The 68,109-nt window shown below is 43.0% G+C and overlaps 2 protein-coding genes across 2 annotated transcripts; one reads left to right on the forward strand and one right to left on the reverse strand.

Annotated features, from left to right (window-relative positions):
* The first annotated feature begins 984 nt into the window (after positions 1 to 984).
* On the forward strand, positions 985 to 21,921 carry TSPAN13 (tetraspanin 13). The gene is made up of 6 exons (XM_072154404.1): positions 985 to 1,175; positions 15,283 to 15,450; positions 17,366 to 17,446; positions 18,465 to 18,578; positions 18,858 to 18,968; positions 19,466 to 21,921. Exons 1-6 carry the CDS (start codon positions 1,113 to 1,115, stop codon positions 19,538 to 19,540), a joined length of 612 nt encoding a protein of 203 aa, XP_072010505.1. The 5' UTR covers positions 985 to 1,112; the 3' UTR covers positions 19,541 to 21,921.
* A 6,049-nt stretch (positions 21,922 to 27,970) lies between these two features.
* LOC140134298 (anterior gradient protein 2-A-like) lies at positions 27,971 to 41,879 on the reverse strand. Its single transcript, XM_072154887.1, has 8 exons — positions 41,763 to 41,879; positions 39,447 to 39,572; positions 38,848 to 38,911; positions 38,508 to 38,560; positions 34,908 to 34,981; positions 30,777 to 30,840; positions 28,815 to 28,898; positions 27,971 to 28,153 (listed from the first exon to the last, which is right to left on the reverse strand). The coding sequence occupies exons 2-8, from the start codon at positions 39,562 to 39,564 to the stop codon at positions 28,104 to 28,106; spliced, it is 507 nt and encodes a 168-aa protein (XP_072010988.1). The 5' UTR covers positions 39,565 to 39,572; positions 41,763 to 41,879; the 3' UTR covers positions 27,971 to 28,103.
* Positions 41,880 to 68,109: the final 26,230 nt, after the last annotated feature.

Raw genomic sequence — 68,109 nt, forward strand, 5'->3', positions numbered from 1 at the left:
GGAGTTCACCTTCTTCTTCCTGGTGCATGTAAGTGCATTGGACGCAATTTGAAAGTTAAATCCCGCGCTCAGTCCGAATCAGTTAGATTGTCCAATGGCCCTTACCCCGATTTGTGTCGCATAGAAGCAGCACAGCTGCACCAAAATCCGATCCCAATCCCAGCACAGACACATGTTAAATACCTGTCCTTGAAATCCTTGAAAAAGGTGCAAAGTTCGACAAAAGTGCAGCGCGCGACCCTGAGTAAATGAGCCCCAATGTATTATCCTGGCGGTTTTATAAGTTCCATTGTGGTTATTGGATTCATTGCATTTTGTTGATCCTATTGTTTCATCTGATTATGTTATCGCTCTGCAATATCCTGTTTTCTTTGTATATGTGCCCCGTGACCTGTACTGCGCTGCAGACTATGATGGCGATATATAAATAAAGCATTAATATTATTATTAATATTTATTAGTATTTAGATGGTAACAGTATATGGGGGTGGGGTAATTATAAGAGGGGGTTACACTAATTAATCTTTAGAATAAAGATACATTAGGAGCATTATATGTAGTATAGGGGGCTGCAAATGGGTGCATTTCACAGTGGGAGGGGGTATTGTAATATATGGGGTCCATTAGGAGGTCGTACCAAGATACAACGTGTAGAAGGGGTTGTCGATGTTTTTGAGGTAAGGGAGACATGTTTTTAATATTCAGAATAACCCCTTTAATTGAGACTTCTTATACAGTTTCTTTTACTTTTAATGTTGCATTGATCCAAAATATATATATAAATAAGTTCAGCCCTTGAGTGATTCATTATCTACTGCAAGAAGGTAAAAAAAGGAACTACTTGCCTATTTTTACAAGGTAAGTGACAGCAGGTGACACCTCTGTCCAGGAAAGGGTTAACCCACGCAGTTACTTTGTAACAATCCATTCATAAGCAGCAGAGGCCGCATGTCCGGGGCTGGGCTCCAGGGGGCGCTCCACAGTCAGCTATTACAATAGGTCTATATGTAAGAGAAAGAACCACCCTCCTCCTTTCTTCTCCACCTTACACAAGAGGTGGGGAGACATTGGTCACAGCTGTCGCATCCCACAGCTCCTGCCAAGCAGCCAACATGGTGTGTGGAGGCTTCACCTGCTCCAAGAACTCCTTATGTGTCCTCAACCTGCTCTATATTGTAAGTATTGGGGTCCCCCTTAACCCCTGCTGGTCAGGTCTGCTCAGTGTATAGAGGTAATGGTGGGGGGTGATCCCTCCATACTGTGCACCTGCTTCATCCAGTCCCCATTCATCAGCTGCTGGGGATAGTCCCAGCCCCCTGCCTGCTCCCTACCTCCCTGCCTGCTCCCTAACTCCCTGCCTGCTCCCTACCTCCCTGCCTGCCTGCCTGGATTGGGTTGCATCAGAAGCAGGGAGGCAGATCAATATCCTGCTTGATGAACAGGATATTCTTACCAGGCTGGTATTTTTAGATCTGCATAGTGCTGCAGGAGATGAGGCTTCTCTCAGGTTCTAGAAGCTGCTGCTATACAGTATACAGAGTGTATACAGTATAGACACATACTGCCAGTGCCCATATAGGAAATGTATATAGAGTGTGCACAGTATAGACACATACTGCCAGTGCCCATATAGGAAATGTATACAGAGTGTGCACAGTATAGATACATACTGCCAGTGCCTGGATAGGACATGTATACAGAGGGTGCACAGTATAGACACATTCTGCCAGTGCCCATATAGGAAATGTATATAGAGTGTGCACAGTATAGACACATACTGCCAGTGCCCATATAGGAAATGTATACAGAGTGTGCACAGTATAGATACATACTGCCAGTGCCTGGATAGGACATGTATACAGAGGGTGCACAGTATAGACACATTCTGCCAGTGCCTATATAGGAAATGTATACAGAGTGTGCATAGTATAGACACATACTGCCAGTGCCCATATAGGAAATGTATATAGAGTGTGCACAGTATAGATACATACTGCCTGAGCCCAGATAGGAAATGTATATAGAGGGTGCACAGTATAGACACATACTGCCAGAGCCCAGATAGGAAATGTATATAGAGTGTGCACAGTATAGACACATACTGCCAGTGCCCGTATAGGAAATGTATATAGAGGGTGCACAGTATAGACACATACTGCCAGTGCCCGTATAGGAAATGTACATAGTGTGCACAGTATAGACACATACTGCCAGTGCCCGTATAGGAAATGTATATAGAGTGTGCACAGTATAGACACATACTGCCAGTGCCTGTATAGGAAATGTATATAGAGTGTGCACAGTATAGACACATACTGCCAGTGCCTATATAGGAAATGTATACAGAGTGTGCACAGTATAGACACATACTGCCAGTGCCCGTATAGGAAATGTATACAGAGTGTGCACAGTATAGACACATACTGCCAGTGCCTGGATAGGACATGTATACAGAGTGTGCATAGTATAGACACATACTGCCAGTGCCTGGATAGGACATGTATACAGAGTGTGCACAGTATAGACACATACTGCCAGTGCCTGGATAGGACATGTATACAGAGTGTGCACAGTATAGACACATACTGCCAGTGCCTAGATAGGAAATATGTATAGAGTGTGCACAGTATAGACACATACTGCCAGTGCCTGTATAGGAAATGTATACAGAGTGTGCACAGTATAGATACATACTGCCAGTGCCTAGATAGGATATGTATTTCACTAGATTTCTGGATGATCACAATGTAACAGGGGGCTCTGTCTGCTGCTATTTGTTTTGTTTGTATTATTGGATACATTGTATCTTTGTGTTGTGTGTATCTGATACTCTGTATCTCTCTACGGGGATTACTTGATCTAATGCATCTGTCAAGTGAAATGATTGGATCCCCTGTGATCTGATACATTTGTATCTTTCTGTTCTTTATTGGGATACATTGTATCATACTTGTATATAAGTTCTATTGTGAGTATTGGATACTTTGCATTTTTATGATCTGATTTGTCTTCAAGTGTGATTATATAATATCTTATAATGGTTTATGGTGCATTTGAGATGATTTTTTTCCCCCAAGATTTACTTCTTAATATGAAATATAATCTCATAAGGCTTCTGTATATTTGAGCCCATACTAAATATTCATATACGTCCATGGAATATTCTATTGCACACTGTATAATGCTCTCAGGAAGTGTAGAATATACTGTATAGGGGACAGGTGGGTTGGTGATACAGACCCCCACGTGCTGAGCATCAATCAGGCTTTGTGAACATGAAATTCGTGAGATTAGATTAAGAAGCTGCACTGGGCACAGAATAGGGTGTTGATGTTTCTGGAAAGACCTAAGTTTTGTTATTTTTGTCATTGTGGATATGAAATACTCAAAGACTTTGTAGTTATATATATATATGGGTCCTATATGTCAGTGATTTAGAATTAGTGGTGATTTGACGATGTATATGTACTACAGGTCTATATAGATCCATACAGCAAATGATATGGTGGGGGGAGAGGGGGCCGGACCACATTTCTACATGATATTCATCACATTTGTGCCCACCCTATATAATATAATATAATAGGGTCATGTCATACTGACTGCATCCCTGTAGGTTTACTATAGGTCACTATGATCTCCCCCTCCCTGTGATGTAGCAGAGGGGGTGGGTTGTATTTCACCTGAATTATTGAGTATAGTAGGTTGTTTCCTGTCTCATGTCTCCTTCGCTTCTTGCTCTAGTTTAGCTCTGGAAATGTCAATCTGTATATTGTATGTGTGCGTGTATGTATATATATATCTATCTATCTCTTCATCCCCTGCAGTCTATCTCTATCATATATATATGTATATATACACACACACATACATATATATATATATCTCAAACCTGACCGCAGGGGATAAAGGTGCCAAGAATTTTTTTATATTTAATATCTGGAAACCATTGACAAGCCGGTGGATGGATCTAATAATGGAATTACTCACATTTTGGCTTGTGTTTGTATAAGACGGCTCACAGTAGGACGACATTGTACACTTTCAGGGATCCCCCGAGTGTTGTGTTGCATACCGCGTTGGTCCTTCGGCAGAACTTGTTGGTCCAGATTTATTTAAGTTTTTGCGTCAGTTTTCTGTCGGACTTTGCACTGAAAAGAACGTCTTTGGATCTTGCAATGTATTTATGAAGTGTCTGCGCCAGTTTTCTGTCCTGGCTGCTCTGTGTCTGCGTCAAAAAATGTTGCGCATAAAGGGGCGTCCGGTGCAGAGTCGGACCGCGCACCACAATTATTTACTTCACAGAATTGTATCACATGCTTTATGTTCCAGGTGCACCAAAAAAAAAACAATGGTGCCCACTTCCTGAGCAGCGCAGGGGGCGCCAGATTCATGGAGATCAGTATTATTTGTCACTGTATGACATATGATCAATTCTATCCATCTATTAGATGGGCGCATGTTGTACTATTTGTGCACTGTATATAGACATGTACATTTGCTCATGCACCGCTGCTGCTTGTACACCGTAAAGTAAGTTGTAAACTTTATTGTAGCGTAAAAAGACAAACGTGTGATTCTATTATTGAGGTTATTGTCATTTGAGCGCAGCCATGGTGCTATTTATTATGGTAGAGTAAATGGACCAATAAATGGTGTTATTTGATCAACCTATGGCGCTAGTAGGCTTGTGTTTACATTGCGTTTTGACATGACACTTATTTATAGTTGGGTTAATAGACAAATTCACCCGTAGGCTACATTCACACACACGTATGGGGGACGTATATACGGCCGATATACGTCCCCCATACACTTCTATGGGCTCACGGCCCTGTACGGGAGCAGTACAGTGCAGCACATGTGCGGCACCGTACCGCTCCGTAGCCCGGGGAAAGATAGGACATGTCGTATCTTTTCCCGTGATGCGGCGCCGTGCGCTGTATCTTCCTATGGAGAGGGGCGGGGGTGAGCAGCGCTCATCCCCTGCTCCTCTCCACAGCGCCGTAGTACGCTGTACGGCGGGCATACATCGTGTGAATGTAGCCTTAAAGGGCTTCTTCAGTGACATATAAGTTAGTTCCTAACTTACTGATCAGCGGGGGTCACATTTATACCCTCCCCCCCCCCCCCCATACCCCAAGATGAAGAGAGAAACTGGTCGCGCATGCGTTGGCTGCTCTATTCATCTCTATGGTGCCGGCTTAGATAGCCGAGCTTTCTTCATCTTTGGGTACAATGGATCCTCATTCCCATGATCTGTGGGGGTCTCATCACTGAAACCCCACCCACCAGCCAGTTAGCCCCTATCCTGTGGATAACTTGTATGTCACTGGAAAACCCCTTTAAGTGGGCAACTTAATTGGACTCTTTCTGGTTATTTGCAGCTGAGCCGGTTATACAGGTCTGTTAGCAGAAGGTGCAGGTCGTCATCCGGTGTAGGGTCAGCTCTGCCGTGTGCTGCACATTATAGATGTAGATATAATGACAGAATAGTGAACCCATCAATCGCAGCTTGTTGATGGTTTCCGGACAACAACATTCGACATAAAGACAGAAAGTAACGAAAAAAGCAAAGCAAATAGTGATAAAGCAATGTCACAGACGCGTCATGCGGCATACACTGCACGGTACAGGAAAACATCTGCGGTTTTGATCTGTATATATGGAGATCAACGAGGTCACCGAGGTCACCTGTGGGAACTTTTACCCATTCACCAACCAGAGGTCGGACGCTGATGTCAGATGAGACGGACCAGGTTATAAATTCTGTGGTCGTTCATTCGTCCCTCTAAGGTCGGTGGCACATGTGTGGTGCTTAAGTTTTTAGTCATGCGTTTTTAGTTATTCCCCAATTATCTTAATTAAAAATGGACAAAAACGGATGCGTTTTCAAAATGGGTTCAAAATGCCACGTGTGACCCCACCCTAAAGGTGATGCCGTGGTGTTTCTGGTCCGTTTTTAAGCATTCATTTTCAGTCTATTAAAAAAAGCATCCGTTTTCCCAATTATCTTAATAGATGATCAGGTTATAAGCAGCCAAACGCACGGTAAACTGTACAAAACGCATGCGTTTTTAAATGGACTGTGGCATCGCCCTCGCCTGTCTTTATAGACTACATCCCAAAAAACTCTCTGCACCCCATGGGCGGAATCGGATTTATAGGGTTTATTTGTTCCAGCTGATACAAGTTTATAAATGAATAAGCAGTAATAGAATCGTGAATGGATCCGAAACGCGTTGTTATCGTCACATACACGGGGTGACAGTCGGGGCAGATGGGTCCTGACACGTCATGGGGCAGTGATGCAGATATGATGAGTAAGGAGTCGCAGGGTGACATGTGGCAGGGCTGTGACCGGGAAGCGCGTGGGGGGGGGGGGATATTTACTTTGTAACTTTTACTTTTCCTGCTCTGGATTGTTACAGACTTCGTTGCTTCCTGCCAGGCGGAGGACCCGGTCTGTCCTGTTGGGTGACATTGCTGCCATAGCTGCAGGACCGGTGTCCAGGACCTGCTGTAATATAGGAACACGTGTGAATGAACACTGAGCTTTCTCTTTTATTACAGACTCCTTCTATATAGTCACAAGGTCACCCAGGAAAGGCTAGAAAACCGGCGACAATCTGACTCCCTGTAGCCTTATATTAGGGGAGACATAAGAATTGGAATGCATAGAGCAGCACAGAGTATTTCAGCAGCTGCTGATCATATTTGTGTGTGTGAGGTCTAACTATGATGCTGAGCAGTGTCAATGGGGATAAATAGGAGGTCACAGCAGCACAGAGTATTTCAGAAGAGGATCATGCGGATGTTGGACTATCCATCTATGAGTATTATGTTAGTAAGTACAGGAGGTACTTATACTGATACCATATACTTGAAGGTCACAGCAGTGCAGAGTATTACAGCAGGCGAGTTTGCTGATCTTTTTGGAGGTTGTACTTTCCATAAGAATGAATTGGGGTCACAGCAGCACAGAGTATTACAGCAGGTGAGTTTGCTGATCTTATTGGAGGTCACAGGTTGATCCATAGTGAAGGGGCAGGTTCCTGGCGTTGGCGCAGGACCAGGACGCTCACATGGCCGCTGACTATTATGTGAAAGTGTCAGAAGTAAAACCGGTTCATAGGGTGCAGCAGAGGTCACCCGGCAGCAGCTGTCATGTGACTGCTGATCTGTGCTCCGGTTCTGTGTGTAGCGTCACTGTGACACCTCGCTGTATGAAGCATGAGAGATAAATAACATGTGATGTATCATGTAGAGTGTGTATGTATTGTGCTGTGTAGGGTTGGGGTACGGTGTGTGAGCAGTGCCGTGTAGGGTTGGGGTACGGTGTGTGACGGCCGCCGTGTAGGGTTGGGGTACGGTGTGTGAGCGCTGCTGTGTAGGGTTGGGGTACGGTGTGTGAGCAGTGCCGTGTAGGGTTGGGGTACGGTGTGTGAGCAGTGCTGTGTAGGGTTGGGGTACGGGGTGTGAGCAGTGCTGTGTAGGGTTGGGGTACGGTGTGTGAGCAGTGCCATGTAGGGTTGGGGTACGGTGTGTGACGGCCGCCGTGTAGGGTTGGGGTACGGTGTGTGAGCGCTGCTGTGTAGGGTTGGGGTACGGTGTGTGAGCAGTGCCGTGTAGGGTTGGGGTACGGTGTGTGAGCAGTGCCGTGTAGGGTTGGGGTACGGTGTGTGAGCAGTGCTGTGTAGGGTTGGGGTACGGGGTGTGAGCAGTGCTGTGTAGGGTTGGGGTACGGTGTGTGAGCAGTGCCGTGTAGGGTTGGGGTACGGTGTGTGAGCAGTGCCGTGTAGGGTTGGGGTACGGTGTGTGAGCAGTGCCGTGTAGGGTTGGGGTACGGTGTGTGAGCAGTGCCGTGTAGGGTTGGGGTGCGGTGTGTGAGCAGTGCCGTGTAGGGTTGGGGTGCGGTGTGTGAGCAGTGCCGTGTAGGGTTGGGGTGCGGTGTGTGAGCAGTGCCGTGTAGGGTTGGGGTACGGGGTGTGAGCAGTTCTGTGTAGGGTTGGGGTACGGGGTGTGAGCAGTTCTGTGTAGGGTTGGGGTACGGGGTGTGAGCAGTGCCGTGTAGGGTTGGGGTACGGTGTGTGAGCAGTGCCGTGTAGGGTTGGGGTACGGTGTGTGAGCAGTGCCGTGTAGGGTTGGGGTACGGTGTGTGAGCAGTGCCGTGTAGGGTTGGGGTACGGGGTGTGAGCAGTGCCGTGTAGGGTTGGGGTACGGTGTGTGAGCAGTGCCGTGTAGGGTTGGGGTACGGTGTGTGAGCAGTGCCGTGTAGGGTTTGGGTACGGTGTGTGAGCAGTGCCGTGTAGGGTTTGGGTACGGTGTGTGAGCAGTGCCGTGTAGGGTTTGGGTACGGTGTGTGAGCAGTGCCGTGTAGGGTTTGGGTACGGTGTGTGAGCAGTGCCGTGTAGGGTTGGGGTACGGTGTATGTAATGTCATCATCCTGTGACACATGGAAAGTTCGCGCCTCTGATACCTGATAATCCGCACAGTGACACCTCAGGATCGCGCTGCGCAGTGTCATCGCAGTTACGTCTTCTCTCTTGGGGGCGAGGATCACTCCTGACCTGATTTATTCTCGAAGGTTCTGATAATGAGGAGTAAAAAGGGGGGGGGGGGTGATGCTACCACCGGTCTGGTTGCTAGGGGTGATGTTGGCGTCTCAGAGCTGATGATTTCTATGGATGACACTGTTATTAGTGTTGACATTCTGGTTGCTATGGGAGACCCCAGCTCCTTGCATCTTTCAGTGTACAGTCATGGCCATAAGTTTTGAGAATGATACAAATGGTAATTGTTACAAAGTCCCCGGCATCAGGTGTTATAATGGTAATTTGCATATTCTCCAGAATGTTATAAAGAGTGCAATGAATTGCTGTTAAGCTGATCAAAGTCAATATTTGCCTAGAAAATGAACTTTTTCCCCCAAAACACATTTCCCCTTCCTTGCAGGCGCCTTAGGCGGAGCAGCGGCCATGGTGTCAGTGATGTCTCCAGTAACACAGGTGCGGGGGCTGATGAGGACAGGGCTGGGGGACAATATGTCAGGATTAAGTAACAATCACACCCCTGGACACTTTACAAGGAGGCTGGGGCTTGGCATCATTGTTTCTCTTCTGTTACCCATGGTTATCTCTAAAGAAACACGTGCAGTCATCATTGCACTGCACAAAACTGGCCGAACAGGGAAGAGTATCGCAGCCAGAAAGATGTCACCTCAGTCACCAATCTATCGCATCATCCAGTAATCCAAGGAGAGAGGCGCCATTGTTACCAAAAAGGCTCCAGGGGCCCAAGAAGGAGCAGCAAGCGCCAGGAGCGTCTCTTACAAGTGTCTCAGCCTGGGGATGGGGCTCCCAGCATCGTAGAGCTCAGGAATGGCAGCAGCAGGTGTGAGGCATCTGCACGCACTGTGACACTGCGGAGACTCCTGGAGCAAGGCCTGGTGTCCAGGAGGGCAGCACAGAAGCCGCTTCTCTCCAGGACCCATCAGGGACAGACGGATATTCTGCAGGAGGTGCAGGGAGTGGACGCTGAGGACTGGGGGACAGACGGATATTCTGCAGGAGGTGCAGGGAGTGGACGCTGAGGACTGGGGTACAGACGGATATTCTGCAGGAGGTGCAGGGAGTGGACGCTGAGGACTGGGGGACAGACGGATATTCTGCAGGAGGTGCAGGGAGTGGACGCTGAGGACTGGGGGAAAGTCATTGTCTCTGATGAATCCCCTTTCCGATTGTTTGGAGAAGACAAGGTGAGCGATGCCCCAGTCCTGTCTCCTGCACCTGTAAAGCTCCTGCAGCCATTCATGTGGGGGGGGGGGGGGAGGGGGCGGCTTCTCAGCCAAGGGAATCGCCTAATAACACCTCCATGAATAAAGAATGGAGCAGAATGTCCTCCAGGAGCCGCTTCTCCCGACCCTCCAGGAGCAGATGGTGATGAGCAGAGCCTCCTCCAGCATGATGGAGCACCGGCCATAAAGGGGAGAACTAAATGGTGCAGGGAACAGAACACAGAGATTCTGGGTCCATGGCCCCGGGAACAGAACACAGAGATTCTGGGTCCATGGCCCGGGAACAGAACACAGAGATTCTGGGTCCATGGCCCGGGAACAGAACACAGAGATTCTGGGTCCATGGCTCCGGGAACAGAACACAGAGATTCTGGCTCCATGGCTCCGGGAACAGAACACAGAGATTCTGGGTCCATGGCCCGGGAACAGAACACAGAGATTCTGGGTCCATGGCTCCGGGAACAGAACACAGAGATTCTGGGTCCATGGCTCCGGGAACAGAACACACAGATTCTGGGTCCATGGCCCGGGAACAGAACACAGAGATTCTGGGTCCATGGCTCAGGGGACAGAACACAGAGATTCTGGGTCCATGGCTCAGGGGACAGAACACAGAGATTCTGGGTCCATGGCTCCGGGAACAGAACACACAGATTCTGGGTCCATGGCTCAGGGGACAGAACACAGAGATTCTGGGTCCATGGCTCAGGGGACAGAACACAGAGATTCTGGGTCCATGGCCCGGGAACAGAACACAGAGATTCTGGGTCCATGGCCCGGGAACAGAACACAGAGATTCTGGGTCCATGGCCCGGGAACAGAACACAGAGATTCTGGGTCCATGGCTCAGGGGACAGAACACAGAGATTCTGGGTCCATGGCCCGGGAACAGAACACAGAGATTCTGGGTCCATGGCCCGGGAACAGAACACAGAGATTCTGGCTCCATGGCTCCAGGAACAGGGGGTGGGTGGGGGGTGTGATATCCGCAGCCTCATCCCACCACCCCCCTTCCCCAGACTGCGGCCTGGTGTCGCTGCGCACGCAGTGGTTACCATGGAGACGGCCACCACCATTCAGCCATTGTCGGAGCCTCTGAAGGGTTCAGTCACTCGATCACAAATGGCTCAAACTAGGGGTTAAGTCCCCGGGTCACAGGTCGCAGGGTGCAAGCCCCCGGGAACACGGTGGAGGCCCAGTCTCTCATGTGTCGTCATGGCATCCAGAACCCATGTCCTGGCTTATCCCGGCTCCTGAGCGGCACACGGGCGTAATGTTACACCTTTACCTGTAACAGATGAGAAGAATTTCCAATTACATAGTTAACATTTCATGTTTACAAAACGTAATGTTAACAGAATGTAATAAGGAAAATCTCCTCCTCTGTTGTATTGTGTTTAAGAACGCCACGTGTGAACACAGCCTTACTCCTCATAGCCCCCCCCCGACTGATGCAGAGCCCGGGCGGGAGCCCCCCCGACTGATGCAGAGCCCGGGCCGGAGCCCCCAGGATTGTGGGATTGTACCCAGCTTTCCCTGAACCCTAAATAACAAGTTTACCTGGTAATGTAATGATACATGTTCTAATCACCCATGGATTCTTTGCCATTCAGAATTCTCGGAAAGCTGAATTATAATTACACGTTCTCCAGCTTTCTCAGACTCCTGAGTGGCACATCAGCCCGGCACACCCCTTGCTTCTCTTTTTTCCTTTATTACTAGTCATTTAAGTTGTCTAGAAAAGTAGGGTGACCAGTGCAGCCATCACCCAGCTTTCTGCGTGTCCTGCATAGCAAAGTGACTTAGATGTGTAATGGTACATCCCTTGGTTTGCCATTCAGATCTTTTGGAAAGCTGAATGAAGAAAGCGAGAGACAGATAAACAAGTGAATAAAATCATTAACCCTTTGATCGATAAGATTTTTATCGGGATTTTTTTCCTCTTTTATCCCACTTTTTGGTATTTGTGAGGAATGCGGCTCTGCAGCAGCTGCGGCCTCCGATGACCTTTGTGATTGAGCCTCTTTGTTGTGCGCTGAGGCCGTGACTCAGGGTTCAGACACATCATCTATTGTCCCTGTAGAAATAGGCGCCTATTGCTTTAAGAAATTTTGGAGACTGTAGCACAAAATCTCACAATCTATATAAAAAGTTGTCTCCTTCTGTTTGCAGCTTTCTGTGTGAGCGGAGGATTACACATAAGATCATTACTATTCAGACCCCTCTGTAGTCGTTGTGTATACTTATGCAGTCAGTTGCTTAATCTTTGCAATACATTGTATAAAATGAATTAATTCTGCCTTAAAGGGGTTGTCCACTTCAAGCAAAGAATTTATATTGTTTGTATAAAGAAAAGTCAGGCAAGTTTCTGTTTCAATTCAATTTTCTAGATCTCTGCTTGCTGTTATTCAACAGGAAGCTTCCTCTTGATAAAAACTGGTACCTGGTCATGTGATTCCACACAGGTGCACAGCTCGTTATATCCCTGGTCATGTGATGTCACACAGGTGCACAGCTCGTTATATCCCTGGTCATGTGATGTCACACAAGTGCACAGCTCGTTATATCCCTGGTCATGTGATGTCACACAGGTGCACAGCTCGTTATATCCCTGGTCATGTGATGTCACACAGGTGTACAGCTCGTTATATCCCTGGTCATGTGATGTCACACAGGTGCACGGCTCATTATATCCCTGGTCATGTGATGTCACACAGGTGCACGGCTCGTTATATCCCTGGTCATGTGATGTCACACAGGTGCACGGCTCATTATAACACAGAGCGCTGATTACTTTAAAGAGCCGTGCACCTGTGTGACATCACATGACCAAGAATATAACGAGCAGTGCCCCTGTGTGACGTCACATGACCAGGGATATAACGAGCAGTGTACCTGTGTGACATTACCTGACCAGTGGGTATATAATGAGCAGTGCTCCTGTGTGTCATCACATGACCAGATATATAACAAGCTGTGCACCTGTGTGACATCCCATGACCAGGTGTATAACGAGCTGTGCACCTGTGTGACATCACATGACCAGGGATATAACGAGCCGTGCACCTGTGTGACATTACCTGACCAGTGGTTATATAATGAGCAGTGCCCTGTGTGACATCACATGACTATGGATATAATGAGCAGTGCACCTGTCTGACATCACATGATTAGGGATATAAAGAGCCCTGCACCTGTCTGACATCACATGACCAAAGACCAGTTTTGAGCTATAGCGAGTAAACAATGAAAATTTCTATAGAATGACAGCAAGCAGAGATCTAGAAAACCAGGAAATGATACAGAAAGTTTATTGAAAAATATAAATAAACAATATAAATTCTTTGCTGAAAGTGGACAACCCCTTTAATTAAAAATCTCAAGTCGTTTTGGGTTTGCAGCACCTGACCAGATCAATGTGCAGGCTATGAACAGCCCATGTGTATTGATGGGTCACTCCATCGCCTCGGCTCCTGCTATCACTACACCCATATGAATAATACAAGGATCAGACTACACAAGGTTTGTAGTCTGTTACCATGAACACACATAGGTTTTGCACCGGAGCTGTATACATACGATATCCATATACTATCCTTTATATGGAGCCTCCATAGCCCGGTGATTGAGGCGTCTCCTGGGGTCGTCCTGTCACATGACGTCTTTTTCCTGGTCCAATTCTGCCTTTCTTTCATTCTGATCCAGAGGAAGAGCTGGAAATGTCTGTGGAGCGGAGGACATCCTCTGCAGCCTCACAATCCATCACCGGCTCCTAACCAGACCAGGAAAGTGAGATCCTACATTGTGTACGGCCTCTGTGCAGATGTAGCAGAGCTGAACGTGTCCATGTGCTGAATGGATTCTATTCCAGATACCTTTCACCTGCGCTGACACATTGTAACGAAGCAGGAGAGAGATTAGTGCTGCTGGTTATTATTGGGACTTTCTGAACAGTGACGGATGGGAATGTAAGGGTTAACCATGGAGCAGATTTTCCAGTTTTCGGTGGCGTGACCCGCTGAGGTCATCCTGCTAAGACTGAAACCCTGAGTCACATGTGGCCAACTAGGACTCCCAGCTCCTCACTAAGGGATATCTACTGTGTTATCATGGGCTGGGGAAAGCTGGGTGACCACCGGGCTGGGGAAAGCTGGGGGGACCACCGGGCTGGGGAAAGCTGGGGGGACCACCGGGCTGGGGAAAGCTGGGGGGACCACCGGGCTGGGGAAGGCTGAAGGGAGAACCGGGCTTGGGAAAGTTGGGTGACCACCGGCGTGACTCACTAACACGAGCAAAACTTTCCTGGACTCCCTGAATGACACGTATATGGACGACTTCCTGCAGACGTAATTACATTTGCTGTTCTGGGGTCTGGAAAAGTTGGGTGTCTACTTTGGTTAAATCATTAGAAGTTATGTGTAGCCATTTTCTTTTTCAATCTGGGAAAGCTGAGTCTCTATCAAGTATTTGAGGTGATCGATCACCATCATTAGAGAAGATTTGGGGTCTGATTACACATCTCTCCAGGGACAATACATAACACTGACTACAGAGAGCACAGAGCACAGCAGTGTGAGGTCTGATTACACATCTCTCCAGGGACAATACATAACACTGGCTGCAGAGAGCACAGAGCACAGCAGTGTGAGGTCTGATTACACATCTCTCCAGGGACAATACATAACACTGACTACAGAGAGCACAGAGCACAGCAGTGTGAGGTCTGATTACACATCTCTCCAGGGACAATACATAACACTGGCTGCAGAGAGCACAGAGCACAGCAGTGTGAGGTCTGATTACACATCTCTCCAGGGACAATACATAACACTGGCTGCAGAGGGCACAGAGCACAGCAGTGTGAGGTCTGATTACACATCTCTCCAGGGACAATGCATAACACTGGCTGCAGAGAGCACAGAGCACAGCAGTGTGAGGTCTGATTGCACATCTCTCCAGGGACAATACATAACACTAGCTGCAGAGAGCACAGAGCACAGCAGTGTGAGGTCTGATTACACATCTCTCCAGGGACAATACATAACACTGGCTGCAGAGGGTACAGAGCACAGCAGTGTGAGGTCTGATTACACATCTCTCCAGGGACAATACATAACACTGGCTGCAGAGAGCACAGAGCACAGCAGTGTGAGGTCTGATTACACATCTCTCCAGGGACAATACATAACACTGGCTGCAGAGAGCACAGAGCACAGCAGTGTGAGGTCTGATTATACATCTCTCTTGGGACAACACATAACACTGGCTGCAGAGATCACAGAGCACAGCAGTGTGAGGTCTGATTACACATCTCTCCAGGGACAATACATAACACTGGCTGCAGAGAGCACAGAGCACAGCAGTGTGAGGTCTGATTACACACTGGCTTGCCTACTGACAGATGCACTTTAATGGTGGGCATCACCCAGCTTTCCCAGAAGCAGAAGATGATGAATAACATATGTTTGTTGTCTCCTCTCCTGTAGATGGTCAGCCTCCTGCTGATCGGTATAGCTGCCTGGGGGATCGGTTTCGGCCTCATCTCCAGTCTGCGTGTGGTAGGAGTCGCTGTCGCGGTCGGGATCCTCCTGTTCCTCATCGCCCTCGTGGGGTTAATTGGAGCCATTAAGCATCACCAGGTTCTGCTGTTCTTTGTATCCTTTTACAGTCTCATAAATGTTGTGATATTCGGGTTGTGTAATAACGTTATTATCTGTAATATCTGCAGCGTCAGGTAACGGGAAGATCTGCCACGTGGTGTGGACCTAAGCCCTAATGTCACAGGTGACTCAGCACTAATACAGATGCCACCACTAGGGGGAGATAACCACATATAGATCTGTATGCAGGGAGCTCCCCCTACTGGTGGCTGCAGGCAGATAGAATTTCTTTGAAGTCTGTGACTACAATATAACATAATGCACTGTGTTTCATGTTTAAAGCTACATTTAAGCATTGTATGCAAAACCATAGCAATCAAATACTACACACAGCTGAGGGGTTGATACAATTGCATCCAGTCTCAACAATCCTCTCTAAGGTAAACAAGTAAACAGCCTGACTGATACATTGTAACAAAAGGAGCAGGAGAGTTATTTGTGCAGCTGATGTGTTTAGCTCACAGAGGACTGTCCAGACTGGATACAATTGTAACAAACCCCCAGCTGTGAAAAGTATGTATGTGTTCATCTAATGATTGGGGGATAAGTAACTTTAGTGGGGCAATCCCTTTATCATGCAGTGGGAGCGCTGCTCTGGAGGTGACTGGGCACAATACCAGCACTACAGCCCCTTCGTTATCTGGATTCTGGGGGTCTTGAGGTTGGACCCCACAGTGATGACCTGGTGGAGCCCTATTTTCAGAGCTTGTGGGTGGCACAGTATAGCCATATACTGTGTGTGTGGCGGTATATTCCTGTCATATCCTCAGACAATAGAAGACAATAATCACTTTACAGAAGCAATTCCCAGTGCGACGCTTTACAGCACAAATGACTCGTTACAGTGTGTCATGCAGCGTGCTGTGACTGGCCCCGGGGCCGTGCGAGCGGCAGGTGCGGCACTGAGTCACCGTGTCATTAGATGCCAGTGTTTGGTTAGTGGGAGCAGCTGCCATACAGTGCACGCAGGACACAGCCAACAAGCTATCAGTGCGTGGTCAGCACGGGGTTAAAAATGGGGTGCTGCAGGGGACATTGCGATGACAGGATAGGCAGAAAATTTTAGGGGATGTCCATTGCCGCCTTCTAAAATCAGCACAAAACTTACCCCTGCTCAATGCTTGGTATTGCAGATCAGTTGCAGTACCAGACACGGCCATTGCACAGAGGTGGCGCTGCTTTATAGGAAACCGCTGTGTTTTCACTATTACCTCTATATGCCCTTTATAATATATTTTAGTAATTATTGAAGCATATGGTTCATATCCAATATGAAAGCAATATCGATGCTTGCTGTCAGGGAACTGAAGCAGTGTGTCGCTTATGACAGCTGAGGGTTTGTTACAATTATAGACAGGGTGAACAATGTGAGTTAAACAGCGTGTGACAAAGAAACGATCGGTAAAATGTAACAAACTGTATGGAGATGGGAGATGGGTGCTACGTTTTTCCTGTACTGATACATTGTAACAATTTGTCAGCTGACTGATACAATGACCCACATTTATTATAGCCCCTGCGCCAGTTTTCTGTTGGATGTTCTGTCGCCCCATGTTTAAGTTGCACCAAATATAGGTTGGTGCCCTCTGTCGGAGCAGTGCAGGGGGCACCACAAATCCTGAATCTGGCGCCCCCTGCATACTACACAGGACACTGCACACAGTTACTACTTACCACTGTAGTTTAGGTAAGTGCAGGGGAAATAGATATAAGTCGGCTCCAGTTCTAATAGAATGTTACAAAGTCAAATGTATCAATGCGCTTCCATCCTAATGGTTTGTTACAATGTATCAGTGCAGGTAACATGTAACAACCCCTGACCAGGAGATCTGTGTTACACTTCTGGGGCCAAAAAATATGACTTTCCACAGGAAATCCATGAATCCCATCCTTAACGTGTCGCGTCCAGTACATGATCATCCTCTTCCTGGTGTTTGTCGTCCAGTTCTCCGTGTCCTGCGCTTCTCTGGCATTAAACACCCAACAGCAGGTATTGTACCCACCCATGTGTCCATATACAAGGTGCCTGTACTGTGACATCCACATCCGGAGCACCAGACACATATTAATGTATATGAGAATGGTGTAGTACCTTATTCCACCTGCGGGGGCGCTGCAGGGAAGATGGGATATTGGTTAATTCTTTAGAAAACAGGCGATCACCGGGGATCTGATCTGTGATGTCCACATTTTGAATCCTGTGAGGTTAGGAAGCCCCTAGCATCCGGTCTCTGTCTCCGCTTACGTCAGATCCGATTTGGAATGGGAATGACTGCAGGAAATGGGTGATGATGGGGTTAAAACTGGGCAGCATCTAATTGGCTTGCATTTAAAGGGGATTTCTAGGATTTAGATTCTGATGACCTCTCCTAAGACAAGGTCATTAGGGTCAGAGTGACACCAGACCCCATCCTGACCAGCTGATATCAAGAGCATAAAGAGAGAAGCAATAGCTCCATCTACTTGGTAGTGGCAAAGCCAAGTTACTGCAGTGCAACGTGTATGCAAGTGAGTAGGAGCTGCAATACCCAGCTTGGCCACTATACAGTTTGTACAGCTGTGTTTTTACCGCAGCTCCTCATATCAAGTGATCAGTGGGTGAGTCATAAATTGGACCCCCATGTATTGGACCTTCAGAATATTGGAGAACCCCTTTAAGTGTAGGGTCCCTTTAGTACTGAAGTTTATGTAATGATGTATTTGAATATAGTTTTCTCCATAAAGGATTTGTTTCAATGTTACTCTTCCCTTCTATGTAGCGATTCTCTAAGCCTCTAGCGCCCCCTATGGGTAGTGTACAGCATTGCATCCCAGCAATTGTTAACCCTGTAAAGTTCATCAGCGTAACCCGGATAGACGGTGGTCAGCTTCACCTGCAGGGCGGTCAGAGTGTACTCCGGACTAATAGCTGGGGGGGGGGGGGGGTTGTAGTTGGAAGACCCCTTTAATTCTGCACCTGGTGTAAATTATCATGGAATCCAGACACCGATTTCCCATTTCTCCTGCAGAACGAGCTCCTGGAAGTCGGGTGGAACCACACAGCGTCCGCGAGGTCCGACATCGAGAAAACCTTTAACTGCTGCGGATTTCACTACTACGATAAGAGCGACCCCTGCGATGCGGTGAGTGTATGCAGGACACGCTGCAAAGGTCATGGGGTGACCTCTGAACCCCTTTAATCATATAATCTCAATATTTGGCTCTGAGTGTCAGATCTATAAGGGGATCACATGGGTGCAGTCTGCCCGATCCAATGTATAGGGAGCCAAGCAGATTCTGGATCTTTAACCCCCTAGATACCTGCTACTGGTTATGACTACATGCAATGTCACGTGTGATGGCGGCCATATTGGAATAGTAACCTGATGTCATAATTCCTCCCCCCTCCCCCCCTCCTTTAGGCTTGTGCTAAAACCCCAACCTGTACAACATGTGGATCGGTCATTGAGAAGCACGCGGAGGAGGTGCTAAGAATTGTGGGAGGGGTCGGATTCTTCTTCAGCTTTACTGAGGTAGGTCGGGGTGGTCGTCATCTCGGTAAAATCTGCTTTCTCACAAGTGTCTTGTAATTTATAGTAATTTTGTGGGGTTTTTTTGTGATTTCTATTGGGTTTGAATTTTTGCTGATGTAAAAAAAAACAAATTATAAATCTGCACCACAGTGTAAATTATTGGGGAGGACTAGAGGTGGACGTATAACCTGTTCAGCTGAAATCCACAGGATCTGATTAATTCTGTACATACAGGATAGACATAATGTAAAAGTAAACCTTTAAAAAAATCAGCCTTCCTGCAGCCACCACTAGGGGGAGCTCAGGAGCTAAATGTATACTGTGAAATCCTACAGCTCCCTCTAGTGGTGGCTGAAGGTTAGAAGAATTATATCTCAATGAAATAGTGCAAAAAAAATGATCTACATCCACAAATTTCAGCAAAAGAAGAATTTTATGTTTACTTTTTAAATTTTTTCTTTTTTAAAGAATGTAATTTTTTTTTTTTTTTTTTTCAGATCCTTGGCGTTTGGCTGACCTACAGATACAGAAACCAGAAGGATCCGCGGGCCAATCCCAGTGCGTTTCTTTGATTTGAAATCTCGTTTTTTCTAGGACTCTTCTCCGTCACCTTCAGCTCCTCTGATTTGCTGTGGTTGATTTTTGTTTGATGGACTTGAATTTTTTTTTTGTTCTCTTTCCCCTTTTACACTGGATGTAGAAAAAGCATTATCGTATATGGTCCGAATAGCTAAACAAAAACTCAAAAAAACCCATTAATTAAGTTTGGGAAATTATGGAAACGTTCCATAAAAATCACTTTAAAAAACACCAAGCAATAGATTTTACCTCTTCGTTACCAGTTATTTGCAGGTTACCGAGACATTTCTGTTTAATCAAAGATCATCCTCATTTGGTTTCTGCGATCAGTCGATCGGTGGTGGGGGGGAGGGGTTGGGTGATATGGCCACACCCTCTTTACAATTTGAAATTTAGGGGCGGGGCTATAATTTTTTTTTTTTTTTTTTTTTTTTTTTTTTAATTTTCTAAGATTTTGGGGTGAGGTGTTTCAGATGGTGACTTACATTTCAAAGTAAAGGGTCCATAAGAAAAGTTTTAGGGTTTCAGGACTGTGAATTGGGAGATTTGAAGGTCAAATCCTAAATCTAGTGCAATAACTGATTATAATTTAGTTTTAATTACCTGCACAGAGTTGCCCATTATCCTTATAGTGTATTCTGGGCATCATAGTGCATGTGACTAGGTGGACAGTGATGGTTGCTGGATGTTCTTTATGCTATACAGTGGACTGACTCCTCTTGGTGCACAGACTGCAAATAAACTCTCTAACTAATACAGTCCTGTGATCACAGCAGCCTCTGCACTGATTCAAACACTGTATGGTGAAGCCAGGCAGCCATTTTTGTGTGATTTGCTATTTTGATATCAACATCTACATGCATGTTCTATGTGCTGTAGCGTGGACTGCCTCCTCTTAGTTCACAGACTGTAAATGAATCTTCTACAGCCCTGTGATCACAGCAGCCTCTGCACCGATGCACAGTATACAGTGTAGACACGATGTCTTCTCTTTGTGACTACCATGTTTGCCTATATGACATGTACAGTGGTGGTCGCAGGATATTCTATATACTATACAGTGGACTTCCTCGTCCTAGTACACAGACTTTGAATTGGTACAGAGGCTGCTGTGATCAAAGGACTGAATTATCTAGAAGGTTTATTTGAACAGCATATTGTGTAGCCAGGCAGTTATTTCTGGGTGACTACTATCACGCTACCAGTGTCTATATGAATATTCTATGTGCTGTAGCGTGTACTGCCTCATTTTAGTTCAGAGACTGTGAATAAATCTTCTATATAATCCAGTCCCGTGATCACAGCAGCCTCTGCACTGATTCACAGTATATGATGTAGCCATGATGTCTTCTCTTTGTGACTACCATCTTTGCCCATATGACATGTACAGTGGTGGTCGCAGGATATTCTATATACTATACAGTGGACTTCCTCGTCCGAGTACACAGACTTTGAATTGGAACAGAGGCTGCTGTGATCAAAGGACTGAATTATATAGAAGGTTTATTTGAACAGCAAATTGTGTAGCCAGGCAGTTATTTCTGGGTGACTACTATCACGCTACCAGTGTCTATATAAATATTCTATGTGCTGTAGCGTGGACTGCCTCATTTTAGTTCAGAGACTGTAAATAAATCTTCTATATAATCCAGTCCTGTGATCACAGCAGCCTCTGCACTGATTCACAGTATACAGTGTAGCCACAATGTCTTCTTCTCTGGGTGACTTACATCTTTGTCCATATAGCTACATGTACAGTGGTGGTCATGGGATAGTCTATATGCTATACAGTGGACTGCCTCTTTCTAGTACACAGACTTATTTCTGGTCCATCACAAGGTCACATTGCAGTCAATATTTAGGGTTTTGTACCTAGAATGGCCCAATGCTGTAGACTTCATGCTATTTTAAGTTTTGGGGCTCAAAGCATTAAACTCCGCCCCTGATCCCTACCAACAAGTAACATTCAATTAGATACAAAGTAACGCTACAAAAACTAGAGTCTAGGTATGGAAATCCCCAAAATTCCGGAGCCAAGCCACTCGGAGAGGCGCACCGTAGTTTCACGTGTCATTCATTTCAATGGCGGCTTTTTTGTGTTTGTATATATGGTAGAAAAGACGTAAAAAAAAATGAATAAGAAAAAAGCGTATTTTTGTAAATTTGGCCCCAAAATTTTAAAAAGTGTTAATTTTGCGGATTTCTTTTGAAAAAAAAAAAAACAACATATAAGATCATCTAAGATTTTTGAGTGGATTTATGGATCAGTATAATTTGTGTTGATGATTACATTTGATCAGGAAGTTATTGCTTTTTGTAAATTTTTGTATAAGTTTGTAATAAAAAAAAAAAAAAAGTACTTTGTACTAAACTTGGACGCACGGGGTCGGAGATTGGTGTTGGGCTATAAGGCTGATGGGACCAGTGACCTCTGTATTTTGCTCATGTCGCCGCCCCCGCTTAACTGATGCCATTTAAACTGCATGAGTGGGCGGGGCTATGATATGAATCGTTTTTTTTTTGCTCCACCCCTTTGTTCTGCACATAGCATAACTGTATGTTATAGGAGCAACACTTAACCTATGGGGTCCTGACCATAATTTTACTAAGTTGTCTCCTTTTATTTCTTAACTGAGGGGCGGGGCTATGCTATAAATTAGTGTTATGCTCCACCCACTTGGTCAGCAAGAAAAAGCCATAGAAAGTATGTTAAATGTTCTAAACAACCCAACCCATGGGGGTCCTCAAATTAACATCTCAGAATAGGAAACTCGACTGAGCCCCCACCCCCCCTGCACCACAAGCCGATCCAGTTGTCTAGAATCCGAACTGTAGAGATACAGAGATACACGTTGCACTGATTTACTCCGATCTGTATGTGTAAAGTAATATTTATAGAAGATGTGCGCTCGCTACTTCGGGGGCTTCACTCCCTTCCTAGAGACTTATTTAAAGGGCCGGCGATGATTTTGCGCGCCCCGACCTCTGTAGCAGTAGATGAGTAGAGATAGGACTATGATATTGTTTCCTTTTCCTTTGTCATATTTTCGGGATGATACTTTTTGTGTTACTTGTATTATTGTAATAATAAAACACTTTGTAATCTGTATCAGTTTTAGGGTTCATGTCATTACATTGTATTGACCCCTGATTTGTCTCCATTGCTGTCTGCCGGTGTCACATGCAGCAGGGGGTGAGGGGGGGGGCCGGGGGGGACCAATAAGAATTTAAGGTTGTCTAGGATGTGAAGAAGTGTTCCTCTTGTTCTCCGACTCAGTCTGGTATAGGAGGTCTCCAATATGGTTATAATATATGTTATAATATGGTTGTGCTGTAATACCTGCCACGGCCTGTGAATGAGGAGGGCGCTGTATCAGGAATAAGACATCCCCATGTCCCATATCTGTCCAAACAGATAATTTAAGTTCTACACAAGCCATTAAAATGTGGTCTACCCCTTTAAGACTTGGTCATTATATGACTTTGATGTGGAGATCTATCCTTAAAGGGAATCTGCCAGCAACTTTTTACCATAAAAGTCCTGCAGTCAGAGATTTGTGTTGTCCCTGGAGAGATGTGTAATCAAAACTTTTGTTTGTGTAACAGCAGGACTATGATGTATGGATTTATATTCCAGGATTGTAGCTTCTCCAAGTGCATGGGGGTGTCCTCACACTGCTGTGCTCTGTGCTCTCTGCAGCCAGTGTAAGGTATTGTCCCTGGAGAGATGTGTAATCAGTCCTCACACTGCTGTGCTCTGTGCTCTCTGCAGCCAGTGTTATGTATTGTCCCTGGAGAGATGTGTAATCAGACCTCACACTGCTGTGCTCTGTGCTCTCTGCAGCCAGGGTTATGTATTGTCCCTGGAGAGATGTGTAATCAGACCTCACACTGCTGTGCTCTGTGCTCTCTGCAGCCAGGGTTATGTATTGTCCCTGGAGAGATGTGTAATCAGACCTCACACTGCTGTGCTCTGTGCTCTCTGCAGCCAGTGTTATGTATTGTCCCTGGAGAGATGTGTAATCAGACCTCACACTGCTGTGCTCTGTGCTCTCTGCAGCCAGTGTTATGTATTGTCCCTGGAGAGATGTGTAATCAGACCTCACACTGCTGTGCTCTGTGCTCTCTGCAGCCAGTGTTATGTATTGTCCCTGGAGAGATGTGTAATCAGACCTCACACTGCTGTGCTCTGTGCTCTCTGCAGCCAGTGTTATGTATTGTCCCTGGAGAGATGTGTAATCAGACCTCACACTGCTGTGCTCTGTGCTCTCTGCAGCCAGTGTTATGTATTGTCCCTGGAGAGAGGTGTAATCAGACCTCACACTGCTGTGCTCTGTGCAGCCAGTGTTAGGTATTGTCCTTGGAGAGATGTGTAATCAGACCTTCGTGTATGTTGTTAGTAGCAGCAGGACTGTGCTCTATGGATTTATATTCCTGGAATGTAGCTTATCTAACTGTACTTGGTATTGTCCTCACACTGCTGTGCTGTTGACTCCCTGCATTTTAACTTCTCCATAGCTCTCCCTTGTGCTCTGAGTGACTGCTGTATTAGGCAACCACAAGCATAGTACAACTTTTACACTGAGCAGAGTGTACAGTGCAGTTTTATACTAAAATCTAAGAGCACAGCAGTGTTGGGGCAATTCCCAACAGAAAACTTTGGAAAATCTAAGACCCTGAAATATATGTGTGATAAATGTATCACAGTCCTGCTGTTACTAATAACGCACACAAAGATCTGATTACACATCCCTCCAGGGACAATACATAACATTGGCTGCAGAGAGCACAGAGCACAGCAGTGTGAGGTCTGATTACACATCTCTCCAGGGACAACACATAACACTGGCTGCAGAGAGCACAGAGCACAGCAGTGTGAGGTCTGATTACACATCACTCCAGGGACAATACATAACATTGGCTGCTGTCTGTATGGTCAAATCTGCTGACAGGTTCCCATTAAACTTTTTTTGGCTACATTTAGTCTTTGAGCCTTAATATTTATAGAAGGAAAATGCTCCAATTTTTTCAGTATACGGCAGCCGCTGCTTCTCCATATAAGGCTTTAAATATTAACTACATGCTGCTGCCACTAGAGGGCGACCTATAGCCAACATCATCTAACAAATTATACAAAGATCGCCCTCTAATGGTAGGAAGTAAATTATTTCTGAAGTTTCAGAATAAGGAAGGATGAGCGACACTTGTTTGCATAATTGTTACAAATTAATTATGCGTCACATTTGTAAATGTGTGAATGGGTATCCTAGATCAGTGGCATCCAGACTACAACTCCCAGCATTGTCAGGAGATGTCTGAGACCTCTCCCCCTAGTGCATGGGATGGATCTCCAGGCAGAGGAGCAGTCATTCATTCATACAGTACATGGGTCAGAAGGGAACACAAAATCCTCCTCGCTACTGACCCCTGACCTCACTACTGACCCCTGACCTCACTACTGACCCCTGACCTCACTCCATTTTTTTCCAGCATTATCTTTCTACAATTATTATTTTTGTGTCTTTTGATGTATTTTAGTTTTTTATCTTCGCATATTACTATGACCTGTCAGGTTTTAATGCTGTGAATATGAATTTCGTTTTTTAGTTACAGAATTGATCTTGATTTGCACTGGAAAAATGACTGGTAAAAAAAATTAAGAAAAGAAACTTGTGTTTTTGTGTTTTTCATTAGGTTTATATACTATGGTGTCATTGTAGCATCTAGGGTCAGATTTAGAAATTGAAAACTATAAGTGCATCCGAGGGGGAGGTCCTATGCTTGGGTCCGCCCCTGAGGAGCTAAAGTGGAAATTGCTGTATAAAGGAGTTAGCTTGGCTACAGGAGGGATCATCTAATCCTACGGCAGCTGCAGGGGGTAAATGTTTGGACGCCCTCAGATAATACAAATCAGGGCTGACTATCAAAAATAAAATGACACAATGGACTGGAATTCATTTAGACGCGGGGGCTGGTCCTGCATCCATATTCACTAAGAAGCTCCGGACTCTTAACGAATATGGGCGCAAACTCCACCTCTTCTGATCTTTAGACCAAATCGGAAATGACGGAGTTTGTTGCTATATTCCCCACTGGTGTAATGTGAGTCCCCTCCTCTCACACATCAGGGGCTGGTGTAATGTGAGTCCCCGCCTCTCACACATCGGGGGCTGGTGTAATGTGATTCCCCGCCTCTCACACATCGGGGTCTGGTGTAATGTGAGTCCCCGCCTCTCACACATCGGGGGATGGTGTAATGTGAGTCCCCGCCTCTCACACATCGGGGGCTGGTGTAATGTGAGTCCCCACCTCTCACACATCGGGGGCTGGTGTAATGTGAGTCCCCTCCTCTCACACATCGGGGGCTGGTGTAATGTGAGTCCCCGCCTCTCACACACCGGGGGCTGGTGTAATGTGAGTCCCCGCCTCTCACACATCGGGGGCTGGTGTAATGTGAGTCCCCGCCTCTCACACATTGGGGGCTGGTGTAATGTGAGTCCCGCCTCTCACACACCGAGGGCTGGTGTAATGTGAGTCCCGCCTCTCACACATTGGGGGCTGGTGTAATGTGAGTCCACGCCTCTCACACATCGGGGGCTGGTGTAATGTGAGTCCCCACCTCTCACACATCAGGGGTTCATGTAATGTAAGTCCCGCCTCTCACACATCGGGGGCTGGTGTAATGTGAGTCCCCGCCTCTCACACACCGGGGGCTGGTGTAATGTGAGTCCCCGCCTCTCACACATTGGGGGCTGGTGTAATGTGAGTCTTGGCCTCTCACACATCGGGGGCTGGTGTAATGTGAGTCCCCGTCTCTCACACATCGGGGGCTGGTGTAATGTGAGTCCACGCCTCTCACACATCGGGGGTTCATGTAATGTAAGTCCCGCCTCTCACACATCAGGGTCTGGTGTAATGTGAGTCCCCGCCTCTCACACATCGGGGGCTGGTGTAATGTGAGTCCACGCCTCTCACACATCGGGGGCTGGTGTAATGTGAGTCCACGCCTCTCACACATCGGGGGTTCATGTAATGTAAGTCCCGCCTCTCACACATCGGGGGCTGGTGTAATGTGAGTCCCCACCTCTCACACATAAGGGGCTGGTGTAATGTGAGTCCCCGCCTCTCACACATCAGGGGCTGGTGTAATGTGAGTCCCCTCCTCTCACACATCGGGGGCTGGTGTAATGTGAGTCCCCACCTCTCACACATCGGGGGCTGGTGTAATGTGAGTCCCCACCTCTCACACATTGGGGGCTGGTGTAATGTGAGTCCCCGCCTCTCACACATTGGGGGCTGGTGTAATGTGAGTCCCCACCTCTCACACATCAGGGGCTGGTGTAATGTGAGTCTCCACCTCTCACACATCGGGGGCTGGTGTAATGTGAGTCCCCTCCTCTCACACATCGGGGGCTGGTGTAATGTGAGTCCCCTCCTCTCACACATCGGGGGCTGGTGTAATGTGAGTCCCCGCCTCTCACACATCGGATGCTGGTGTAATGTGAGTCCCCGCCTCTCACACATTGGGGGCTGGTGTAATGTTAGTCCCTCCCTCTCACACATCGGGAGCTTGATTAGGTCTCCTCCCTTTTTGAAGATGATGATCCTTGACTACATCCTTCAAATAACAAATGCTCTACATTAACTGCCGGGATTTGACAACATTGGCGATTTTAGAAAAACATTACATAAATTTTTTTCAGATTTTGGAGCTGAATTTATCAAAATATCCCCTTTTTGCACACATTTCAATGTTTTGCTGATTTCGGCAACATCTGTCACCGAAATTGAAAAAAAATAGGTCAAATCAATGTAATCTTTCCTGGGAATGTGAATCTGTAATAATGGAATGTCAATCTACCCTTTAAATTTTTTAGGTAAATGGCAGGGGCGGAGTTTGATGCCATTGGATACATCTTTGAAAAGTATTTGAAACATGAATTTCTAGAAATATTCCAACGTTCCGTCCTTTTTGTTACCCCCTGTATATCTTTATGTTAAAGGGGATGTTCAGAGAATTTTCCCATATCCTTAAATAAAAAACAGCGCCCCTCCTGTTGGCAGGTTGTGTGTGGTATTACAGCTCATCTTAATTCACTATAATGAAGTTTATTGGCGATACCAGAGACACAACCTACAGGCAGCTACGACACAAGTTTATGGGGGGGCCGTATATTTATGATCCCTTTACATTTTTGAACATAGATGGAAAAGTATTCACCCCCACAAGTCGTCTCTATCACACGGAGCTTAGTAAAAGCTGAATAATTTGGAGAATTTCAGTTTCTTAGAGGTGAAAATAAGGAAGCACTAATTATTGGGGTGTGAATACTTCTGGACAGACCTGTATGACGACCTTTCACCTCCCAAGCCTCCGCCCTCCTTATACACAGGTAATGATTAACGCAGGCGACACCATAAAACACGTCATAAATACACAGAGGAGATTTATTAAAAAAAGGCTCAAGAGACGTTACACATATTATAAAAACAGCGAATCCTTCAGACGCGGCGACACGCGTGACACAACCATACGGGGAATCATCGAGGTCTGCACTACAGCTCCGTCTTCAGGAGTTTCAGGGCTTTCTTCATGTTCTCGTAAACTGGAAGCAAAAAGAAGAAGAAAATAAGAAATGAACAGTAAATTAGAAGGAAAAAATAAAATTAAAGGGGTTTGTGCCAGAACAAGTGGCCTTTAAGATCTCTACATGATCCAATTGTCGGCTCAGAATTACATCTTTACATCTTTGATACAAAGTTATCAATATTAACAGCATATAATTAGATACAGTCAAATCTGATTCTGCAGCCTGCAATCCCCCTATCATCCTCTAGGTGCAGCCGTTGTATTTTTTATTGACTTTTTAGTTTTGGAATTTGTCATTTTAATTTTTTCAGCAGAGGAAATAATAAAGAAGCTTCTTTGTCCTGTCTGTAAAATATTCTCCTTTTCAACTTATAATTACAAGGGGGAAATCTTAGGTTTGTAATGATTTAAATGTATTATTCTAAGGTGCCTAATTGAGGTTATATGGTGGTATCTCTAACGTCTGGTATCTCTCATGGGCTCCAGTAGATGAACTGGATCATTATATTATCTGTATTTCCAATTTATGCTAAACAATACAAAATATTGTGCTCATTTGTTGTTATCCGTGTGAGGAGCGCCACCTAGTGGCAACTGCAGGTGAAGATAATCTTTCAATGGAGGATTTGTCCTAAAAGAAACTCTTTATACTAATAAATGATGGAATTGCTACTTACGCAGATCAATGTCAGTCGGCTCATATGTGTAACGGTGGTTGGAATATTTTCCGGGAATATCTGCTCTAACTACAAGGGAGGGATCTGTAAAAGAGAATAAAAAATCATTTTGATAGTGATTTCAGCTCAGTATCAGTACAGGATAAGTAATGTCATGTATGTACACAGTGACTGCACCAGCAGCAGAATAGTGAGTGCAGCTCTGGGGTATAATACAGGATGTAACTCAGGATCAGTACAGGATAAGTAATGTCATGTATGTACACAGTGACTGCACCAGCTGCAGAAGAGTGAGTGCAGCTCTGGGCTATAATACAGGATGTAACTCAGGATCAGTACAGGATAAGTAATGTCATGTATGTACACAGTGACTGCACCAGCAGCAGAATAGTGAGTGCAGCTCTGGAGTATAATACAGGATGTAACTCAGGATCAGTACAGGATAAGTAATGTCATGTATGTACACAGTGACTGCACCAGCAGCAGAATAGTGAGTGCAGCTCTGGTGTATAATACAGGATGTAACTCAGGATCAGTACAGGATAAGTAATGTCATGTATGTACACAGTGACTGCACCAGCAGCAGAATAGTGAGTGCAGCTCTGGAGTATAATACAGGATGTAACTCAGGATCAGTACAGGATAAGTAATGTCATGTATGTACACAGTGACTGCACCAGCAGCAGAGTAGTGAGTGCAGCTCTGGGGTATAATACAGGATGTAACTCAGGATCAGTACAGGATAAGTAATGTCATGTATGTACACAGTGACTGCACCAGCAGCAGAATAGTGAGTGCAGCTCTGGGGTATAATACAGGATGTAACTCAGGATCAGTACAGGATAAGTAATGTCATGTATGTACACAGTGACTGCACCAGCTGCAGAAGAGTGAGTGCAGCTCTGGGCTATAATACAGGATGTAACTCAGGATCAGTACAGGATAAGTAATGTCATGTATGTACACAGTGACTGCACCAGCAGCAGAATAGTGAGTGCAGCTCTGGAGTATAATACAGGATGTAACTCAGGATCAGTACAGGATAAGTAATGTCATGTATGTACACAGTGACTGCACCAGCAGCAGAGTAGTGAGTGCAGCTCTGGGGTATAATACAGGATGTAACTCAGGATCAGTACAGGATAAGTAATGTCATGTATGTACACAGTGACTGCACCAGCAGCAGAATAGTGAGTGCAGCTCTGGGGTATAATACAGGGTGTAACTCAGGATCAGTACAGGATAAGTAATGTCATGTATGTACACAGTGACTGCACCAGCAGCAGAATAGTGAGTGCAGCTCTGGGGTATAATACAGGATGTAACTCAGGATCAGTACAGGATAAGTAATGTCATGTATGTACACAGTGACTGCACCAGCAGCAGAATAGTGAGTGCAGCTCTGGGGTATAATACAGGATGTAACTCAGGATCAGTACAGGATAAGTAATGTCATGTATGTACACAGTGACTGCACCAGCAGCAGAATAGTGAGTGCAGCTCTGGTGTATAATACAGGATGTAACTGAGGATCAGTACAGGATAAGTAATGTCATGTATGTACACAGTGTCTGCACCACCAGCAGAATAGTGAGTGCAGCTCTGGGGTATAATACAGGATGTAACTCAGGATCAGTACAGGATAAGTAATGTCATGTATGTACACAGTGACTGCACCAGCAGCAGAATAGTGAGTGCAGCTCTGGTGTATAATACAGGATGTAACTGAGGATCAGTACAGGATAAGTAATGTCATGTATGTACACAGTGTCTGCACCACCAGCAGAATAGTGAGTGCAGCTCTGGGGTATAATACAGGATGTAACTCAGGATCAGTACAGGATAAGTAATGTCATGTATGTACACAGTGACTGCACCAGCAGCAGAATAGTGAGTGCAGCTCTGGGGTATAATACAGAATCACTATTGTAAGTATAAAGTGTTCATGAATAAATTACTCACCCACAAATACAACCTTTGGTACGTATTGACCATCCAGAAGGAGGTTCTTATCAGTGGGGTCGTACTGAAAGACACAAAGAAACAATATTTGGCCATTACAATGGGCTGAATAATAGAAAGTACGGGAGGGAGGGAGCGAGACCTGACTACAGGATTTATTTATAGTCTGTAACAATGATTTGTGTTTTAAACTTAAGACTATTATTAAATTCCGTTATTGTTACTTGTTAGACTAATTGCAACATTTGTAAAGATTATTGCATTGTTATACACAACCTCACGCAAAGTCAAGTTATTACTTTTGTTCATGGGCTGATGGGAAAAAAATACTTTCTAACTAAAATATAGTAATATATATAATGACAGGTCAGAGGTCGTCCTGTGTCTTGTTGTCTTGGTCTATTGGACATAACTGGGTCCTTGTCCCTTCCCCACAATCCACCTGCTGCAGTATAAAGCGGCTCCAGTCATTGTAACAGGGAGAGAACATGATCCTTATCTGTGACCTGGGGGGGGGGGGGGGACCATTATATGTCACACAGTCACCAGATACAATGTGCACAGTGTCAGGACGCCAGGATTAACCCTGCAGAAGAGCCCTGACACCACTATACCCCCCATCCATTAAATATTTTTTAAAATAATTTATTCTAAATATTTGTGATTTAAATATGTCCATTTTTTTATCCATTTTTTTATAAAATTACTAAATTTTTACTTTTTTGTCATGAGATTATTTATGTAACTTTATATCATTTATATACTAGGCATCTAATAATTACCGTATCTACTCGAGTATAAGCCGACCCGAGTATAAGCCGAGGCCCCTAATTTTACCACAAAAAATTGGGAAAACATATTGACTCGAGTATAAGCCGCGGGTGGGAAATGCATTGGTCACAGCCTCTCCAGTATGTAGCCAGCCAGCCCCTGCCACAGTGTATATAGCCAGCCATCCCCTGCCCCAGTGTATATAGCCAGCCATCCCCTGCCCCAGTGTATATAGCTTGCCAGCCCCTGCCCCAGTGTATATAGCCTGCCAGCCCCTGCCCCAGTGTATATAGCTTGCCAGCCCCTGCCCCAGTGTATATAGCCTGCCAGCCCCTGCCCCAGTGTATATAGCTTGCCAGACCCTGCCCCAGTGTATATAGCCCCCCCTTCCCCGTCGTGCAGCACAACAATACCGGATGGATCGCACAGAAGATCTACAGGTGCCGCCAGAAAGGCGAATTTTGATTTATTTATTATTTTGACTCGAGTATAAGCCGAGTTTGGGTTTTTCAGCACATTTTTTTGTGCTGAAAAACTAGGCTTATACTCGAGTATATAAGGTATAAAGGATTTAATGTTCATTTTTAACTTTCATTGTGTTATAATGATCATCAATATAATTATCCTTTTAATCATCTATTACATGTCACAAAATATACAAGTTACATAAATTGTATCCTAAATAATCATCCTTATCGATCACTCTAAAAACAAGACAACACAAAGGTTCTGGTCATATCAGAAATATTTATATTTTTTCTGATATTACAAATATTTCTATATTTTCTTGTTTTTGTAAAGACTATTAATATTTTACAGAACAAACATTTCATATATTCTGTTCAATATTATGAAGAGTGATAGCAATGATGTACTTAATAGAATATATATATATATAATCATAGATTATATACTGTGTGTATACAGGCAGTCCCCGGGTTACATACAAGATAGGGTCTTTAGGTTTGTTCTTAAGTTGAATTTGTATGTAAGTCGGAACTGTATATTTTATCATTGTAATCCCAGCCAGAACTTTTTTGGTCTCTGTGACACATAGATAAATTGCATGATTTCAAATATTACAAAAGAAGAGGGAAACAAAATACGATAAGCAAATATCCAACGTACATTTCTGTACAATAAATATTTCAAATATAAAGAATAAATTAAAATATCTATATATATTTATAATTCTATGAAATAATAAGATTTAATGATTCCCATTATTATTTGCTTTATAAAGCAATTTATTTTAAGGGATTTTCTGTCACTTCTGGTTAGTTTATTGATTTAATATTTTTTTCATACATTCTCACATTTAGTCAAAATTTTAATTACATTGAAAGGGCTCGTCCTATTTCACCAAGTTATTGATATTGTTTGAATAATGAAAAGTTATACAAATTTCCAATATACTTTCTGTATCAATTTCTCATAGTTTTCTAGATCTCTGCTTGCTGTCATTCTATGGAAAACTTCTATGTTTACTTCCTGGGGTCACACAGGTGCACTGCTCGTTAGTATCATAGAGAGTAATCAGAGCTGTGTGATATAACGAGCCGCGCACCTGTGTGATATAACGGGCCGTGCAGCTGTGTGATATAACGAGCCGTGCAAGAGTGTGATATAACGAGCCGTGCACCAGTGTGATATATAACGAGCCGTGCACCTGTGTGATATATAATGAGCCGTGCACCTGTGTGATATAACGAGCCGCGCACCTGTGTGATATAACGAGCCGTGCACCTGTGTGATATAACAAGCCGTGCACCTGTGTGATATAACAAGCTGTGCACCTGTGTGATATAACGAGCCGTACACCTGTGTGATATAACGAGCCGTGCACCTGTGTGATATAACGAGCCGTGCACCTGTGTGATATATAACGAGCCGTGCACCTGTGTGATATAACGAGCCGTGCACCTGTGTGATATAACGAGCCGCGCACCTGTGTGATATAACCAGCCGCGCACCTGTGTGATATAACGAGCCGTGCACCTGTGTGATATAACGAGCCGAGCACCTTTGTGATATAACGAGCCGTGCACCTGTGTGATATAACGAGCCGAGCACCTTTGTGATATAACGAGCTGTGCACCTGTGTGATATAACGAGCCGTGCACCTGTGTGATATAACGAGCAGTGCACCTGTGTGATATAACGAGCCGTGCACCTGTGTGATATAACGAGCCGTGCACCTGTGTGATATAACGAGCCGTGCACCTGTGTGATATAACGAGCCGCGCACCTGTGTGATATAACGACCCGTGCACCTGTGTGATATAACGAGCCGAGCACCTTTGTGATATAACGAGCCGTGCACCTGTGTGATATAACGAGCCGTGCACCTGTGTGATATAACGAGCCGCGCACCTGTGTGATATAACGACCCGTGCACCTGTGTGATATAACGAGCCGAGCACCTTTGTGATATAACGAGCCGAGCACCTGTGTGATATATAACGAGCCGTGCACCTGTGTGATATATAACGAGCCGTGCACCTGTTTGATATAACCGGCCGTGCACCTGTGTGATATAACGAGCCGCGCACCTGTTTGATATAACGGGCCGTGCACCTGTGTGATATAACGAGCCGCGCACCTGTTTGATATAACCGGCCGTGCACCTGTGTGATATAACGAGCCGCGCACCTGTTTGATATAACGGGCCGTGCACCTGTGTGATATAACGAGCCGTGCACCTGTGTGATATAACGAGCCGCGCACCTGTTTGATATAACGGGCCGTGCACCTGTGTGATATAACGAGTCGCGCACCTGTTTGATATAACGAGCCGCGCACCTGTGTGATATAATGAGCCGTGCACCTGTGTGATATAACGAGTCGCGCACCTGTTTGATATAACGAGCCGCGCACCTGTGTGATATAATGAGCCGCGCACCTGTGTGATATAACGAGCCATGCACCTGTGTGATATAACGAGTCGCGCACCTGTTTGATATAACGAGCCGCGCACCTGTGTGATATAATGAGCCGTGCACCTGTGTGATATAACGAGTCGCGCACCTGTTTGATATAACGAGCCGCGCACCTGTGTGATATAATGAGCCGCGCACCTGTGTGATATAACGAGCCGCGCACCTGTCAGATTTCTATCCACAGGAAGTAAACACAGAAGCTTCCTCTATGATCACAGCAAGCAGAGATCTAGAAAACCACTAATACAGGAACTAATACAGAAATTATATTGGACATTTTTACAACTTTTCATTATTCAAAAAATCTCAAAAACCGTGAGGAATTGATACAGAAAGTATATTGGAAAATTGTATAATAATTATTCTCTTTGTTATGATCTATACATATTAGTATCTGGTCAGGTTCTTTGTCACGACTTACGATAACGTTGAGGAGGATGAATTGTTCCGCAAGTTTCTGGATTCCCTTGTGTTCAGCAAACGCTTTCTTCAGAGCTGCAAGAAGAATCACATCATAGGAGACATGTGTGTTACATAATATTATCATTATTATCATTATCATCATCATCATTATTATTATTATTATTATTATTATCATTATTATTATGACTTTATGAATTTCCCTTTAGGACAAATAATGTCAAAACAGCTCATGCAAATAACACAACACATAAAAACCTATAGCTGTACATATATAACACATATAGCTGTATATATATATGGCACATATAGCTGTATATATATATAACACATATAGCTGTATATATATGGCACATATAGCTGTATATATATAACACATATAGCTGTACATATATAACACATATAGCTGTATATATATATAACACATATAGCTGTATATATATATATATAACACATATAGCTGTATATATATGGCACATATAGCTGTATATATATGACTCATATAGCTGTATATATATGGCACATATAGCTGTATATATATGACTCATATAGCTGTATATATATATATGACACATATAGCTGTATATATATGGCACATATAGCTGTATATATATGGCACATATAGCTGTATATATATGGCACATATAGCTGTATATATATGACTCATATAGCTGTATATATATATGACACATATAGCTGTATATATATATATGACACATATAGCTGTATATATATGGCACATATAGCTGTATATATATGGCACATATAGCTGTATATATATGGCACATATAGCTGTATATATATGACTCATATAGCTGTATATATATATGACACATATAGCTGTATATATATATATGACTCATATAGCTGTATATATATATGACACATATAGCTGTATATATATATGACACATATAGCTGTATATATATGGCACATATAGCTGTATATATATATATGACACATATAGCTGTATATATATATGACACATATAGCTGTATATATATGGCACATATAGCTGTATATATATGGCACATATAGCTGTATATATATATATGACACATATAGCTGTATATATATATATGACTCATATAGCTGTATATATATATATGACACATATAGCTGTATATATATGGCACATATAGCTGTATATATATGGCACATATAGCTGTATATATATATATGACACATATAGCTGTATATATATATATGACTCATATAGCTGTATATATATATATGACACATATAGCTGTATATATATATGACTCATATAGCTGTATATATGACTCATATAGCTGTATATATATGACACATATAGCTGTATATATATATATGACTCATATAGCTGTATATATATATATAACACATATAGCTGTATATATATGACACATATAGCTGTATATATGGCACATATAGCTGTATATATATGGCACATATAGCTGTATATATATATGGCACATATAGCTGTATATATATATGACACATATAGCTGTATATATATATGGCACATATAGCTGTATATATATATATAACACATATAGCTGTATATATATATAACACATATAGCGGTATATATATGGCACATATAGCTGTATATATATATAACACATATAGCTGTATATATATATGGCACATATAACTGTATATATATATATATGACACATATAGCTGTATATATATATATATGGCACATATAGCTGTATATATATATAACACATATAGCTGTATATATATATATAACACATATAGCTGTATATATATGGCACATATAGCTGTATATATATATATGACACATATAGCTGTATATATATGGCACATATAGCTGTATATATATGGCACATATAGCTGTATATATATGGCACATATAGCTGTATATATATGGCACATATAGCTGTATATATATGGCACATATAGCTGTATATATATATGGCACATATAGCTGTATATATATATGGCACATATAGCTGTATATATATATATAACACATATAGCTGTATATATATATAACACATATAGCTGTATATATATGGCACATATAGCTGTATATATATATAACACATATAGCTGTATATATATATGGCACATATAGCTGTATATATATATATATATGACACATATAGCTGTATATATATATATGGCACATATAGCTGTATATATATATAACACATATAGCTGTATATATATATAACACATATAGCTGTATATATATGGCACATATAGCTGTATATATATATATATATGACACATATAGCTGTATATATATGGCACATATAGCTGTATATATATGGCACATATAGCTGTATATATATATAACACATATAGCTGTATATATATAACACATATAGCTGTATATATATGGCACATATAGCTGTATATATATATATATAACACATATAGCTGTATATATATGGCACATATAGCTGTATATATATATATATGACACATATAGCTGTATATATATATATATATATATAACACATATAGCTGTATGTATATATAACACATATAGCTGTATATATATAACACATATAGCTGTATATATATATGGCACATATAGCTGTATATATATATATATGACACATATAGCTGTATATATATATATATGACACATATAGCTGTATATATATATATATGACACATATAGCTGTATATACATATATATATATATGACACATATAGCTGTATATATATGACACATATAGCTGTATATATATGACACATATAGCTGTATATATATATATATATAACACATATAGCTGTATATATATGACACATATAGCTGTATATATATATATGACACATATAGCTGTATATATATATATATATATGACACATATAGCTGTATATATATATATATATATATAACACATATAGCTGTATATATATGACACATATAGCTGTATGTATATATATAACACATATAGCTGTATATATATGACACATATAGCTGTATATATATATATGACACATATAGCTGTATATATATATATGACACATATAGCTGTATATATATGACACATATAGCTGTATATATATATATATGACACATATAGCTGTATATATATGACACATATAGCTGTATATATATATATATGACACATATAGCTGTATATATATATATATATAACACATATAGCTGTATATATATGACACATATAGCTGTATGTATATATATGACACATATAGCTGTATGTATATGACACATATAGCTGTATATATATGACACATATAGCTGTATATATATAACACATATAGCTGTATATATATATGTGACACATATAGCTGTATATATATATATGACACATATAGCTGTATATATATATGACACATATAGCTGTATATATGTTACTATAGACTTTAGACATCCCTCTTTTGTATTGTTTATTCATGTTTTATTCTTTTCCACGTGTATAGACTCTCGCTTACTCTTTCTACCATGTTCTGTACGAGGTTTTATCTAACATTTCATAACATAATAATAATAGAAATCCTAAGAAAACGTTATAATAACCCAACACACAACCAGTTTACAGGGTTGATGTTTGACCTCTGACCTGCACAGTCACATAGGGGATAGTATACACTGTATATCACATCCTCTTACCTTGGGAGTGGGGACAATCCTCTCTGTGGTTTATCACTATCAGGGGTTTGTTTCTGTGACAAAAAGTCAGATACAAGTTCAAAATCAGGAAAAAAAAAAACAAATGACGCGACAATAAATGGTTAAATTACGATAGGAGCTCCCTACAGAAAGTCAAAAAATTATTTAAAGAATACATAAAATGGAAACATTCAGCCGCAGCTTTCCTCCATGTGACTGGATGACGACTGATTTCTATGTTTGCAGCTTTTGTATCCATCTGTAATTCTATCTTATGATAATGTTACGCTAGGTGGCGCCCTACATCTAGGAGCTCCTCTCCTATGACTGTGATACTGACCCGGTCTTGGCTTTGAACAGAGCTTCCTCGTACGTCTGAACCCAGTCCAGGTTGTCGCCCCACCCTGTAGGGAGAGATCACGTAGTGTTAACCGAGACATAAAGGAGTCCTCTACCAAACAGATCCCAAACTAGATACACAGCGCCCCCCTTGGCTGTTGGCCGTGTTTGGTATTGCAGTTTAGTCACATATAACACATCTTAAAGGGGTTCTCTACCAATCAGATCCCAAACTAGGATGTTTTGTGCGATAAACAGCGCCCCCCTTGGCTGTTGGCTGTGTTCGGTATTGCAGTTTAGTCGCATATAACACATCTTAAAGGGTTTCTCTACCAATCAGATCCCAAACTAGGATGTTATGTGCGATAAACAGCGCCCCCCCCTTGGCTGTTGGCCGTGTTTGGTATTGCAGTTTAGTCACATATAACACATCTTAAAGGGGTTCTCTGCATCAAACACCCCTTTCTATGAAGGAACAAGAGAATCCACTGATTGATTTGTGGTCTCTTGATTTTAATTAACCCTTTGCATTTTGGGTGACCCAGTCAGCTCTGCTACATCTAGGTAAACATAAAACAGACTAGACGTCACATATTTTACCTCTGGAGAGAGTCTGAGGTTTGACGGTTTCAGTCTTTGTTTTGGGGGTCGCGTCTTTGGCCAGAGAGAAGGAGGTAGCGACAATGAGGAAAAGCACAGACTTGAGTGTAGTCTCCATGATGATTGCTGAGAAGACAAACACACAGATAGGAGACAGTCAGCATGGAGGAGTCAGCTGGACCTGTACTCTTCATGGGGGAGGCATCTATTTTATCATATTCTGGTCACTATGTGGGTCGTACTGATCAAAATCATAAGGTTTAACTCCATTTAGACTCATACTGATTCCTCGTGGGCGGAGCAAACTAAGGTGGGAGGGGAAATTTTGTGGAAGTGCTCTCCTAACCTATAAGAAAGGGTGGCGCTTTTAGGTTAGGTCATGAAAGTTTGGGGATATGAACAGCATCGGGAATGTTTCGATTCTAATCGGAAGGCACAGCTTCCACATTGCTTCCTCATGGGCGGAGCCAATTAAGCTAAGAGGAATGATTCAAAACAAATCCCTTTCACAAGAAGTGGTAAAGATCTATGATTTTCCAATATGGTTATGAAACTGTATTGGGAAAAACCTGCATAGATAGGGACTAATATCAAAATTTTTCTTAAAGGGAACCTACCACCACGAAACTACCTATAAAGGTAGATCGGGTGGTAGGTGGATCAATAGGACGTGAGGAGAGACCTTTTAAGGGCTAATCCTCACGTCCCGCAATGTTTTGAAAACTTTTATTGCCCCAATATTAAAATTTTCTTATGCAGCTACTGGGGCGTGGAGTAGCCGCATCTTCGGCGCGCAGCTACGAGGAGCTGCGCGCCCTCGTCCGGCACATCTGCTGTCAGCGCCTGCGCGGTCACTGCTACGGAGTCGGAGCTGCACAGGCGCAAGCCTGCTGTTCTGCGCATGCGCAGACAGCAGATGTGCCGGACGAGGGCGCGCAGCTCCTCGTAGCTGCGCGCCGAAGATTTTTGGTAGGAGGAGAAAAGAGGCTACCGGGGCGTGGAGTAGCCGCCTCGTGTAACCTCAGATGCGGCTACTCCACGCCCCAGTAGCCGCATAAGAAAATTTTAATATTGGGGCAATAAAAGTTTTCAAATCATTGCGGGACGTGAGGATTAGCCCTTAAAAGGGCTATCCTTACGTCCTATTGATCCACCTACCACCCGATATCACTGATCCTGATAGAAGGTTCACTTTGGCCCTGCCCATGAGGAAGATAGATATGCTAACCCCGCCCCCAAGGAATCCATAGCAGCCTATAGCCATAAAATTTCAATCCTGACAAAATATTACAAGGAACCTACATGACAAATACGAGTGACACAATATAATGAATCTAACAATAAAATCTTCTATGATGTTATTACCACTGCTTGTTTGATTGTATATGTGTCTAATATACTAGGTTGACTAATCCAGCTTTCTCAGATCTCTGCATGACAAATATGTCTCGTTATGCAGTGATAATGGACATGATCCTAGAAAAGCTGAGTGATAACATTTGATTATCCATAGGAACAGTCACCCATCCAGTGTGGTATAATGGGAAGTCAGGAGCCTAGGAAAGTTGGGTCACAGTTATAGAGCTCATATACCGGTGGTTACCCAACTTTTACAGGCTCCTAAAAGGCTAATTTCTTTAGTGACACAGTGCAATGAGAATATACCTCAGGGGCATTGCAAAGTTGGGTGACAACTGCCCGAGGGATAGTCACGATGACATCCACCACAGAAATTGTCACCCAGTTCTTCCAGATTCCTGACTTACAATCTGTAAATGTCCTCCTACAACAAGCATCACAATGCCACCCAACTTTTCCAGAGCTCTCTGTTGCTAAATAAGTATATAACAGAGTAATTGACAGTCAGGGAAAGCTGGGTGACAGCCATTACATTTCATATAGTGAACATCACCCAGCTTTTCCAGACCCCTAAATGGCAAATCTGCCAAGTTTTCAATGTAATAGAAATATACGATTGAGTGACATGTCTTATCAGTCATCACCCAGCTTTCCCCGGAACAGATCTAACTAGAGAGAACATCCAATTATCGGAGGTGGACGCCTCAAGGACTTAATAGCGATGCACAATTTCCTTCTTGGCAGCGGCAGCAAATTCCGGGCATCCCGAGCCGTGAACGCACCTGCTGCTGGGTAAATATAATACTGCGCTAATTAAAAGGTATGGTCTCCATGGTAACGGGGAATTAACGTAACCAGGAGAGGGATAGAAGCGTCTTTGTATCGGATCGCCGAGAAGTGAAGTAACTCAATGCTAAGTACCCAGAAGAATGAGAAAGTTCAACGCCAGGCACTCACCTTCTCTCCGGTGCCAGGGATAGGATTGTGCTGTGAGCCGGTAACCTGGCGCAGCTCACCTGAGCGTTATATACACACCTGGACACACCTGGCCACGCCCACTCATCTGCATATGAATAGCCAAGGTGCATTCCTCCACTAAGCTCATCATTATCAGGGGGGGTGGACACTCCCTCGAAGCCCAGGAATCTCCTGCTACGTCCACACCCGGAGGGTTAATAGTGGGCGGGGCTATAGAGAAATGGGAAATACAGATTGCCTGAAGGCTGATCTGTCCCTGTGCGATTGGACATAGAGCGGAGTCGCCGTATACTACTGGAATAGTATAGAACCAGTGACGGGTCATAGGAACCATCCTGATCCGGGATGTACAGCTATGGACACAGTATATAAGACAAATACATAGAGACGTTTGTACCATAAAAGTCACACTTAAAGGGGCTCTCCACTTGGGACAAACTCTGTTTGCAAATGGAATTAGCAAACAATAAAACAAATATTTGATAATGGAACTAAGGATTGATACAATGTATCCTCCAGTTAAGACCCCCAGAGATCCGCTGTGATCCTGTAAACTGGCATTGATAATTTAATTTCCCTGCAGCTCCCCCAGAGGAGAAATGAAGTATTACATTGTGTCCCTACATATTGATGGATTGGCGATCTAGAACAGGTTCTCCAAAGCATGAGATACATCTTGTATGATTGTATGGGTATTACGTATTATGAGCAATGTGGTTGTAAGTATATAATTTCCCTACAGCTCCCCCACAGGAGGAATGAAGTATTACATTGTGACCAAACTATTTAATATAAAACAAGTCCTCCAAAGCAAGAGATGTAAGTGATGTATCACTATGTCACTGGGTATTTGGTAGAAGGACTTGCCAGCTCCCGGATACTATGTTTTTTTCAGGAATATATTACTTTAATTAAATTAAAAAACATTTTTACTATAACTATAAAATTAAAAGAACTTTAACAAGTTCTTTAATCTGGAGTCTCCCTATTAGAGGGGTTCTATGACACTTAGATACAATAGGGCATATTTATCAAGCAGTCTGAAAGTCAGAATATTTCCAGTTGCCCATGGCAACCAATCACAGCTCAGCTTTCATTTCACCAGTGCTCATGAATATTTTAAAGGGGAGCTGTGATTGGTTGCCATGGGCAATTGGAAATATTCTGACTTTCAGACTGCTTGATAAATCTGGTATTTTCCTGCTGAGACCTCCAGGGATCAACTGTAATCTGCTAGTTTCCCTACAGCTCCCCCAGAGGAGAAATGAAGTATTACATTGCGCCCCATTTATTCAATGAATGGAAAGTTATATGAGGAGACGTCCTACAAAGGACAGGTCCTACAGGACAGGTCCTAAAGGTCAGGTCCTACAATTCCTATAGGTCATACATGACAGGTCCTACAGAGCATGTGAAACTCGTTGGGGCACATTTACTTACCCTCTCCTGTTGCAATCCCTGATACGGACGGTCCGACGAAGATGAAGTCCGACGCGATTCACTAAGATCCTGCACCCAATATCCTGCACGTGTCACTTCCCCGCTCAGGTCCCCGGAGTTCACCTTCTTCTTCCTGGTGCATGTAAGTGCATTGTCCGTGTATAACGCGCTGTGCGGGGAGTCACTAAGATCATGCGTCCGATATCCTGCATCTGTCACTTCCCCGCTCAGGTCCCTGGAGTTCACCTTCTTCTTCCTGGTGCATGTAAGTGCATTGTCCGTGTATAATGCGCTGTGCGGGGAGTCACTAAGATCCTGCGCCCGATATCCTGCATGTGTCACTTCCCCGCTCAGGTCCGCCGGAGTTCACCTTCTTCTTCCTGGTGCTTGTAAGTGCATTGTCTTGCAACACAATTTGCGATGTTAAATCTTGCGCGTTGTCCGAATCTGTCGGATCGTCCAATGCCCCCCCCCCCCCCCGATTTGTGTCACGTGAAAGCTGGCGCCGATGTGCCAAAATCCAATCACGTGCACCAAAAACTCCAGTTAAATGCAGCGCTACACGGAAATCGCCGGGAAACCCGAATAAAATGCGGTCCGCTCACCCTTAGTAAATGAGCCCCATTGTCTCATCCTGTCACTGGATATAATGTGGCAGATTTATCAAGCAGTCTGAATGTCAGAATATTTCCAGTTGCCCATGGCAACCAATCACAGCTTCTTCATTTGACCAGTGCTCATGAATATTTTAAAGGGGAGCTGTGATTGGTTGCCATGGGCAATTGGAAATATTCTGACTTTCAGACACTTTATAAATCTGCCCCAATATGTTTTTATTTTTTATAATTGAAAAATTTTTATACTTTGTAACTCATTGCCCTGACTATGGCCCCTCCTGTTCTGTTCTGATAGGATATACAAAAACACATCTGCAAAGACTTTGTATGTTCTCTCCATGTTTGTGTGGGTTTCCTCCGGGTCCTCTGGTTTCCTCCCACACTCCAAAACATACAGGTAGGATGATTAGATTGTGAGCCTCATTGGGCACAGGGACCGGTCTGATAAGTTCTGTGCAGCGCTACATGATCTGTGTGCGCTATATAAATAATGGAATTATTATTATTAATAATATATTGCATGTGGGGGACTGACTACAGGGAAGTGCTGTGGTGGTGTATAATCTGTATGTAGTGACCTCCCCCTAGTGGTGGTGTATAATGTGTATGTAGTGATCTCCTCCTAGTGGTGATGTATAATCTGTATGTAGTGTGCTCCTCCTAGTGGTGGTGTATAATCTGTATGTAGTGAGCTCCCCCTAGTGGTGGTGTATAATCTGTATGTAGTGATCTCCTCCTAGTGGTGGTGTATAATCTGTATGTAGTGTGCTCCTCCTAGTGGTGGTGTATAATCTGTATGTAGTGAGCTCCCCCTAGTGGTGGTGTATAATGTGTATGTAGTGATCTCCCCCTAGTGGTGGTGTATAATGTGTATGTAGTGATCTCCTCCTAGTGGTGGTGTATAATCTGTATGTAGTGAGCTCCCCCTAGTGGTGGTGTATAATCTGTATGTAGTGATCTCCCCCTAGTGGTGGTGTATAATCTGTATGTAGTGATCTCCCCCTAGTGGTGGTGTATAATCTGTATGTAGTGATCTCCTCCTAGTGGTGGTGTATAATCTGTATGTAGTGAGCTCCCCCTAGTGGTGGTGTATAATCTGTATGTAGTGAGCTCCCCCTAGTGGTGATGTATAATCTGTATGTAGTGATCTCCCCCTAGTGGTGATGTATAATCTGTATGTAGTGATCTCCTCCTAGTGGTGGTGTATAATCTGTATGTAGTGATCTCCCCCTAGTGGTGATGTATAATCTGTATGTAGTGATCTCCTCCTAGTGGTGGTGTATAATGTGTATGTAGTGAGCTCCTCCTAGTGGTGGTGTATAATCTGTATGTAGTGATCTCCCCCTAGTGGTGGTGTATAATCTGTATGTAGTGATCTCCTCCTAGTGGTGGTGTATAATCTGTATGTAGTGATCTCCTCCTAGTGGTGGTGTATAATGTGTATGTAGTGAGCTCCTCCTAGTGGTGGTGTATAATCTGTATGTAGTGACCTCCCCCTAGTGGTGGTGTATAATGTGTATGTAGTGATCTCCTCCTAGTGGTGGTGTATAATCTGTATGTAGTGATCTCCCCCTAGTGGTGGTGTATAATCTGTATGTAGTGACCTCCCCCTAGTGGTGGTGTATAATGTGTATGTAGTGATCTCCTCCTAGTGGTGGTGTATAATCTGTATGTAGTGACCTCCCCCTAGTGGTGGTGTATAATGTGTATGTAGTGATCTCCTCCTAGTGGTGGTGTATAATCTGTATGTAGTGATCTCCTCCTAGTGGTGGTGTATAATCTGTATGTAGTGATCTCCTCCTAGTGGTGGTGTATAATCTGTATGTAGTGATCTCCCCCTAGTGGGGGTGTATAATCTGTATGTAGTGATCTCCTCCTAGTGGTGGTGTATAATGTGTATGTAGTGATCTCCTCCTAGTGGTGGTGTATAATCTGTATGTAGTGATCTCCTCCTAGTGGTGGTGTATAATCTGTATGTAGTGATCTCCCCCTAGTGGTGGTGTATAATCTGTATGTAGTGACCTCCCCCTAGTGGTGGTGTATAATCTGTATGCAGTGATCTCCCCCTAGTGGTGCTGTATAATGTGTATGTAGTGATCTCCTCCTAGTGGTGGTGTATAATCAGGATGTAGTGATCTCCCCCTAGTGGTGGTGTATAATCTGTATGTAGTGATCTCCTCCTAGTGGTGGTGTATAATGTGTATGTAGTGATCTCCTCCTAGTGGTGGTGTATAATCAGGATGTAGTGATCTCCCCCTAGTGGTGGTGTATAATCTGTATGTAGTGATCTCCCCCTAGTGGTGGTGTATAATCTGTATGTAGTGATCTCCCCCTAGTGGTGGTGTATAATCTGTATGTAGTGATCTCCCCCTAGTGGTGGTGTATAATCTGTATGTAGTGATCTCCTCCTAGTGGTGGTGTATAATCTGTATGTAGTGATCTCCTCCTAGTGGTGGTGTATAATCTGTATGTAGTGATCTCCCCCTAGTGGTGGTGTATAATGTGTATGTAGTGATTTCCTCCTAGTGGTGGTGTATAATCAGGATGTGGTGATCTCCCCTTAGTGGTGGTGTATAATCTGTATGTAGTGATCTCCCCCTAGTGGTGGTGTATAATCTGTATGTAGTGATCTCCTCCTAGTGGTGGTGTATAATCTGTATGTAGTGATCTCCCCCTAGTGGTGGTGTATAATCTGTATGTAGTGATCTCCCCCTAGTGGTGGTGTATAATATGTATGTAGTGATCTCCTCCTAGTGGTGGTGTATAATCTGTATGTAGTGATCTCCCCCTAGTGGTGGTGTATAATCTGTATGTATTGATCTCCCCCTAGTGGTGGTGTATAATCTGTATGTAGTGATCTCCTCCTAGTGGTGGTGTATAATATGTATGTAGTGATCTCCTCCTAGTGGTGGTGTATAATCTGTATGTAGTGATCTCCCCCTAGTGGTGGTGTATAATCTGTATGTAGTGATCTCCCCCTAGTGGTGGTGTATAATCTGTATGTAGTGATCTCCTCCTAGTGGTGGTGTATAATATGTATATAGTGAGCTCCTCCTAGTGGTGATGTATAATCTGTATGTAGTGATCTCCCCCTAGTGGTGGTGTATAATCTGTATGTAGTGATCTCCTCCTAGTGGTGGTGTATAATATGTATATAGTGAGCTCCCCCTAGTGGTGGTGTATAATCTGTATATAGTGAGCTCCCCCTAGTGGTGGTGTATAATCTGTATGTAGTGATCTCCCCCTAGTGGTGGTGTATAATATGTATGTAGTGATCTCCCCCTAGTAGTGGTGTATAATCTGTATGTAGTGATCTCCCCCTAGTGGTGGTGTACAATCTGTATGTAGTGATCTCCCCCTAGTGGTGGTGTATAATGTGTATGTAGTGATCTCCTCCTAGTGGTGGTGTATAATGTGTATGTAGTGATCTCCTCCTAGTGGTGGTGTATAATCTGTATGTAGTGATCTCCCCCTAGTGGTGGTGTATAATCTGTATGTAGTGACCTCCCCCTAGTGGTGGTGTATAATGTGTATGTAGTGATCTCCTCCTAGTGGTGGTGTATAATCTGTATGTAGTGATCTCCCCCTAGTGGTGGTGTATAATCTGTATGTAGTGGGCTCCCCCTAGTGGTGGTGTATAATCTGTATGTAGTGACCTCCCCATAGTGGGTTTGTATAATCTGTATGTAGTGATCCCCCCCTAGTGGTGGTGTATAATCTGTATGTAGTGATCTCCCCCTAGTGGTGGTGTATAATCTGTATGTAGTGATCTCCCCCTAGTGGTGGTGTATAATCTGTATGTAGTGATCTCCCCCTAGTGGTGGTGTATAATCTGTATGTAGTGATCTCCCCCTAGTGGTGGTGTATAATGTGTATGTAGTGATCTCCTCCTAGTGGTGGTGTATAATCAGGATGTAGTGATCTCCCCCTAGTGGTGGTGTATAATCTGTATGTAGTGATCTCCTCCTAGTGGTGGTGTATAATCTGTATGTAGTGATCTCCCCCTAGTGGTGGTGTATAATCTGTATGTAGTGATCTCCCCCTAGTGGTGGCGTATAATATGTATGTAGTGATCTCCTCCTAGTGGTGGTGTATAATCTGTATGTAGTGATCTCCCCCTAGTGGTGGTGTATAATCTGTATGTAGTGAGCTCCCCCTAGTGGTGGTGTATAATCTGTATGCAGTGATCTCCCCCTAGTGGTGGTGTATAATCTGTATGTAGTGATCTCCTCCTAGTGGTGGTGTATAATATGTATATAATGAGCTCCTCCTAGTGGTGATGTATAATCTGTATGAAGTGATCTCCCCCTAGTGGTGGTGTATAATCTGTATGTAGTGACCACCCCCTAGTGGTGGTGTATAATCTGTATGTAGTGATCTCCCCCTAGTGGTGGTGTATAATCTGTATGTAGTGATCTCCCCCTAGTGGTGGTGTATAATCTGTATGTAGTGATCTCCCCCTAGTGGTGGTGTATAATCTGTATGTAGTGATCTCCTCCTAGTGGTGGTGTATAATCTGTATGTAGTGATCTCCTCCTAGTGGTGATGTATAATCTGTATGTAGTGAGCTCCCCCTAGTGGTGGTGTATAATCTGTATGTAGTGATCTCCCCCTAGTGGTGGTGTATAATCTGTATGTAGTGAACTCCTCCTAGTGGTGGTGTATAACCTCTATGTAGTGATCTCCCCCTAGTGGTGGTGTATAATCTGTATGTAGTGAGCTCCCCCTAGTGGTGGTGTATAATCTGTATGTAGTGATCTCCCCCTAGTGGTGGTGTATAATCTGTATGTAGTGATCTCCCCCTAGTGATGGTGTATAATCTGTATGTAGTGATCTCCTCCTAGTGGTGGTGTATAATCTGTATGTAGTGAGCTCCCCCTAGTGGTGGGGTATAATCTGTATGTAGTGATCTCCCCCTAGTGGTGGTGTATAATCTGTATGTAGTGATCTCCCCCTAGTGGTGGTGTATAATCTGTATGTAGTGATCTCCCCCTAGTGATGGTGTATAATGTGTATGTAGTGATCTCCCCCTAGTGTTGATGTATAATGTGTATGTAGTGATCTCCTCCTAGTGTTGGTGTATAATCTGTATGTAGTGATCTCCTCCTAGTGTTGGTGTATAATCTGTATGTAGTGATCTCCCCCTAGTGATGGTGTATAATCTGTATGTAGTGAGATCCTCCTAGTGATGGTGTATAATCTGTATGTAGTGATCTCCTCCTAGTGGTGGTGTATAATCTGTATGTAGTGAGCTCCCCCTAGTGGCGGGGTATAATCTGTATGTAGTGATCTCCCCCTAGTGGTGGTGTATAATCTGTATGTAGTGATCTCCCCCTAGTGATGGTGTATAATATGTATGTAGTGATCTCCCCCTAGTGATGGTGTATAATCTGTATGTAGTGATCTCCCCCTAGTGGTGGTGTATAGTCTGTATGTAGTGATCTCCTCCTAGTGGTGGTGTATAATCTGTATGTAGTGATCTCCCCCTAGTGGTGGTGTATAATCTGTATGTAGTGATCTCCCCCTAGTGGTGGTGTATAATCTGTATGTAGTGATCTCCCCCTAGTGGTGGTGTATAATCTGTATGTAGTGATCTCCCCCTAGTGGTGGTGTATAATCTGTATGTAGTGATCTCCCCCTAGTGGTGGTGTATAATCTGTATGTAGTGAACTCCCCCTAGTGGTGATGTATTATCTGTATGTAGTGATCTCCTCCTAGTGGTGGTGTATAATCTGTATGTAGTGATCTCCCCCTAGTGGTGGTGTATAATCTGTATGTAGTGATCTCCTCCTAGTGGTGGTGTATAATCTGTATGTAGTGACCTCCTCCTAGTGGTGGTGTATAATCTGTATGTAGTGATCTCCTCCTAGTGGTGGTGTATAATCTGTATGTAGTGATCTCCCCCTAGTGGTGGTGTATAATCTGTATGTAGTGATCTCCCCCTAGTGGTGGTGTATAATCTGTATGTAGTGATCTCCCCCTAGTGGTGGTGTATAATCTGTATGTAGTGATCTCCCCCTAGTGGTGGTGTATAATGTGTATGTAGTGATCTCCTCCTAGTGGTGGTGTATAATCTGTATGTAGTGATCTCCTCCTAGTGGTGGTGTATAATCTGTATGTAGTGATCTCCTCCTAGTGGTGGTGTATAATCTGTATGTAGTGAACTCCTCCTAGTGGTGGTGTATAATCTGTATGTAGTGAGCTCCCCCTAGTGGTGGTGTATAATCTGTATGTAGTGAGCTCCCCCTAGTGGTGGTGTATAATGTGTATGTAGTGATCTCCTCCTAGTGGTGGTGTATAATCTGTATGTAGTGATCTCTCCCTAGTGGTGGTGTATAATGTGTATGTAGTGATCTCCTCCTAGTGGTGGTGTATAATGTGTATGTAGTGATCTCCTCCTAGTGGTGGTGTATAATCTGTATGTAGTGATCTCTCCCTAGTGGTGGTGTATAATCTGTATGTAGTGATCTCCCCCTAGTGGTGGTGTATGATCTGTATGTAGTGATCTCCTCCTAGTGGTGGTGTATAATCTGTATGTAGTGATCTCCTCCTAGTGGTGGTGTATAATGTGTATGTAGTGATCTCCTCCTAGTGGTGGTGTATATTATGTATGTAGTGATCTCCTCCTACTGGTGGTGTATAATCTGTATGCAGTGAGCTCCCCCTAGTGGTGGTGTATAATATATATGTAGTGATCTCCTCCTAGTGGTGGTGTATAATCTGTATGTAGTGATCTCCTCCTAGTGGTGGTGTATAATCTGTATATAGTGAACTCCTCCTAGTGGGGGTGTATAATCTGTATGTAGTGATCTCCCCCTAGTGGTGGTGTATAATCTGTATGTAGTGATCTCCCCCTAGTGGTGGTGTATAATCTGTATGTAGTGATCTCCCCCTAGTGGTGGTGTATAATCTGTATGTAGTGATCTCCCCCTAGTGGTGGTGTATAATCTGTATGTAGTGATCTCCCCCTAGTGGTGGTGTATAATCTGTAAGTAGTGAGCTCCCCCTTGTGGTGGCTTTGTATCTATCTAAACATTTTCCTGCAGCCTCTATACTTGCAGTGATGCCAGGAGTAAGCAGAGGAGTGTGGGCTCTCCAGAGATCCTGGCAGCAGTGCGGTTAAATATTGAATGTGTGGATGTATAGTGACACTTTATTGCAGCGTCTTGTGGGTTTTTACTTTGGTTTGTAAACAATTTTTACATAGTTTCATTAAGAGGAGAGCAGGAAGTGGCTGACACATGGAGGTGTTTATACTAATCACAATGTACTACAATAACAACAGCCACAAACGACTAATTACACTTCCTCCAGGGACCTAACATTGGCTGCAGAGAGCACAGAGCACAGCAGTGTGAGGTCTGATTACACATATCCTCAGGGACAATACATAACACTGGCTGCAGAGAGCACAGAGCACAGCAGTGTGAGGTCTGATTACACATCTCTCCAGGGACAATACATAACACTGGCTGCAGAGAGCACAGAGCACAGCAGTGTGAGGTCTGATTACACATATCCTCAGGGACAATACATAACACTGGCTGCACAGAGCACAGAGCACAGCAGTGTGAGGTCTGATTACACATCTCTCCAGGGACAATACATAACACTGGCTGCACAGAGCACAGCAGTGTGAGGTCTGATTACACATCTCTCCAGGGACAATACATAACACTGGCTGCAGAGAGCACAGAGCACAGCAGTGTGAGGTCTGATTACACATCTCTCCAGGGACAATACATAACACTGGCTGCAGAGAGCACAGAGCACAGCAGTGTAAGGACATGTCCCCTGTCCTACAATTCTGGAATATACATCCATATTTCACAGGACCTTGAGGTAGAAACATGTTAGGAGCCAGACCCAAGCAACAGGAGGACTGCATGTACATGTATAAGGGTCTGCGGCCCCCCACCTTCCGTGATGTCAGTGCACCCATCCCTAGTCCTGGCAGCTCCCGGATCCTGAGACATAATGTGTGAGAATCTTACTGTATGGGGCCACGATGTAGATCCTGATACAGGATTAATAATTGACCAGGATTGTTCAAAGTGCAGCCGACGCATAATGTGCGATTGTCCTGAGCAGACTTAAAGGAACGCTCCACTTCATGTAAATAAAGGTTATTCCTGTGTAATGGAACATTCTGCAACTTTATTTACAATTGGAACCTCTCTGAACTAAACTGCTGGAATTTCACACTGATACATTGTAACAAGCTGTTTACCTTATACACATTGATCCCCAATCCATAGAATGCCAATCCATCCACTGCCAAAACACCTCCAAAACACAGCTTTATACAGCAAAATAAGTTTAGAAAGTAAAAAACATTCAAATTTTGGAAAATAAATTTTGGGAACAGCACAGGCAAGACATTTATCATAGAATCTATCCCCTACCACAAAAACTATTGCCCAATGTGCTGTTTATTGTTTAGCTGTTACACAAAACAATATTTATGAAATGATTTATTCACCCACAAACTCCAAATGTGAAAACTTCAAATCCTTCCACAAAAACCAAACCCTCATAAAGCTCAAACTCCACATATATAAACCTCAAGTCTTTCCACAAAAACCAAACCCCCATGAAACTCAATTGATGAGAAAATGACAACGTTTTGGCTCTTGGAAGGTGACGACACAGAAATCAATTTTTAATAGTTTTTTTCTTGTGCCTAAGGGGCAAAACTTTAAAAGTTGATGAGTTTGGAAGCCGAAGGGAATCACAGGGAATAAGGTTTTTGCATTATTTATGGCAACAATCAAGGTCACATTTTCCTTTTTTGCATATAGTTAATATATTAACACAGAAAAGGTTAATAAAAGTGAATCAAAAAGAAATATGGAAACAAAAATTGTGCCAATAAAAACGACCATTTTTCCTGCAAAAAACAAGACTGCACAGACGGAAAAATTTAAAAGGGTAAACCTGGTCCCTGTAAGAGTTATGTATGTGACGCGGGGGCCTCCTATATGTAAAAGAGTGTTATAGGGAGTGTGGAGGTACCGTCTGCATCCCTAGCCCGGGCACCAGGGGGCACAGAGACACCAAGGTGATAAATGGCCCCTGATGGAGGGGGGTGGGGGCTACACATTTAGGGTGCAGCTCTGTCTGTCTGACAGAAAAATGGCCGGATAATATATCAATCAATACAATAAATGAATATAAAAAATGACAAATTTCCAATATATAATAGAAAATAAATTAGTCTATTAATTTAAAAATGTTAATTCTATAAATCCAGAATAAAATTTCAAATGAATAAATGTAAAAACTAAACAAAAATTTGCCATCAAAATCCATCCTGATAAACCAGGGACACTGACTTATAGATCCAGAGACCGGGACTGTGATAATCGACTTATATTTGTGATCCATGGCCTCTTTCCTTCTAAAATCAACTTTTATTATTATGCTAATGGGCCAGACGGGCTCCTGGGGGTGTTAGCAGAGCCCCTCCATGCTGTCGCTTTACAGGCTGTTACACTTCCCCCCTCCAATGGTTAGATTACAGGAGGAGGAGGGTGAGGGAGCAGGGGAGAGGGGGGACAGTGTAACAGCCTGTAAATCTGCAGCACGGTGGGGCTTTGGTAACACCCCAGGAGCCTTTGTGCTTCATTAGCATAATTATATACATTGATTTTAGAAGGAAGGAGGCCATGGATAAGAAATATAAGAAGATACCACAGTCCCGGAGCCTGGATCTATGAGTAATGTCCCTGGTTATCAGGATGGATTGTGATGGGAGATTCCTTCAATTAAATAAAAACGTTTTATACCAAGTAAGTAGAATTTTATAGGAAATTATAAATTCCCTCTTAGTGTTGGACAAATGACTCTCAAAGTTCCAGCGCGTTTCTGGCTCCTCACATGCGCTTAGTGACAGCCGGGCCGCGAGACATCAGAAACGTGTTGGTATTTTGGGCAACATTTTCCAATGAATAAACTTGTAGTCACATTGTAGTTACTGTAACTTCCATGTGGGAATCTGCAGCACATCCTGGAGCCTCATCCACTGCACCAGGGCTGGTCAGGACCTGGAGGTCCACTATCATCAGGACCTGGAGGTCCACTATCACCATGACCTGGAGGCCCTCTATCATCAGGACCTGGAGGTCCACTATCATCAGGACCTGGAGGCCCACTATCACCAGGACCTGGAGGCCCACTATCACCAGGACCTGGAGGTCCACTATCACCAGGACCTGGAGGTCCACTATCACCAGGACCTGGAGGTCCACGATCACCAGGAACCAGAAGGTCCACGATCACCAGAACCTGGAGATCCACTATTATCAGGACCTGGAGCTCCAACATCATCAGGACCTGGAGCTCCAACATCATCAAGACCTGGAGGTCCACTATCATCAGGACCTGGAGGTCCACTATCATCAGGACCTGGAGGTCCACTATCATCAGGACCTGGAGGTACACTATACTCCGGACCTGGAGGTCCACTATCATTAGGACCTGGAGGTCCACTATCATCAGGACCTGGAGCTCCAACATCATCAGGACCTCGAGGCCCACTATCATCAGGACCTGGAGGTACACTATACTCAGGACCTGGAGGTCCACTATCATCAGGACCTGGAGGCCCACCATTATCAGGACCTGGAGGTCCACCATCAGCACAAGGACTCGTCATCTCTAGGACGGCGCTGACTCATCAGTAGATGTCACCCGCAGGTCCTGCGCTGCTTCACATCCGGGAGGAGATTTTCTGCTCAGAAAAACTAAGTAAATAAGAGAAAAGATTCTCAAACACTCAAGAAGTGAGAACCAGCGATAAAGGACCAGAGGGAGGATAGGACTTGGCTGATTACTTAAAGGAATATTCCCATCTTTCTGACATATAGGACCATAGGATTGGGGGGAGTTCTTGGGTTTAAGAGAGAGAACCCAAACCTATTGTGTAATTATGGAAAAACCTGTGGATGTGTCATCAATACATGAGAAGGACAAATCCCTTTAAGGAATTGTCTCCCCTCTCCTGCTCATCTCATAGAAAGTCAACCATTGGATGTTCTACTACTGGGATCCCCAAAGATCAGCTGCACTTTGTTCATTTTCATTACAGCGCCCCCAGGGGGAAAATTTAACACTGATAACATCCATTAATGGGTGACATCATACAGAATAAGCAGAACACACACCTGTCCCTCCCACCTGTCACTCACACCTGTCCCTCCCACCTGTCACTCACACCTGTCCCTCCCACCTGTCACTCACACCTGTCCCTCCCAATCTTATCTACACACAGGGACATCACTCATCTCATTTACTCTCCAGGGTTTGGTCAATTTTGGATTAAAGGCAAAAACCTTTTATAAAGATCCCAAAACCAAATGTGGACTAAGCCGGTGATTACTATAACATTGTACAAACAGCCTAAAATCCAGATAATTACATAATCCACATAAATGTAACTAATTATTATCTGAGTAATTACAGAGGAAAGACGGACAAGGTAATGGAGATCCCGACCAATATTGGGGGGATTTATCACTGCTGTAAACCATAATGTAAAAGCCATAATCTGGTCACAATTCCTGAGGATATGCAGGGGGCGGCATAGTGTGGGGACCCCTGCACCTGAGCACTAGCTATATACTGCACCGGATTCAGGCTTTTCTATGTACAAGAATATCACTACTATAATACTGCCTCCTATGTACAAGAATATAACTACCATAATACTGCCCCCTATGTACAAGAATATAACTACTATAATACTGCCCCCTATGTACAAGAATATAACTACTATAATACTGCCCCCTATGTACAGGAATATAACTACTATAATACTGTCCCCTATGTACAAGAATATAACTACTATAATACTGCCCCCTATGTACAGGAATATAACTACTATAATACTTCCCCCTATGTACAAGAATACAACTACTATAATACTGCCCCCTATGTACAAGAATATAACTACTATAATACTGCCCCCTATGTACAAGAATATAACTACTATAATACTGCCCCCTATGTACAGGAATATAACTACTATAATACTGTCCCCTATGTACAAGAATATAACTACTATAATACTGCCCCCTATGTACAGGAATATAACTACTATAATACTTCCCCCTATGTACAAGAATATAACTACTATAATACTGCCCTCTATGTACAAGAATATAACTACTATAATACTGCCCCCTATGTACAGGAATATAACTACTATAATACTGCCCCTATGTACAAGAATATAACTACTATAATACTGCCCCCTATGTACAAGAATATAACTACTATAATAGTGCCTCCTATGTACAAAAATATAACTACTATAATACTGCCCCCTATGTACAAGAATATAACTACTATAATACTGCCCCCTATGTACAAGTATATAACTACTATAATACTGCCCCCTATGTACAGGAATATAACTACTATAATACTGCCCCCTATTTACAATAATATAACTACTATAATACTGCCCCCTATGTACAAGAATATAACTACTATAATACTGCCCCCTATGTACAAGAATATAACTACTATAATACTGCCCCCTATATACAGGAATATAACTACTATAATACTGCCTCCTATGTACAAGAATATAACTACTATAATACTGCCCCCTATGTACAAGAATATAACTACTATAATACTGCCCCCTATGTACAAGTATATAACTACTATAATACTGCCCCCTATGTACAGGAATATAACTACTATAATACTGCCCCCTATTTACAAGAATATAACTACTATAATACTGCCTCCTATGTACAAGTATATAACTACTATAATACTGCCCCCTATGTACAAGAATATAACTACTATAATACTGCCCCCTATATACAGGAATATAACTACTATAATACTGCCCCCTATGTACAAGAATATAACTACTATAATACTGCCCCCTATGTAAAAGAATATAACTACTATAATACTGCCCCCTATGTACAAGAATATAACTAATATAATACTGTCCCCTATGTACAGGAATATAACTACTATAATACTGCCTCCTATGTACAAGAATATAACTAATATAATACTGTCCCCTATGTACAGGAATATAACCACTATAATACTGCCTCCTATGTACAAGAATGTAACTACTATAATACTGCCTCCTATGTACAAGAATATAACAACTATAATACTGCCCCTATGTACAAGAATATAACTACTATAATACTGCCCCCTATGTACAAGAATATAACTACTATAATACTGCCTCCTATGTACAAGAATATAACTACTATAATACTGCCCCCTATGTACAGGAATATAACTACTATAATACTGCCCCCTATGTACAAGAATATAACTACTATAATACTGCCCCCTATGTACAAGAATATAACTACTATAATACTGCACCCTATGTACAAGAATATAACTACTATAATACTGCCCCTATGTACAAGAATATAACTACTATAATACTGCCCCTATGTACAAGAATATAACTACTATAATACTGCCCCCTATGTACAAGAATATAACTACTATAATACTGCCCCCTATGTACAAGAATATAACTACTATAATACTGCCCCCTATGTACAGGAATATAACAACTATAATACTGCCCCCTATGTACAAGAATATAACTACTATAATACTGCCTCCTATGTACAAGAATATAACTACTATAATACTGCCCCCTATGTACAAGAATATAACTACTATAATACTGCCTCCTATGTACAAGAATATAACTACTATAATACTGCCCCTATGTACAGGAATATAACTACTAGAATACTGCTCCTTATGTACCAGAATATAACTACTAGAATACTGCCCCCTATGTACAGGAATATAACTACTATAATACTGCCCCCTATGTAGAAGAATATAACTACTATAATACTGCCTCCTATGTACAAGAATATAACTACTATAATACTGCCCCCTATGTACAAGAATATAACTACTATAATACTGTCCCCTATGTACAGGAATATAACTACTATAATACTGCCTCCTATGTACAAGAAGGTAACTACTATAATACTGCCCCCTATGTACAGGAATATAACTAATATAATACTGCCCCCTATATACAGGAATATAACTACTATAATACTGCCTCCTATGTACAAGAATATAACAACTATAATACTGCCCCTATGTACAAGAATATAACTACTATAATACTGCCCCCTATGTACAAGAATATAACTACTATAATACTGCACCCTATGTACAAGAATATAACTACTATAATACTGCACCCTATGTACAAGAATATAACTACTATAATACTGACCCTATGTACAAGAATATAACTACTATAATACTGCCCCCTATGTACAAGTATATAACTACTATAATACTGCCCCCAATGTACAAGAATATAACTACTATAATACTGCCCCCTATGTACAGGAATATAACTACTATAATACTGCCCCCTATGTACAAGAATATAACTACTATAATACTGCCTCCTATGTACAAGAAAATAACTACTATAATACTGCCTCCTATGTACAAGAATATAACTACTATAATACTGCCTCCTATGTACAAGAATATAACTACCATAATATTGCCCCCTATGTACAAGAATATAACTACTATAATACTGCCCCCTATGTACAAGAATATAACTACTATAATACTGCCCCCTATGTACAAGAATATAACTACTATAATACTGCCCCCTATGTACAGGAATATAACTACTATAATACTGCCCCCTATGTACAAGAATATAACTACTATAATATTGCCCCCTATGTACAAGAATATAACTACTATAATACTGCCCCCTATGTACAAGAATATAACTACTATAATATTGCCCCCTAGGTACAAGAATATAACTACTATAATACTGCCCCCTATGTACAAGAATATAACTACTATAATATTGCCCCCTATGTACAGGAATATAACTACTATAATACTGCCCCCTATGTACAGGAATATAACTACTATAATACTGCCCCCTATGTACAAGAATATAACTACTATAATACTGCCTCCTATGTACAAGAATATAACTACTATAATACTGCCCCCTATGTACAGGAATATAACTACTATAATACTGCCCCTATGTACAAGAATATAACTACTATAATACTGTCCCCTATGTACAAGAATATAACTACTATAATACTGCCCCCTATGTACAAGAATATAACTACTATAATATTGCCCCCTAGGTACAAGAATATAACTACTATAATACTGCCCCCTATGTACAAGAATATAACTACTATAATATTGCCCCCTATGTACAGGAATATAACTACTATAATACTGCCCCCTATGTACAGGAATATAACTACTATAATACTGCCCCCTATGTACAAGAATATAACTACTATAATACTGCCTCCTATGTACAAGAATATAACTACTATAATACTGCCCCCTATGTACAGGAATATAACTACTATAATACTGCCCCTATGTACAAGAATATAACTACTATAATACTGTCCCCTATGTACAGGAATATAACTACTATAATACTGCCCCCTATGTACAAGAATATAACTACTATAATACTGCCCTCTATGTACAAGAATATAACTACTATAATACTGCCCCCTATGTACAAGAATATAACTACTAGAATACTGCCCCCTATGTACAAGAATATAACTACATTAATACTGCCCCCTATGTACAAGAATATAACTACTATAATACTGTCCCCTATGTACAAGAATATAACTACTATAATACTGCCCCCTATGTACAAGAATATAACTACTATAATACTGCCCCCTATGTACAGGAATATAACTACTATAATACTGCCCCCCTATGTACAGGAATATAACTACTATAATACTGCCCCCTATGTACAAGAATATAACTACTATAATACTGCCCCCTATGTACCGGAATATAACTACTATAATACTGCCCCCTATGTACAAGAATAAAACTACTATAATACTGCCCCCTATGTACAGGTATATAACTACTATAATACTGCCCCCTATGTACAGGAATATAACTACTATAATACCGCCCCCTATGTACAAGAATATAACTACTATAATACTGCCCCCTATGTACAGGAATATAACTACTATAATACCGCCCCCTATGTACAGGTATATAACTACTATAATACTGCCCCCTATGTACAAAAATATAACTACTCTAATACTGCCGCCTATGTACAAGAATATAACTACTATAATACTGCCCCCTATGTGCAAGGATATAACTACTATAATACTGCCCCCTATGTACAAGAATATAACTACTATAATACTGCCCCCTATGTACAAGAATATAACTACTATAATACTGCCCCCTATGTACAAGAATATAACTACTATAATACTGCCCTCCATGTACAAGAATATAACTACTATAATACTGACCTCTATGTACAAGACTATAACTACTATAATACTGCCCTCCATGTACAAGACTATAACTACTATAATACTGCCTCCTATGTACAAGAATATAACTACTATAATACTGCCCTCCATGTACAAGAATATAACTACTATAATACTGCCCCCTATGTACAAGAATATAACTACTATAATACTACCTCCTATGTACAAGAATATAACTACTATAATACTGCCCCCTATGTACAAGAATATAACTACTATAATACTACCTCCTATGTACAGGAATATAACTACTATAATACTGCCCTCCATGTACAAGAATATAACTACTATAATACTGCCCCTATGTACAGGAATATAACTACTATAATACTGCCCCCTATGTACAAGAATATAACTACTATAATACTGCCCCCTATGTACAAGAATATAACTACTATAATACTCCCCCCTATGTACAGGTATATAACTACTATAATACTGCCCCTATGTACAAGAATATAACTACTATAATACTGCCCCCTATGTACAAGAATATAACTACTATAATACTGCCCCTATGTACAGGAATATAACTACTATAATACTGCCCCCTATGTACAGGAATATAACTACTATAATACTGCCCCCTATGTACAGGAATATAACTACTATAATACTGCCCCCTATGTACAAGAATATAACTACTATAATACTGCCCCTATGTACAAGAATATAACTACTATAATACTGCCCCTATGTACAAGAATATAACTACTATAATACTGCCCCCTATGTACAAGAATATAACTACTAGAATACTGCCCCTATGTACAAGAATATAACTACTATAATACTGCCCTCTATGTACACGACTATAACTACTATACTACTGCCCCCTATGTACAGGAATATAACTACTATAATACTGCCCCCTATGTACAGGAATATAACTACTATAATACTGCCCCCTATGTACAGGAATATAACTACTATAATACTGCCCCCTATGTACAGGAATATAACTACTATAATACTGCCCCCTATGTACAAGAATATAACTACTATAATACTGCCCCCTATGTACAAGAATATAACTACTATAATACTGCCCCTATGTACAAGAATATAACTACTATAATACTGCCCCTATGTACAAGAATATAACTACTATAATACTGCCCCCTATGTACAAGAATATAACTACTATAATACTGCCCCTATGTACAAGAATATAACTACTATAATACTGCCCTCTATGTACACGACTATAACTACTATACTACTGCCCCCTATGTACAGGAATATAACTACTATAATACTGCCCCCTATGTACAGGAATATAACTACTATAATACTGCCCCCTATGTACAGGAATATAACTACTATAATACTGCCCCCTATGTACAGGAATATAACTACTATAATACTGCCCCCTATGTACAGGAATATAACTACTATAATACTGCCCCCTATGTACAAGACTATAACTACTATAATACTGCTCTCTCTATATGGATGTATATTTGGATGCTCCGGCAGCAGTGGATATACAGTAGTTGGCGGTATGTGACGTGTAGTATCACAGTTTGGCCCCTCTGTTTATTTGTGTTAGATTGTGATCGTGTATTTTGGCTGCATTTTTACAACTTTTAACAGATTAATAAGGTCCTGATCAAACAAAACACATGTTATAAATTCCATCCCAGTGTAATATGTGGAGCTCCTGGGGTAGAGAATGATAGTGTCTCATGACTTCTTCTCTTGCTATGGTTCTGACCCAGTAGATGTCCAGCACTTGGTCTTATCAGATACAATCCCCATTGTTTTTGCCATCTTTTTGCTATTATCCATGATGCCTCAGCGCAGCATCACATGGGCAGATAGAGCCATAACTATCTGTGACTGCTGGGAGGACAGTGTGATTACTTCCCTAATCATCATTGGTGAGAGGAGCTTATTCTTCCCCTTGTGGTGAGTCCATGTAATGGGTGACTGAGATGGTGACCTCTAGATTCAGTGGGGGTCACCATGAGATTATAGGACCCTGTGTGAGAGTCCAGGGGGAGGGGTTAAAGCCATAGAGTCACCCCTAGTGGAGACTGTAGCTGAAGCCTACGGGAGAAGGGTCAGGTTGGGAACGCAGCACAAGGCAAAGAGAAGGCAGTTGGAGTTGGGGTCCCATGGCCTGAGCACCAATGGACCGGGACCCGACCAGGGACCAGTAGGTCTAAGCCCAGCTGAGCCAGGGCTCTCCAGGGACACCTCAGCACTAAAGAACCTTCTACGCTGACGCGATGCTACTGTGACGACGTCTGCAGAGTGTCGTGTCCCAGCCGGAGCGATGAGGTGTCCTAAACTCTGCTACAACACTCTCACCCGGACGACATCGTCTTTGTTCTCGTCTTGTACAAATATTTGTCTGTGTCATACTAGGAAATATATGGAGGTTGTCAGAGTTAACATCTGCTGGAGCGGCCAACACCCTGCGCCGGCTGAGACGGATACGGCACCAGATCCTGTTCCGCCAGTTTACCTGCCCACGGTCCAGAGATCAGGAACATTCTACTCAGATTTACAGGGATTACAGCTCAGATGTTACTTACTAATCCCATTGTAGGAAGCTGATACAATCTGTGGGGCTAAAATTACAGGTCCTGGTGAGAGGGGGGATTGATTGTGAAAAATGGTTGGAGGGGGATTGCTAAATCAGAAGCCTCATAGGATACACTGGAGGCTCTGCACACAGCACACAGATAGTATAGACAGGCAGTGTGATGTCACATCTCATAGGATACACTGGAGACTCTGCACACAGATAGTATAGACAGGCAGTGTGATGTCACATCTCATAGGATACACTGGAGACTCTGCACACAGCACACAGATAGTATAGACAGGCAGTGTGATGTCACATCTCATAGGATACACTGGAGACTCTGCACACAGCACACAGATAGTATAGACAGGCAGTGTGATGTCACATCTCATAGGATACACTGGAGACCCTGCACACAGCACACAGATAGTATAGACAGGCAGTGTGATGTCACATCTCATAGGATACACTGGAGACTCTGCACACAGCACACACAGATAGTATAGACAGGCAGTGTGATGTCACATCTCATAGGATACACTGGAGACCCTGCACACAGCACACACAGATAGTATAGACAGGCAGTGTGATGTTACATCTCATAGGATACACTGGAGACTCTGCACACAGCACACAGATAGTATAGACAGACAGTGTGATGTCAAATCTCATAGGATACACTGGAGACCCTGCACACAGCACACAGATAGTATAGACAGGCAGTGTGATGTTACATCTCATAGGATACACTGGAGACTCTGCACACAGCACACACAGATAGTATAGACAGGCAGTGTGATGTCACATCTCATAGGATACACTGGAGGCTCTGCACACAGCACACAGATAGACAGGCAGTGTGATGTCCCATCTCATAGGATACACTGGAGACTCTGCACACAGCACACAGATGGTATAGACAGGCAGTGTGATGTCCCATCTCATAGGATACACTGGAGACCCTGCACACAGCACACAGATAGTATAGACAGGCAGTGTGATGTCACATCTCATAGGATACACTGGAGACTCTGCACACAGCACACAGATAGTATAGACAGGCAGTGTGATGTCACATCTCATAGGATACACTGGAGACTCTGCACACAGCACACAGATAGTATAGACAAGCAGTGTGATGTCACATCTCATAGGATACACTGGAGACTCTGCACACAGCACACAGATAGTATATACAGGCAGTGTGATGTGACATCTCATAGGATACACTGGAGGCTCTGCACACAGCACACACAGATAGTATAGACAGGCAGTGTGATGTTACATCTCATAGGATACACTGGAGACTCTGCACACAGCACACACAGATAGTATAGACAAGCAGTGTGATGTTACATCTCATAGGATACACTGGAGACCCTGCACACAGCACACACAGATAGTATAGACAGGCAGTGTGATGATACATCTCATAGGATACACTGGAGACCCTGCACACAGCACACAGATAGTATAGACAGGAAGTGTGATGTTACATCTCATAGGATACACTGGAGACTCTGCACACACAGATAGTATAGACAGGCAGTGTGATGTCACATCTCATAGGATACACTGGAGACTGCACACAGCACACAGATAGTATAGACAGGCAGTGTGATGTTACATCTCATAGGATACACTGGAGACCCTGCACACAGCACACAGATAGTATAGACAGGCAGTGTGATGTTACATCTCATAGGATACACTGGAGACTCTGCACACAGCACACACAGATAGTATAGACAGGCAGTGTGATGTCACATCTCATAGGATACACTGGAGACTCTGCACACAGCACACAGATAGTATAGACAGGCAGTGTGATGTCACATCTCATAGGATACACTGGAGACTCTGCACACAGCACACAGATAGTATAGACAGGCAGTGTGATGTTACATCTCATAGGATACACTGGAGACTCTGCACACAGCACACAGATAGTATATACAGGCAGTGTGATGTCACATCTCATAGGATACACTGGAGACCCTGCACACAGCACACAGATAGTATAGACAGGCAGTGTGATGTTACATCTCATAGGATACACTGGAGACTCTGCACACAGCACACAGATAGTATAGACAGGCAGTATGATGTGACATCTCATAGGATACACTGGAGACCCTGCACACAGCACACACAGATAGTATAGACAGGCAGTGTGATGTTACCTCTCATAGGATACACTGGAGACTCTGCACACTGCACACACAGATAGTATAGACAGGCAGTGTGATGTCACATCTCATAGGATACACTGGAGACTCTGCACACAGCACACAGATAGTATAGACAGGCAGTGTGATGTCACATCTCATAGGATACACTGGAGACTCTGCACACAGCACACAGATAGTATAGACAGGCAGTGTGATGTCACATCTCATAGGATACACTGGAGACTCTGCACACAGCACACATATAGTATAGACAGGCAGTGTGATGTCACATCTCATAGGATACACTGGAGACCCTGCACACAGCACACAGATAGTATAGACAGGCAGTGTGATGTCACATCTCATAGGATACACTGGAGGCTCTGCACACAGCACACAGATAGTATAGACAGGCAGTGTGATGTCACATCTCATAGGATACACTGGAGGCTCTGCACACAGCACACACAGATAGTATAGACAGGCAGTGTGATGTCACATCTCATAGGATACACTGGAGACCCTGCACACAGCACACACAGATAGTATAGACAGGCAGTGTGATGTCACATCTCATAGGATACACTGGAGACTCTGCACACAGCACACACAGATAGTATAGACAGGCAGTGTGATGTCACATCTCATAGGATACACCGGAGACCCTGCACACAGCACACACAGATAGTATAGACAGGCAGTGTGATGTCACATCTCATAGGATACACTGGAGACCCTGCACACAGCACACAGATAGTATAGACAGGCAGTGTGATGTGACATCTCATAGGATACACTGGAGACCCTGCACACAGCACACACAGATAGTATAGACAGGCAGTGTGATGTTACATCTCATAGGATACACTGGAGACCCTGCACACAGCACACAGATAGTATAGACGGGCAGTGTGATGTCACATCTCATAGGATACACTGGAGACTCTGCACACAGCACACACAGATAGTATAGACAGGCAGTGTGATACTACATCTCATAGGATACACTGGAGACTCTGCACACAGCACACAGATAGTATAGACAGGCAGTGTGATGTTACATCTCATAGGATACACTGGAGACTCTGCACACAGCACACAGATAGTATAGACAGGCAGTGTGATGTTACATCTCATAGGATACACTGGAGACTCTGCACACAGCACACAGATAGTATAGACAGGCAGTGTAATGTTACATCTCATAGGATACACTGGAGACTGCACACAGATAGTATAGACAGGCAGTGTGATGTTACATCTCATAGGATACACTGGAAACTGCACACAGATAGTATAGACAGGCAGTGTGATGTTACATCTCATAGGATACACTGGAGACTCTGCACACAGCACACAGATAGTATAGACAGGCAGTGTGATGTTACATCTCATAGGATACACTGGAGGCTCTGCACACAGCACACAGATAGTATAGACAGGCAGTGTGATGTCACATCTCATAGGATACACTGGAGGCTCTGCACACAGCACACAGATAGTATAGACAGGCAGTGTGATGTCACATCTCATAGGATACACTGGAGGCTCTGCACACAGCACACAGATAGTATATACAGGCAGTGTGATGTCACATCCCATAGGATACACTGGAGACCCTGCACACAGCACACACAGATAGTATAGACAGGCAGTGTGATGTCACATCTCATAGGATACACTGGAGACCCTGCACACAGCACACACAGATAGTATAGACAGGCAGTGTGATGTCACATCTCATAGGATACACTGGAGACTCTGAACACAGCACACACAGATAGTATAGACAGGCAGTGTGATGTCACATCTCATAGGATACACTGGAGACCCTGCACACAGCACACACAGATAGTATAGACAGGCAGTGTGATGTCACATCTCATAGGATACACTGGAGACCCTGCACACAGCACACAGATAGTATAGACAGGCAGTGTGATGTGACATCTCATAGGATACACTGGAGACCCTGCACACAGCACACACAGATAGTATAGACAGGCAGTGTGATGTTACATCTCATAGGATACACTGGAGACCCTGCACACAGCACACAGATAGTATAGACAGGCAGTGTGATGTCACATCTCATAGGATACACTGGAGACTCTGCACACAGCACACACAGATAGTATAGACAGGCAGTGTGATACTACATCTCATAGGATACACTGGAGACTCTGCACACAGCACACAGATAGTATAGACAGGCAGTGTGATGTCACATCTCATAGGATACACTGGAGACTCTGCACACAGCACACAGATAGTATAGACAGGCAGTGTGATGTTACATCTCATAGGATACACTGGAGACTCTGCACACACAGATAGTATAGACAGGCAGTGTGATGTCACATCTCATAGGATACACTGGAGACTCTGCACACAGCACACAGATAGTATAGACAGGCAGTGTGATGTTACATCTCATAGGATACACTGGAGACTCTGCACACAGCACACAGATAGTATAGACAGGCAGTGTGATACTACATCTCATTGGATACACTGGAGACTCTGCACAAAGCACACAGATAGTATAGACAGGCAGTGTGATGTCACATCTCATAGGATACACTGGAGACTCTGCACACAGCACACAGATAGTATAGACAGGCAGTGTGATGTTACATCTCATAGGATACACTGGAGACTCTGCACACAGCACACAGATAGTATAGACAGGCAGTGTGATGTCACATCTCATAGGATCCACTGGAGGCTCTGCACACAGCACACAGATAGTATAGACAGGCAGTGTGATGTTATATCTCATAGGATACACTGGAGGCTCTGCACACAGCACACAGATAGTATAGACAGGCAGTGTGATGTTATATCTCATAGGATACACTGGAGGCTCTGCACACAGCACACAGATAGTATAGACAGGCAGTGTGATGTTACATCTCATAGGATACACTGGAGACCCTGCACACAGCACACACAGATAGTATAGACAGGCGGTGGGATGTCACATCTCATAGGATACACTGGAGACTCTGCACACAGCACACAGATAGTATAGACAGGCAGTGTGATGTCACATCTCATAGGATACACTGGAGACCCTGCACACAGCACACAGATAGTATAGACAGGCAGTGTGATGTCACATCTCATAGGATACACTGGAGACTCTGCACACAGCACACAGATAGTATAGACAGGCAGTGTGATGTT

The sequence above is a fragment of the Engystomops pustulosus genome, chromosome 5 (genome assembly GCF_040894005.1).
Source record: "Engystomops pustulosus chromosome 5, aEngPut4.maternal, whole genome shotgun sequence".
Lineage (NCBI taxonomy): Eukaryota > Metazoa > Chordata > Amphibia > Anura > Leptodactylidae > Engystomops > Engystomops pustulosus.

Bases quoted from the DNA above. Each gene is read 5' to 3' on its own strand.
- TSPAN13 (XM_072154404.1), top strand. From the start codon at position 1,113: ATGGTGTGTGGAGGCTTCACCTGCTCCAAGAACTCCTTATGTGTCCTC. The intron at 1,176-15,282 runs GTAAGTATTGGG...CCTCTCCTGTAG, and splicing joins TCCTCAACCTGCTCTATATT to ATGGTCAGCCTCCTGCTGAT. The intron at 18,969-19,465 runs GTAGGTCGGGGT...TTTTTTTTTCAG, and splicing joins TCTTCTTCAGCTTTACTGAG to ATCCTTGGCGTTTGGCTGAC.
- LOC140134298 (XM_072154887.1), bottom strand. From the start codon at position 39,564: ATGGAGACTACACTCAAGTCTGTGCTTTTCCTCATTGTCGCTACCTCC. The intron at 38,912-39,446 runs GTAAAATATGTG...CTCTCCCTACAG, and splicing joins ACCTCAGACTCTCTCCAGAG to GGTGGGGCGACAACCTGGAC. The intron at 28,154-28,814 runs GTAAGTAGCAAT...TTTTGCTTCCAG, and splicing joins GCCGACTGACATTGATCTGC to TTTACGAGAACATGAAGAAA.